Genomic DNA, 72,089 nt, shown 5'->3' with positions numbered 1-72,089 from the left:
GGGAGGCTGGGTTTTGGAATGGTTGCTCTCATGCAGCCCTGTTGGCACACAAATGTAGAAACCCAAGGGCCCGTGGGAGTCGTGGCCAAGTCTCTCCTTCAAAGAATCAGAGAAATGAACTCTCTGGTTCAAACATCAGGAGTGAAACATTTACCTGGAATATTTTTCCTTCTCGTGGAATTGCAACTGGTCAGCAACATTGACTGACTCAGAACTGGGAGGAGAAAAAAAAAAGTCACTCTCCTTAAATAAGATGGGAAATAATTTCAGATCCTTTTGAGTTTGCATTGATCAGAAGGTTAAGTCAGCCCACACTGCTGCTTATGTTTCTTTTTTTCCCATCTTTTTTTTGGGGTGGGTAGAGGGTTAATAAAGAAGATTCAAAATCCTTAATGTGATGACTCGACATATTAAATATCCAAATCCATTTGTGTGAATAATATTAAAAACCACCATAAAAATACCTATATGGAAATTTTTTGGGGGGGTCATTTTTTTTCAAAGAAGATAAATGGAACTGCACACATTCAATCTCTGGCCTTACTTCATGCTTAAAATTTCACTATGAAACTGTGTCTGTGAGCTCTCTGTCCAAAATCATTTATTTCATTGATTGAAGTTGGCTCCAGTGACTCCAACCCTATGAATATTCTCGTATGCTACTGCTGAATATGGTGGTTAATTTTCTGTGTCAGCTTGGCTTGACTATGCTACCCAGATATTTGGTCACAGTCTAGATGTCACAGTTTAGATGTCATTGTGAATATATTTTTGGATGGCATTAATATTTGCCTCAGTAGACTTTGAATAAAGCACACTACCCTCCTTAGTGTGGATGGGCCTCATCCAACCAGTTGAAGACCTTAAGAAAAAGACTATTTTTCCTCAAGGAAGAGGAATTCTGTCTATAGACTGCCTTTGGACTTGAACTTCAATGCAACTCAACCCAGGTTCTTCAGCTTGCTGGCCTGCCTGGTAGCTTTTGGACTTGCCAGCCTCCATAAATTCATGACTCAATTCACTAAAATCTCTCCTTCTCTCTTTCTCTCTCTCTGCATATGTACTATTGGTTCGGTTTCTCCGGAGGACCCTGACTAATCTATTGGAGGGGTGAATAGACATTCCTATATGTTTGTGTGTGCAGTGAAGGAAGGCAATAGGGCCCGAAGTTTTATTCTTGTCTCTGGATAGTCTGGGAACAGTAATTTTCATACCGTAATGATGAACTCCAAATGAAAGCAGGGTAAAAAAAGTGATTTCCTGGGTCTCACAACCAAAGATTCTGCCTTAACAGGTCTGAGGTCAGGCCTTAGGAAGCTCGCCTTTTCTACCACGTACCCTGCAATTGTTCTCATACACTTTTCTGATACAGTTTAATTAGAAACGATGGCCATGGGAGGGTCACTTCTCAAGACTGATGCTGTGGTCTGACTGTTTGTATCCTTCCAAAATTCGTATATTAAAATCCTAAATTCCAAGGTGTTGCATTCGAAGATGGGGCTTTGGAGAGGTGATTAAGTTATGAAGGTAGACCCTAATGAATGGAATTATTGTCTTATGAAATAGACCCCACTATTGGAGTTCCCACTGTGGCTCAGTGGGTTAAGGACTAGATATTTTCTCTGTGAAGATGTGGGTTATATCCCTGGCCTCCCTCAGTGGGTTAAGGATCCAGGTTTGCCATAAGCTGTGTCATGGGTTGCAGATGTGACTCAAATCTGGTGTTGCCATGGCTGTGGTGTAGGCCTCAGCTGCAGTTCCGATTTAACCCCTAGCCCAGGGACTTCCATATACCTCAGGTGGGGCCATAAGAGATTAATAAAATAAAATAAAATAAAATAAAATAAAATAAAATAAAATAAAATAAAATAAAATAAAATAGGTCCCACCAAGCTCCAGCTCCTCCCACCTGTCAGGATATAATGAGAAGTTAACTATCTATAACCCAGAAGAGAGTCTTTACCAGAATCTGACCATTCTGGCACCTCGATCTTGGACTCTGTTGTTTATAAGACACCCAGTCTATAGTATTATGTTACAATAGCCAAAATTGACTAAGACAACAGAATGGGGCATGATATATTATTGGAGCAAGGCTTTTTAACAATAAAGGATTCTCTGAAGTTTGAATGTAGTGACAGGGGGATAGCATGGATCATTTTATTTTCTTCTTTTAGACTCAGATTCATACTTTTTAGGGCAAAAAAAAAGTTACTTGAGGATAATATAAATTACATTTTAAACTTCTTGTCCCACATATAAACAAATTGAAAATAATTTCATTAAAACAAATTGCTTACATCATCATCCGGGACAATTTCTCCCAAGATTCAGTAATTCTTTCTAAATCATCCATGACAAATGATCACACCACCTCAGCCTGAGCAATTTTAATAGGGAGAGGCAGAGAACTCATAAGAAATGTGTTCACGTTATCTATTTCTTCTGGAATCTTTCACTCACTAACTCACCAAATTCCTATCAAGCACAGAGTCTATCTCAGGCACTGGGAAGACATGGGGACATAAGAATAAACAGTTCTCATTCATATGGACTTCATCACTAACTAAAAATATAAAGCGCTGAACATAAACATATACAAATCAAAATAGAATTTTTTTTTTTTTTTTGCTTTTTTTTAGAGCCACACTCACGGCATATGAAAGTTCCCAGGCTAGGGTCGAATCAGATCTCAGTTGCTGGCCTCTGCCACAGCTGCAGCAACAAGGGATCCAAGCTGTGTCTGAGACCTACACCACAGCTGATGGCAACCCTGGATCCTAACCCACTGAGCAAGGCCAGGGATCGAAACTTCATCCTCATGGATGCAAGTCAGATTTGTTTCCTCTGCACCACAACAGGAACGCCTGGAAAATAGAATTCTTATAATCAGGGCTTCAAATGTACCAGTTCGTTTTAGGTCATGAACATATTTAATGTAGTAGTAAAATGCCTCCTAACATGTGCTTTGAAATAAGAAAGACTTGAATTACGAGCTGTGACCTTGGATGAGCGACTTCTTTAAACTAGAATATGGAAATAATCATAATCCTACCCTCCGTGGAGAGGATGAGTGCTAACCAAAAAAATGCCTGCAAAGCACCCAGTGGCTGAAATAAACTGAGTGCTTCATAGCTATTAAAAACTTGGGATTTCCTGCCGTGGCTCCATGGGTTAAGAACCCAACTAATATCCACCAGGATGCAGATTCAATCCCTGGCCCTGCTCAGTAGGTTAAAGGATCCGGCATTGCCATGAGCTGTGGTGTAGGTTGCCCATGTGGTTTGAAGCTGGCATTGCTGTGCTGTAGTGTGGGCTAAGCTTCGACTCCAGCCCTAGCCTGGGAACTTCCATATGCCGCAGATGCAGCCCTAAAAAGAAGAAAAGAAAAAAAACTATTAAAAATGTGTAAGAGGAGTTCCTAGTATGGCTCAGCAGGTTAAGAACCTAACATAGTGTCTATGAGGATGCAGGTTTGACACCTGGCCTCGCTCAGTGACTTAAGGATCTGGCTTTGCTTCAAGCTGTGTTGTAGGTTGCAGATGAGGCTCAGATCCTGTGTTGCCATGGCTGTGGCATAGGCCTCAGCCGCAGCTCTGATTCGACCTAGCCTGGGAACTTCTATATGCCACAGGTACAGCCATAAAAAGAAAAAAAAGTAAGAACATTATAATTTTCAAATGTTATAATTAAGAAGGAAATTAACATTGAGAGTTTACTATATTCCAAGCATCATGTGCAAGGCATTTTTCATGCATAACACAATCAAAATAAAGGTATACCAAGACTCTGAAATAATCAGACTTTTTTCTTTCTAGACTGAAAATGAAGTAAAATGCATTAGGCTTCCTGACAGATTTTCATGAACATATTGAAAGTTTTTTAAACTTACCCACAATTACATTAACATACAGAATAAAACAGTGATGCCCTTACATCCATTTTTATAGCATTGATTTCCTAGATGTCAGTGTAGCAATGAGCAAAGAACTGTCCTCAGGCAGTGATGAAGCATTTCACGTTGTCTTCCCAGAAACAGAATAACTTTCCCTAAACTGTCAGCCCCTCCAGGTACTATTTGTAGCCAAAATATCACAATTTTGTATGAGCAGTACAAGTAGAAGATGGAGCTGTGGAGCTGACTGATGCTAACTGGGCTAAAAAATTCCAATCTACACGTTCAACATTAGAGAAGCCATCTGCTTGTTAATTTAAATTCCCAGCCAGAGACTGTACTCTCTACCTAATAAATATTAATTAGAGCCGGCCAGATTTGAAGCAAGAATCATCTTCATGTTTGCATTTTGGTTATTTGATTCATAGTCCAAATAAAATCCCTTGATTCTGGGCATTATTATATCACTCTTAATTTTACCTTCATTCATATAATCATCTAATCTTTCAAATATCTATGTAATAAATGATACCAATCACTCAGTATATCTAAAATAGTGTATTGATTGATGCTGAAAAATGGAGACTCTCCTTGGATGGCAATACTCACAATGTTACCTGATATTCATTTTCATGCATAAAGAGATTCTATTTTAATGAAAAGCAGAAGGAGACCAGATTAAGTAGCTCAAAGTCAGATCTCTAAGGTCCTTTGGTATCTACCTTTCTTTTGTGCACGAGATCTTCTCACATCTGTTTGAGTGACTCAGAAGAAAACTTCAGGAAATGTTTCATATCCTTACTCATCAGTTCATTCGACAAATCATGACTGAGTCTTTCCTGTGAGTCAGGCACTCTGCCTGGCACTGGATATGCAGTAGTAAATGAAGGAGACATGATCACTCAACTTTAGAAGTTAATAGCCTGAAAGGACAGGCAGAAAATAAGCAAGGAATAAATATAAGTATTTGATAGGTATTCTGGGGGAATAAGACTCTGATAGAAAAGGGTTCACCTACATTAGCTAAAGAGTCCAGGGAAGGCTCCTCTCAGAAGATGTCATTTAACAAAAACTTTGAAAATAGAAGAAGCCGGCACAGTGAGGGGTATTGGGAGGGGCAGGGTGTATACATGGTGGGGTGGCCGGCAGGAGCAGGTGGTGGATGCAAGATATGACAAGAGTGAAGAGCATGTGTGAACATGGAATGGAAAATTAATGGTCTCTGAAATTTATTGCTCTATTGATCTTTTTTTAACATGGCACATTGGTTTGCAGTTGTGTGACTCAATGACAAAGAACTTCTGATAAGTGAGGATATTTGCATTAATTATAAAGGAATGAGGTCTTTCCCTATGGAAGACATTGGAGCTTCAATACTCATATCAGTGTCACTGGTCCACCCAGACATGGCCTTTGCCAGGTGACCACCTGATGTTAGCATGGCTGAATGACACATCTTTAGGATGCAGCTGTGGATTAGTGTTTGCTTTACAATTCTTTATTGAAGCGTTATTCCTGGCATCACTTCAGAAGGGAGCACTGCTCTTTCTGCTCCAAGCCCACTCACAATGTTCTCATAAGGTCAAAGCCAGTGTAAGTGGAACTCTATCCTGAATCGACAAAACACAGGGTTCGGCTCTGTTTGTATTTCAGACCCATTGCCCATGACTTCCACCCAAAGCCTTCCATGCTCTTTATCAGCCAGCAACCTGTTCTCAGGGTCGATAACCTCCTTGAGTGCACATCTTCGCTGGAGGCGTGGCTCTCCCTTCCCATGGCTCTGCATCTATTCACTAATCACTGCAGGCTTGTCTTCAATCCCTGCTCTTTCTTCCAGAAAATAGGTTCCTTCATTCTAACTGAAAAACTTGGCAGTTACTTCCTGGCTCCCCACAACCCTGTCTCTTATTCTGATGACTGGATTTTGGTTTACAGTTTAAGTCCAATGGCTACCATCATGGACTTAATGCAGAAAGTTCTGCATTACAGTTTGATGGCTTTGTGCCTACATATACTATTGCATAAGCAAATCCTCCTTTGCCTAAAATACCATCCCCTGAATATCTGAATTCCAGCCAACCCTCCTGTAGTTTTCTGGAACATTCCAGCTCACAGTGTTATCTCCCAACCTTGACTGCCCATAGCCCTTTCACCACTGACACTCATTTGACAGTGAATCATTTTTTTCTAATATGACCTCTAATTAGACCACAAACTCTAAGAATATAAAACAATAATCTCCCACTCTGTCTTACATAAGATCTTCCTGTACATAGGGTAGGTGCTCAATGGGGGACTTATTCTCACTTTATTGCTGTAAAATATGCACTTTCTATAACAAAACTTTTCAGTGGATTTATTGCACTGAGTTAGCTCCACGTGAAGATCATAGGGTTTTTATTCAGACAGCCTTGAGCCTGAAAAATAACACCTCTGCTCATTAGTCCGGTCATCTTGACAATGACATCTGTTTCTATGCCCATGAGCGTGTAAAATCTTCTCTAAATTGGGGAGCATATACAGTTCTGAGAGTCCATGTGGGAGGCATGAAACTTCTTTCTACTGGAGAGCTGAAGAAGAGCAAATGCTTTCTTCCTCCTGAGTCCTGTCCAGTGGTCAGGGCAAGGATTATCAAACACTCTCATCTATAACTCTGGATCTTCAGGGAGTACAAAAAGATGAAGAGTTAATGGTTAATTGATTGCATTATGTTCAAGGGAAGCTGGGATAATTGTTCAGAGTTTAGGGGCATGAGTGTTGAGCAGTGTTGAGCAAAGGGATAACACCTACCCTGTGGGTTAAACTTTGTTTTGGGTCCTGCATCTAGACTTCCTTGATTTCTGTCCACTTTTTAGTATAACTTCTCCAGCTATCTTGACAACTTCTTTGCTGCTTAAGTTATCCAGACTTGGCTTCCTGGGCTGGCACTGACAAACATGTCTGATATATCCATTTAGAAACATGAGATGATAATATCTACTTCCATTCTATCTAAACAAAATATTATTTATAAAATATCTAGCAGGCACCTCTAACATAGCAACAAATCAATTTTGCTATTATTTTCTAGTTTTTATGTCCTTATTCAAAATGAATGCTTTTGAAGCATCAAATTGTTATTTTAGGAGTCAGCAGATAAATTTTCTTATTGCCTGATTATTTCCTTGAAATGCTTTAACCATCCCTGATCACATTTGGCTCAAGTCAACTTGTTTTATGAGACCTGCTTGCCTGCACTTGCTGCTGGCCCATCTACACACACACACCCTTAGCCCAGAGGGGCCAGGGAGCTTCACTTCCATGGCATTGTTGTCACTGTCCTGGCCATGAATATTCATCACAGCCTAGAAGTGATGAGACTGTTAAAACCTGGACCATGAGTAACTATTGTAGGGGAATCCAGACCAAAGAATTCCCAATTCCTCCTCTGATATTTATCCCTCTTTCCTCCAAATGTTTGCTCACACTACATTCTCTCTGCCATTCAGGGGTCATGGGACATCTCCTACTTTAAATATTAGTTATTTTCAGTTTGTTTCTTATTGTTTTAAAAAATTGAACTATAATCTCTTTAAGGTCGACTCTTTGGCTCTATCGTATTACAGTGTATACAGTGCTTATTATCAATGACTGCTATGCATGGTTGGCTGAATATATTAATGATTACCTATGAATTAATGTGATTAGAAATTATTGAAGATTATATTGAAATGTTGCTGGAATGCTCAGTGTATTTTCTAGCTTCTCATCCTTAACGTTGTGTTGTCTAGAAACTTGCATATGTTTCTCTGTGACCAATAAACTAGAAAACTTAAATAAAATTTTCAAATTCTTAGAAAAATATAACATGCAAATAGAATCAAGAGAAAAAGATGTCAGGAGTTCCCGTGATGGGTCAGTGGTAACAAACCCAACAAGTATCCATGAAAATGTGGGTTCATCCCTGGCATCACTTCGTGGATTAAGGGTCCGGCGTTGCCATGAGCTGTGGTGTAGACCGGCAGCTGCAGCTCCAATTAGACTCCTAGCCTGGGAACTTCCATATGCTGCAGGTACAGCCCTAAAAAGCAAAAAGAAAAAGAAAAAAAAAAAAGGATGACTGAATATTTCTATAACTATTCAAATATTGATCAATAATCAAAAACCTGTCCATGATGGAAACACAGGATTCAGATGAGTTTTACCAATGAATTTTGATGTCATTATTTGTGGATAATAACATTGTCTATTGCAGGTAATAACATTTTAGAAAAGATACACTATAAAGATGATAAATAAAAAATAAGTAGTGACTGAATATTAGGGCAATAGGCAGAAATAAAGTACATTTCTATATACCAGCAACAAATATTTCAAAAACATAATCCATGATCCATAATCCATAATCCAATACAATAAGAAAAACAATTAAAGTGCCTAAGAAACCTAACAAAAGATACTTATTTACAGCAAATTAACTGAAAAAGCTGAAGATGACCTAAACAAATGAGAGGTAGACCATGTCTTATAAATGTGGTTTGATATGAAAAAATAAAATGTAACTAGAATTTCTCTCCCAATTATTTCATAAATTTTATGCAATTCTAATAAAATCCAATGGAGATTTTTGAGGAAAAGCTGATTGTAAAAGTTATATAAAGGAGCAGTTAGGACATTGCTTAGCCTAAATTTCCTATATAAACTGATTGGCTAATGATTTATTAGTGGATATAATCCCAGATAAACCAGTATGAGAGAAAAATAGAAGTGTATCCAGGGAGAAAGTGAAATAAAAATAATAAAAGTCAAATAAAAATAATAATAATAACTAAGTAAATTAAAATTTGATAATGGGAGTAAATCCACAGAGGTTGAATTAATTCAGTGGGTTGACTAAAAACACTGTATTCTAAAATAAGCCTTAGGGTTGGGAAGAAAGAAAACTTTTCCTGCAGGTCTTTTTCCTCCTCCTGTCAGTGGTCAAAGATATTTTTCATGTGTCATTAACTCCCTGCAGACTGTTGGAGTTACTGGCTCTTCAGGGCAGACACTGGGGACTCCAGATCCCACAATAAGAGTGGCCACAACCACAGTGTGATCCACAGTTTGGAGTGAAACAGCAAATGGATGTAAGCCAGCATTCCTCCCAGGCTGCCTAATGTAGCTGCCACCACCCAGTGTTTGCACATGGATACAAAGAAATATCAATGTATCAAGAACTGACAAGGGTGGGGACACTTACACAATGTCAGGAGGATTCAGATTTGCTGTAACTACTCTGGAAAATAATTTTTTACTCTCTTGCAAAGTTGAACATTTGTATATCCATTTGTATATTCCTCAACCCCAGGAGCAGGTGTAGAAACACTTGGTCTTGAGCATCTAAAGCCATGTCAAAGATTGTGCATAAGAGGATTTGTCATGAAAGCAAAATAATGGAAACAACTCCTGGGGAGTGCATAAACAGAGTTCAGTATATTAATGCAACAGAATAATACACAGCAGAGAAAATGAAAGAAGTACAGGTACATACAACTTCATAGGTAACAATTAGAATTATAAAGAAGAAAGGAAGCAGTTTTTAGAAGATTGCATATAGTATGATACCAGTTTTTGTAAGTCTCAAAACAAGCCTATCATGGGGTGTTTATGGTAGCACTATGAATATGAAACAAGTGGATGACAGATTCTGGATAAGGCTTCACTTAGGAAATGAAAAGAGATGGAATGTGGAAGTAGCACTCAGGTAGGCACACATGAAAGTAACTGGTAACATTCTAGTTCCACAAATGTGTTGTTTGTATGACATTCGTTTTGTCACTATAATACCGACCAATATATACATGTGTGTATTTATGTATGGATGCGTGTACACACATATATACAAAGTATGCATCACAAATTATTCAATAATTTTTTAAAAAAGCATTGATGAGAGTTCCCAGGTGGATCAGCGGGTTCTTGGAGTTCCCCTTGTGGCTCAGTGGCAACGAATCCAACTAGTATCCATGAGGATGTAGGTTCAATCCTTGGCCTCACTCAGCAGGTTAAGGATCTGGCATTGCTGTGAGCTATGGTGTAGGTCACAGATCCAGCTCAGATCTGCCTTTGCTGTGGCTGTGATAAAGGCAGCAGCTGTAGCTCCGATTCAACCCCTAGCTCAGGAATTTCCATACGCCACAGGCGTGGCCCTAAAGAAACAAAAAACAAACAACAAAAATCCATTGTTGTCATTCATTCTTGTGGCTCTGGTCACTGCAATGTTGCAGGTTCAGTCTTTGGCCAGGGAACTTTTCCATGCTGTGGGCAATACCAAAAAAAAAAAAAAAAAAAAAAGCATTGCTTTCCTGAAAGGCACTGAAGGGGACATCTGGTGAGGCATGCAATGGCCTCTTGGTTGTGTCTTTCTATTCCTTGTCCCTCCCAGTGTAGACTGCTAGGGTAGTTCAATGAATCTGGGAATTACACTTTGAAAAGCACTGGTATGATAAGAACTCTCACATGATTTGAATTGGTAACTTGGAAAGTCTGTATAATAATGTAATTTTATGCTTTCTGTTTTCCCCATCCCAGAAGAGAGTGAAAACACTTCCCAGGTAGCATGAGTGAGAAACATTAAGTATTCGTGATTCTTGCCCGACCCTTGCCACATCACCTCCACTAAATCGGCAACCGCTCTCGTTTAGAGCTATTCAGTATCCGTTCAATCTGTCCATTTTTCTCCACCCTCAGTGCTACTACTCTAGACAAGATAACCATCATATCATCATATTTTGTCTCCTGGATTATTGCAATATAACTGCTCCCCATCATCTTCTATCCCAAATACTTTCTTCAAAGAATGTATCAGGTGTCATTTTCCAAAAACACAAATCTAATCTTTTATTTCTTACTGCAAATGCTCCTCATCAGTCTCAAGATAAAATGGAACTTCATTAAAGCATAATCCACATCCTTGTTCATTTATCCGGCCCTTGTGCATGCTCAGGTCTCATCTGTCAATATTACTATTTTATTACTGCTCAGATACTATAAATTTCTGATTATCGCCATCTTTCTTTCACTTGCCAGTGTTGCACTTCTAGAATGCCCTTTTACAAATTCTTGACTGGCCTCTCTCTCTTCCTTAGAACAACCTAATGTCTGTTCACCTGATAACAGTGGCCTGTTTAGAGTGATATACATCTTCTACATGCTCCCATGCAATGTGTACTTATTCTTATCACATACTTATGACTGGATTTGGATCTTAGATGCCCCAAGCACTAAAAAGTATACAGTTCCATGCTAACCCAGGATGTGTAATTTAAAAAGTGAAAATGATGTTGAATCATAAAGTGTATGGAAATCTAAAAGAGTGTTGATTTTTCCAAGTGTGATTATGAGTTGCTTGTGTTGAAACATCAACTACACAATTTAAAAAATTCATGCCCCTATAGTGCTGGGACTCTAATGAAAACTGTGTTTTTTAATTGAGTAATTCACTGCTGCATGTACTTACTGTGATGTTATGAAATTGCTTGTCTTCCTATTTCTCTTTACCTTGAGGGTATGGACTGCAATGTTAACAACTAGACCCTTGGTGTCTACCCCAGAATAGCTGTGCTGTACATGTCTCTTAATGGAAAGGAAGAATAAATCAGTAAATGCTTGACCATAGACTGTCATTTTTTTTGCCTTGCTGCTAATTACAAAGAGTGGCCTCTCACACTTTTCTATTTGGCTTTACCTTTCTGACTGTATAGTCTATTGACCTGAGCCACCACACTAAATGAGTAGACAATTAGCCATGTTTAAGTAGTCTTGGGATAGAAGTCTCCTAATGGCATTTATTTCAGCCATGAATTCAAAAGTGTGTTGGAGTTCTCCAAAATTAACACAAAGCCATCAGAAGATGGAAAACATCAGATGACAAAAATATCTCACCTTTTCACTTTATTTTCCAAATAGATGACCTAAAGCCATTGTTTTTCCATTTACTATGAGAAATTAGTTACCTACTGATTCATAATAAATTGCTCCAAATATAGCAGCTTACAAAGCTTAAAACAAGTATTTTTTTTTTTTTTAATATCACATGTGAGTCAGGAATCAGGGCAGTTAGGTGGTTTTGACTCAGGATCTCTCATGTGGCAGCAATCAAGTTTTCAGCCAAAGTTTCCATCATCTGAGACTTAACTGGGTCTGGAGGATCAGTTTCTGAGATCACGTGGCTGTTAACAGAAGGCTTGATTCCTTGACATGTATACCTCTCCATAGGATTTCTGCCTATGACATGGGTTCTGCTGATGGGTAATGTGAGAGAGAAGGAGAAGGGACTTTGGGAGAAAGGGGAGAACGAGAGAGAGAGAGAGAGAGAGATCCAAAACAGAAGCTACAGCCTTTTATAATCTTATTTTGGAAGTGACATACCATTAGCCGTGTTCTATTGGTCACACAGACAAGACTTCGGTGCAACATGAAAGGCAAACATATAAAGGTGTGAAGACCCAGAGTGTGAGGTTGTTGGGAACCACTGATGGTGGAGGATTGCAAAGGAATAATTTTTATCAAGTATATAGCATGATCTGACTTATGTATTAAAAGGTTATTCTGGTTACTTTCTGAAAAATAAAACTGAGAAGAGCAAGAGTGGAAACAAGTAGATCAGGTAAAAGGTTGTTGAAATTGAGGAAAGAGAGGGTGTTCCCTTCATAGCTCAGCAGTTAATGAATACAACTAGGACCCATGAGGATGAAGATTTGATCCCTGGCCTTGCTCAGTGGGTTAAGGATCTGCTGTTGTGGTGAGCTGTGGTGGAGGTCACAGACACAGCTTGGATCCAGCGTTGCTGTGGCTCTGGTGTAGGCTGGCAGCTGTAGCTCTGATTAGTCCCCTAGCCTGGGAACTTCCATATGCTGTGGGTGTGGCCTCAAAATACAAACAAACAAAAGAAATCAAGTAAATAGATAATAAACTGTAAACATGCAAACTGAACAAGAGCTGTAGAAATGATGGTAGTGATATGTGATCAAGCTATATGCATATTTTGAAGGTACAATCTAGAAGATTTAGATTAGATGTGAAATATGAGAATTAGAGGAATTAAGGACAATGCCAGAATTTGGCTTAAAAAACTAAAGAGATGGTGGTGACATTAAAAAAGGGAAGATTAGTAGAGGGGCCAGATTGTAGCAGGAGGAAACTAGAATTCTTGCTGAAATACAGAAAGTTCACGATTGCCTATTATACATCCAAGTAGGAGGTCCGCTAGGCTATTGAATTTAGAAGTTTGGTTTTTAGGACAGAGGTTGAGGCTACAGATATAAAAATGGGAGTCATAAAATTATAAAAACAGTTATCAGAGTAAAAATGGCATTGAGAAACATGAGGTGGATGAAATAATCTAGAAAGTGAGAGTAGGGAAAAATAAGACAAAGGTCAAAGAACTGAAATACCTGTATTTGGAGATGAGGAAGAAGCGAAGGATGCCAGGATAGAGAAGATACTTGGGGGCAGCGAGGTCCTGGCAGCCAAGGGGAGATGTATTCCCTGAAAGCAGGATGGTCAGGTAGGGCAATTTCAACTGAGGGGTTGGTTGTGTAAGATGAGAATGAGAATTGACCATTGCATCTGGTGAGGTAGAAGTCATTGCTGACTTGGTAGAGCAGATACAGAGCAATGGTGAGGGTGAAATCCAAAATCATATGAATTTCAGAGATATTGGTAAGAAAGCAGGAGAAAAAGTAACTGTAGAAACTCTGTTGAAAGGTTTGTGAAAATAATAAGGAGACAAAGCATTTTGGCAGTAGCTGGAGGAGGCTGTGCAGGCGAGGAGGAAGAATATTTAAAAGTTGGAGACTATTGTAGCGTATTTAAATCCTGATCAAACCAGTTTAGAAGGGAACAGATGATGACAGAGAACAGTGTACTGCAGGGAAAAAAATCCAGCCATAAAAATAAAATGAGAGCCATGAGCAATGCTGTTTTTCCATAACCAAACCCAACTGTTGTTGTTTGACTCCACATATTATATGCAGGTTTCTCTCCCTATGCCTTTCCTGAAAACATTCTAGCCACCTGGAACGAACTTCCTCAATTTTTCTGCCTGAAAAGCATCCAGTCTTCAAGATCCAACTCAAAATTTCTGTCTTCCCAAAAAAATAGGCCTTAAAGTAGGCCGAATAAAATAATGGATCCTCATATATGTTTATAGCTTAAACTCCAGAACCTGGAAATGTTATCATCTCTGGGAAAAGGACTTTGCAGAAGTGATGAGGTTAAGAGTTTGAGGATAAGGGGATTATCCAGGTGGGTCTAACATGACTAAAACTGTCCTGATAAGAATGATGCAGGGAGTTCCCTGGTGGCTCAGCATATTAAGGATCTGGTATTGGTACTGCTATTGCATGTGTTTGATCCCTGGCCTGGAACTTCTGCATGACACAGGTGTGGCCAAAAAAAGGGGGTCGGGTGGGGATGCAGGAGGAATCACAGAGAAGAAAGAGTTGTAATGTTGGAAACAGACATTGGAATGATGCAATTGGAGGAAGGAATTAAGGGTCACCTGCTAAAGAATATAGCCTGTCACTAGAAGTTAAGAAAGGCAAGGAAAGAGATTCTTCCTTCAGAGCCTCCAGAAGGATTCACCCATCAATATCTTGACTGTAGGCCGATGAAATTGATTTCAGGTTTCTGAGTACCAGCATTCATAGTGAATAAATTTGCGTTGTTTTTCAGTCAACCTTGTTGCTGCAAATGGTGTTATTCCTTCCTTTTGCTGAGGCCAATGGGGACCTACTGTACAGCACAGGGAACTCTACCTAGAATTCTGTAATAATCTGTGTGAGAAAAGAACCTGACAAAGAATGGATGTGTGTACATGTATAACTGAATCACTTTGTCGTACAGCAGAACAAGACAAGGATGTCTTCTCTCGCCATTACTCTTCAACATAATTCTGGAAGTCCTAGCCACAGCAATCAGAGAAGTAAAAGAAATAAAAGGAATCCAAATTGGAAAGGAAGAAGTAAAACTATCCCTATTTGCAGATGACATGATACTACACCTAGAGAATTCTAAAGACTCTACCAGAAAACTGTTAGAGCTCACCCACGAATTTGGCAAAGTCGCAGGATAGAAAATCAATACACAGAAATTGATGGCATTTCTATATACTAACAATGAAAGAGCAGAAAAGGAAATTAGGGAAGCAATCCCGTTTACCATCACATCCAAAAGAATAAAATACCTGTGAGTAAACCTACCTAAAGAAACAAAAGACCTGTACTCTGAAAACTACAAGCCACTGATGAAAGAAATCAAAGATGACACAAATAGATGGAAAGATATACCATGTTCGTGGATTGGAAGAGTTAATATTATCAAAATGACTATACTACCTAAGGCAATCTACAGATTCAATGCAATCCCTATCAAATTACCAAGGATGTTTTTCACAGAACGTGAACAAAATATTTTAAAGTTTGTTTAGAAGCACAAAAGACCCAGAATAGCCAAAGACATCCTGGAAAAGAAAAATGGAGCTGGAGGAATCAGGCTCCCGGGCTTCAGACTATACTACAAAGCAACAGTTGTCAAAACTGCATGGTACTAGCACAAAGACAGAAATAAAGATCAGTGGGACAGGATAGAAAGCCCAGAACTAAACCCATGCACCTACAGCCAACTAATCTATGACAAAGGAGGCAAGAATATACAATGGAGAAAGGACAGCTTGTTCAATAAGTGGTGCTGGGAAAACTGGACAGCCACATGGAAAAGAATGAAATTGGAATACTCCCTAACACCATACACAAAAATAAACTCCAAATGGATTAAAGACTTAGATACAAGACCAGACACTATTAAACTCCTAGAGGAAAACATAGGCCAAACACTCTCTGACATAAACGACAGCAACATCTTCTCAGATCCACCTATCAGAGTATTGACAACAAAAACAAAAATAAACAAATGGGACTACTCAAACTTCAAAGTTTCTGCACAGCAAAGGAATCCCTAAACAACACAAAATGACAACCCACAAAATGGGAGAAAATCTTTGCAAGTGAATCGACTGACAAGGGATTAATCTCCAAAATTTATAAACAACTTCTGCAGCTCCATACCAAAAAAACAAACAAGCCTTCCAAAAAATTGGAAGAAGATCTAAACAGACAGTTCTCCAAAGAAGACATACAGATGGCCAAGAAACGCATGAAAAGATGCTCAACATCACTCATTATTAGAGAGATGCAAATCAAAACCACTCTGAGGTACCACCTTACACCAGCCAGAATGGCCATCATCCAAAAGTCTACAAACCATAAGTGCTGGAGAGGGTGTGGAGAAAAAGGAACACTAGTACACCGTTGGTGGGATTGTAAATTGGTGCAACCACTGTGGAAAGCAGTATGGAGATTCCTCAGAAAACTAGACATAGAAACACCATTTGATCCAGCAATCCCACTCCTGGGCATCTACTCAGAGAAAACCACGACTCGCAGAAACACATGTACTCCGATGTTCATTGCAGCACTATTTACAATAGCCAAGACATGGAAACGACCTAAATGTCCATCGACAGAGGAGGAGATCCAGAAGATGTGGTACATATACACAATGGAATATTACTCAGCCATTAAAAAGAACAAAATACCAGCATTTTTTGCAACATGGATGGACCTAGAAACTATCATGCTAAGTGAAGTCAGCGGTACAATGAGATACCAACATCCAGTGCTTTCACTGACATGTGGAATCTGAGAAAAGGACAGACTGAACTTCTTTGCAGGACAGATGCTGACTCACAGACATTGAAAAACTTATGGTCTCTGGAGGAGACAGTTTGGGGGGTGGGGGATGTACCTGGGCTGTGGGATGGATATCCTGTGAAATCAGATTGTTATGATCATTATACAACTACAGATGTGATAAATTCATTTGAGTAATAAAAAATTTAAAAAAATTATCAAAACATTGCAAATCAATGACACTTCAGAAAGTTAAGAAAATAATTTTGTGTTGTTTTAAAAAAACAAGTTTATGATACTCTTTTATGGCAGCACTAAGAAAATAATGAAATCCTCCTTCAAAGTTTTCCTTCATCTGTCTTTCGCATCTTCCCCCTGCCTCATATGGAAATTGATATCAGTAAAGACTCATATTAACAGTTTTACTGATATACAATTTATATGTCATAAAATTGCATATTTATGTGTACAATCCAATGACTTTTAGTAAATTTACCTAGTTATACAATGGTCACTGTAAACTAGTTTTAGAACACTCTCATCACCCCCATGTGATCCTTCATGGTTGCCTGCTGAAGGATCCCCATTTCCAACCTCAGCCCCAGGCAACCAGCCATCTACTTCCTGCTCTCGTGGTTTTGCCTTTTCAGGACATTTCACGTACATGAAATCACCCAGTGAGTGATCGTTTGTGCCTGGCTTCTTTCATGTACCCTGAGGTTTGAGGTTCACCCATGCTGTAGCACATATCAGTACCTTGTTCCTTTTTAATCCCTGAATATCATCCCATTGGCTGGATAGTTCACATTTCATTTGTTCAATTAAAGGTTAATGTACATTTGGGTTGTCTCACAAAATACCTCGATATCCATTTCTTCCTTGAGTATTCTATACATGCTTATTATTTTTTTTTAAATTATAGTTGATTTACAAGGTTGTGCCATTTCTCTGGTACAATAAAGTGACTATCATATATATATATATACAGACATTCTTTTTTTAATACTATCTTCCATCACGGTTTATCCCAAGATACTGGATAGAGTTCCCTGTGCTGTACAGTAGGACCTCATTGCCCATCCATTCTCAGTGTAATAGTTTGCATCTACTAATCCCAAACTCCCAGTCCATGCCACTCCCTCCTCCCTCCCCCTTGGCAACCACAAGTCTATTCTCCCTGTCTGTGAGTCTGTTTCTGTCGTGTAGACAGGTTTATGAGTGCCATAGTTTAGAATCCACATGTATACTCATTTCTTTATAGCCTATGACATATTATAGTTGTGAATAGGGAAAGATGTGTACCTGAATCATATTTCTATGGCCACAGCCTATACCTGTATCTAGCAATCTGTAGGTGTTCAATGAATATCAGTTACAATTATGTATTGTTTACCTGACTCAACATGCTAATTCTGCTAAAGCATAACTGATTATGGTCCACCTGACCTCTATTTGGGTAGCATTCCCATTTCCAGCACTGCCTCTTTATAGCCACTTTCTTTCCTACTTTCTTTCTTTTTCTTTTCTTTTTTTTTTAATGCTAAGTTTGCTACTGGCAGGTTGTTTCTGTCACAGCCTGCCCCCAAACCACCTTTTACATTTCCTTAGAGCAAAGGGCAATGTGCTTTGTAGATGTAAGGTCTAGAGAGGATTTTGGAGAAAGAGCAGGTATTTGAATAAAAAAGTTACTATGTCCATCATATTCTTCTGCCAGACAACATTGTAGACAAAAGACTAACAACAGTGAAAATATAAAACTAAATGGAACTTCCTCAGTCTCAAGAACTCTAAGCATTTAAGAAAAGAGAAATCAAAACCTTTTAAGGTAAAGTTAAATTCTTCTGGATTTTTCCAATATTCAGCTTTGAATCCCAATCATCAGCGAAGAATATTGGCGTATGATTCCTAGGAGCCTTCGATGAATGCCTCTTTTTAAGGATTTAGTTTCTCTTTCATAGCATTTTGGTAATCACTCATGCTGCTATGAAAATCGGATAATGGCTCACAATACATCCTGAAAGAAAAAGAATGCAAGGCGAAATAAAGCGAGAAAACCCACAACATGCCAGCATTATCAATTCAGGCTCAATCAGGCTTCGCAGGTGGGAATCAGTCTTAATTCAAAGGGCCCTCTCCTCAGAGATTGAGACAAGTGATACTTTTCTTTGTGGCCTTTCAGAGCTTTTCATTCCACACAATCATGGCATACACCAAGTTTGAAAGGAGAGCTTTCGGAAATATGTAACAGGACATTGAAATGAAAAAAGGGAAAGAGGCAGAAAGACATTTTATTGAAAAGCATATTGTAGAGCTTAGCTTAAAATTGGACACTTGCCTTTGATGGGTCTGCTTTTAAAATACGAAATTGATTTTCAGTTAACCAACTGAAAGAAAAATGCGCAGCTACACTCTAGCTCTTAATTCTGCAGGCAGTCCTTCCTTCCTAACTGACTTTCCTTGTAAAGGCATTTGAATACTTTGCAAATAGAAAGTGCATAGGGTTGAGGCATGCTGTGTCCTGAGCAGTTCAGGCTAAATTTATGTTGCCATACCTTCTGTTTTCCCCAGGACTGGAAAAAGAACACTTCCGGAAAGGCAGGATGCAGTTCAGAGGAAACCTGTGTGTGCAGGCAGCTCTTTGAAATGTGACGTGTAAGAAGTGAATTACATTCTACTATATAAAATATGACATGTGTGAATTAATTACTGATACTAACTTGATTTACATTAAATCACCAGTGATGTGTCATTTTAAATTGTCTATGGAAAAATTATTTTGGTTTATGGACCATTTCAAATGGGGAACTTTAAATAGGCAAGATAAGATAGTGTGGTGAAGTGCAAATACCCAAGGGATGTTATAGGGTGTTTTCCTTATTCTGCCACTGTCAGCTGTATCATCACATCCATGCCTCTCTTCTCAAATTTCTCAGTGCCTAGAATAGCGCCTAACACATATTAGGTCCTCAAAACATATTACTTTAGTGATTGAATGAACAGTACACATTACCTGATATTTGATTTCACAAGACTTTTATTTCCAAACCTGCAAAAATAACATAAAACAATGTCAGTTATGTATTGGAAAAACTCATCTAACCCCAATACTCATAAGGTAGGAATGGGAGGTCAACTTATTCAATAAGCATCTAATGAGATTCAAATACATGGTCATCTTGTCTCTGCTTAAACATTAAAGTTATGTGAGACTCATCAGCTCATGAGGACGCCTACACCATATTTGTTTCTGTTTCACTCCTAAAAACACCTCACCTTATTTTGAGCTCAGATATAGCTTCCTAGTTCTTGCTTTTTGGGTAATATGTGTAACAAGATGTTAGATGCAACTCTTCCTATTGTATCAGAATTTTAACAAACATTCCAACAGCTAAGAACAAAATAGTTAATGCAAGGTGCCCTCTTATCCGAACATAAGATTACCTAGGTCATCTATCTATTGAGGACTCACATGGAGTTGGCTCCAAACTAGTTCCTTCTATCTTGGCCCCTCATTCACAACCTGGCAATATGAACAAATATTAAGAATGCATGGGCAGGGAGTTCCCTTTGTGTCTCAGGGAGTTGGGAAACCAACATAGTGTGTCTGAGGATGCAGGTTTGATCTCTGGCCTCACTCATTGGGTCAAGCATCTGTCTTAGCTGTAAGCTGTGGCATAGTTTGCAGATGTGGCTCAGATCCAACATTGCTCTGACTGTGGCTGTGGCTGTGGCTGGCAACTGCAGATCCAATTTGACCCCTAGCCTGGGAACTTCCATATGCAGCAGCAGGTGCAGCTATAAAAGGAAAAAAAAAAAAGAATTCATTGGCAGAGATTGAAGAGGTTGCGGAGTAGGGTGATTTTGCTGCAGATTTTCAGAAAACTATGGTTGCTATTTTCTTTTTACCACTTCATGTCAAGTAAGAGGGGGCTTCAGAGGAATTAAGTGTTTGATATGCTTTCTCTGGAGTTTGAAAGACAGAAATTGCTATCTAACTTTTGCATGACAGTAGGAAGGAAGGTGTGGTTAAAGCACCCTGTTTGGAAACAAAGCAGAGAGAAGGGCTTGCACTGAGAATGGCACTAACACTCTGAGTACTGCATTTGTTTCCAGCAAGACAGACATGGCCATCACACAAAAGAATCCCCTTGTCCCTTGAGGGGAACTCTTCCCTAGAATAATGGCTAGGGATTAGGATGATTGAAAGAGAAAGGTCAACTTCCAGAAACCAAGAACTGGAGCAATCAAAACAGCCCAGATAGAAACGCCAATACCCTCAACGCAGGATGCAAAATTGCAACACACTATGCCCACAAAACTCTAATATCTGATTCCAATTCTTATTAGTCAGGCTTACCTCTCTGTCACTTCATCTTCCTTGCCTTCAGTACTCAGGACCCAAAGCATCATCTATGGAATACAACAGAAGGAAAGGCAGGGAATAAAAATAAAATGGACCATATTGCCCTCTGCTTCTATAGGCCTTCAAGTCAAAATCAGGCCTGCTGTGGGGAAAGGAAGACATTTTAATTTGGATGATATTAGAGGTTTTATAACACCTGAAACTAGATTTTATTACCAGGGGAAAGCAGACTCTTCATTAAATGCCTGACACTGCCTGGGAAAGCTTGCATTCAGAGTTAGGAAGAACACATTCAAAAAGTAAATGACAAGAGGTAGTTGTGGGAAAGAACAGAGTTGTTTCTTGCTAGCATGCTAGTGAATCCTATTCACTCAAAAATATGTTTATACATGGAATATGAAATGCCTCTTCTAGTAGCCAGTGTATACAAATACTTATGTGTACACAAGACTCATTATATCTACATTTTTATTTCCGTTTGTGGGCAGGTAACTTGTTGAGGCATAAGTTGAAGTCATCGTGCATCAGGAAAAAAATGTGGAAGACTGTGCAATGGGCAAAGGGGATTACTGGATCCCCCTTTGGTTGAATGCTGGGCATTGTCTAGTAGACAGTGCTGGACTTATCTCATTCTACAGCTGTCCTTGCCTTTGAGTATGTGACTATGTACTTTGTACCACTCTGTAGGATAGAAGTTAAGTAGTAGGCTAACAGTAACACAGATATTTGTTGACTGTAGTTCTGCATATAATTCCCACCCACAGAAATGCAAAAGGATCTTTTCTGGTAGACAGCAGAAAACCCTGTAAGTCAAATCCTCATCTGAATGGGTGGTGACATCTTTCTATGCCCTCAATAATTAGTGAGTTCTCTAAAATCTTTGACACAACTTCGTTTTATATTTGTGTGAAAGGCATAACCACATTCTCTTTTTAAAAATTCCCTTTAACAGAAGGCTGGGGAAGTTGGCAGAAGGTATGTTACTCAGAGGTTTAGATGTTCTGGAGGTTGCCCAAAGTTTTGAAGTTTACCTTGCTGGGAGATGAGTGGGCAAATAAGATTGTTGATTCAGAGAGTAGTTCAATCATCTGCTCAGATGAGTACTCAAGGGCATATACACTGGACAGAAGGATACTGTATCTAGGGAGTAGGCAAGACTAGAGGCACAAGAGCAGGAAGCACAGAGCAAGCTTTTGTGAAATTCTGGTGAAGTTTCTGAGGGAGAGCCCATCTGTCTGTGGCTGGTACTTATGTTCTTACCTTGGTGTGAAGCTCAGGAAAGCTGGCTACATGAAAGGCAAGGGATTGGATGGATAGACTCAAATGAAAACTTGTATCTGGTAGAGGTTATATCTCATTCATCCTTGTAGCCTCAGCTTTTCTTTCTTAGACTTTTACATATGATAAACACTTGAGATATATATTTCCTTTTTTTAAGTTTTTTATTTTTATTTTTTATGGCTGCACCCATAACATATGGAAGTTCCCAGGTTTGGGGTCAAATCAGAGCTGCTGCTGCCAGCCTATGCCATAACCACAGCAATGCAAGATCTGAGCTGCATTTGCAGCTGACCCTGCAGCTTGTGGTAATGCCAGATTCTTAACCCACTGAACGATGCCAGGAATAGAACCTGCATCCTAATGGGTCAGGTTCGTAAGCCACTGAGCCACAACAGGAACTCCTAGAGTTTCATCCTCCTGGACACTATGTCAGGTTCTTAACCCACTGAGCCATAACAGGAATCTCCCCCCCCCTTTTTCATGACTGCCCCTTGGGGTATGGAAGTTCCTGGACCAGGCAATGCCAGATCCTTTAACCCCCTGTGCCAGGCCTTGGATGGAACCCGCGCATCCACAGTGACCTGAGCTGCTGCAGTTGGACTCTTAACCCACTGTGCCACAGCAGGGACTCCATATTTCCATTTGATATGATAAACCACAATACCGAATAACACAGCCCGGTAAAGTTCTATTTCCTAATCTCTTTCCCTAAAACTGCAAGTTCCTCAAACATTTGCTTCTCAAGTTGTTGCAGACAACACTTGTTTTCTGCTTTGCCATTGCATTACATGTATCACCACTGTTTCAGACTGAGTTTCTTCTCAGTTTCATCTCTATGTCCACTATGCCAATGTTACATATTTTAGTGTTTGTCATGATAGCGTTTATTTCTCTTGATGCTAATCTTCTGTATTTATCAGAAAAGAATAGGTCTAGTTGTAGTAAAAAATAACTTCAAAAGATCTGTGGTTTAATATAAAATTGTCTATACCTCATTCATACCAGTTTCAGTATGAGCCCAGGTAACTCAGAGTAACTGATTTCTAGAAAGGAATTGAGCAACTTATGATTCTTTAATCTTGTGGCTCTGCTACCTCAACACGAAGCTTTCTCAATGTCACTGCATCAAGCAATGAGAAGACTGGAAAATTTCTGTACTGGCATTGAAAATGTATGTATTAAGCATAATTTAATTCAGGCAATTTTCTTTATCAGCCCACTGCCTCAACTAGGCACGTGCTCCACTCAACTGGAAGTTACTAGGACCTATGTATTCAGACTAGAATTTCTTGGAATAGTGCTCAGACCTCCGCGAAGGAGGTGTGGTATTTCAGGAGTTGAAGAGAGGGTCCTACAAAGCATGAGATAAGGTTTCCTGGAAGGTGCTCTATCTGGCTTTCTCTGTTATGATGGGAGGCAGAGTGAGGTTGTTTGTGGCAGCAGCAGAAGGAGACCGTGATTAGATCTAATGACCACTAATGAATAATCATTGATGGAAAGCATAAACACAAAATATATACATCATACAAGCATGCATGCACATACAAGCATATGCATGACTTAACAAGGAAGTCCCCTTTTTCTCCCTTCGGTTATCTTTCATTTTTCCCTCTTATGACTGGCAGAATCTAAAATAAGCCAGTTAGCAAGCATGTCTGGTATACATAGCTGATAGAATTCTAGTCTAAGTTTTACAAAGGAGAGTCAAGGATGGTGAATTTGAATATCTAAGAAGCGGATAGGTGAGTAAACCAGCAGAATCTACCTTTTCGTCTGGTCAGCAGACTTACATGTCACACTATACATATTTGACTCTTCATACAACAACATTAAAATGATGTCCTCTGCCTAGAAAGATGCAAGTCTCTTTGGACAGAAGGAGATGCCCCCATCCTCTCTCTGAAGAAGGTAGGAAAAAAATTAAAAAGTGAGATCATGAGTTCCCATTGTGGCTCAGTGGTAATGAATCCCACTTGCATCCATAAGGTTGCGGATTCAATCCCTGGCCTTGACCAGTGTGTTAAAGATCCAGTGTTGCCTTGAGCTGTGCTTTAGGTTGCAGATACGGTTCAGATCCCATGTTGCTGTGGCTTAGACTGGCAGCTGCAGCTTGACTAGACCCCTAGCCCAGGAACCTTCATATGCTACAAGCACAGCTCCAAAAAGCCAAAAAGCCAAAAAAAAAAAAAAAAAGTGAGTTTGATTTCTCTTTTAGTTTACCAACAAAACTATTTGAATATTCTTTTACCTAAACATTCAGTTATAAAGATGAATATCACCAATCAACTGTTCTTATATGAAATAAGCAAACTAAGCTATAAAGAGAGAAGTTAGGGTATTATCTACATTAATCAATATGAGGCCTCCTCCACAATTTATGGGACAATTACAGTGAGTATATGGGTATAGTTTCTATAATCTTAATATTTGTTTCATTTTTGTCACTCCTCAGGAGGCTATAGTTTGTGTGTTTCTTTCTATTTTTACTGCCTTTTCTACCCTTTCTTTGTCCTTTGGGAGTACCTCATCTTGTCTTGGTTCTTTATCTGGTGGAATGGCCAAACCATCAGTCCTAGAGTGTCTGCCTCTTATGTGGATTTGTTTTTATTGGGTTGCTACAGTTTTCCACTCACTGTTACTATTGAGACATGGGGATACTAAAAGGCACCCTGGAGAATCATCTGGGCTCTAGAAGCATATTTCTCTGACCACAGAGTGTAGTCAAAGCCCATCCCCTTAGTAAACAGGGTCAAACCCCCCAGCCAACACCGTAACCCCTATTGGTGCTGTGGCATGAGAAAGTCAGATTATCAGGTAGCACTCTCATCTTTCAATTCAGCCCTTAAGAACTAAGGGAGTTCAACCAATAGCATCCAAAATTTCTGGAAAAGAAAATAAAGATTTGCAATGGGAGTATCGTGATATGTGGGGGGCTTTGTTTTGTTTTGTTTTTCTTTTTCTGTACCATCAAGCAATTCTCCAGTTCCTAGTGGAATTGACCAGGTATCCTATAATTTAACTCAATTCTGCTATTTCCCTGGAGATGGTATCAGATCCCACAGTATAAGAGTTCAGTCTTATAAGAATGTCCTCCACCCCCAACTTCAGACATCAATTGCAAGTCCAGATTGTCACCTGTGCTTTCTGATGGACTGGCTCTCAGTGGAGGTTCCCATGACCTCCTCTTAGGCTTGGTTCATTTGATAGAGTGTCTCACAGAACTCAGGGAAACATTTCATTTTCTAGACTACCATCTTATTATGAAAGGATATCATTCAAGAACAGCACAATGGAAGAGATGCACAGGGCAGTCTATGGGAAGGGGTATGGAACTTCCATGCTCTCTCTTGGTGAACCACTTTCACTGCGTCTTCATGAGTTCACCAACCCAGAAGCTTGCCAAACCCCATCCCTTGGGCTTTTTATGGAGGTTTCTTTACTTAGGCCTGGTTGGTTAAACCATTGGCCATTGACAACTAATTCAACTCCAGACCGTCTCTCATCCCTAGAGGTCAAGTGGGTGGGGACTGAAAGTTCCAACCCTTTAATCATATGAGTTCCCCTGGAAACCAATCCACATCCTTAAATATTAACAGAAGTCACCTCGTTTACATAAGCTCAGGTGTGGTTGTAAGGGATTTGTAATGAATATCAAGACATCTTTATTGTTCTGGTCACTTGGGAAATACCAAGGATGTTAGGAGCTCTGTGCCAGGAAGAGAGACTAAGGCCAAACATGTATTTATTATTATAATAATATAATCACAATATCATGACTATTAAGTAAAAGAGTGAGAGAATTCACTCCTATTTTCATCCCTTGTTTCACCTACTTGTGTAGTCTGGCTAGGAGAAAAATACCACCATTATATTGATAGCTTATTCAAACATGTAACCCATTCTTTAAAATAGTATACCAACATTTCAGGGTCTTTTATCCCAACTAGCATTGTATCTGAGTCTTTATTAAGCTACTTCCTCTTTGTACCAGTTCAGCTACTCCTGTGTGATGAGATACATGGTAATGTCAGTAAATCCTCTGAGTGTGAGCTGATTGTCATGCCTCTTTTTGGTCTGAGCTCCTTTGTCAGAAGCAATGTTGTTGGAGGTAGCATGATGATGAGTGAAATATTCTGCATGTCTACAAGCCAGTAGAAAAATTGTGGGCAAGGAAAGCAGATGCATATCCGGAATACACGTTTATTTTATTTAGAAAGAGAAGTTGTTGCCACCTCCATGATGAAGGAACACAGCAGTCAGTCTGCCACCAGAGACTGGCTTGTCCTGCAGGGGAATGGTCCCACCAGGGAGGCTTCAGTGTTATGGTCAGGATAGGAATTCACTAGAGCCAGTTGCCAAGTTAACCTTGTTGATGTTGTGCCATTGTTTCTGACCATATTACAACCCATTGTTCATTTATTGATATATTGTTGGCATTTTTTTTCTATGCCTTAATTTTAAGAAAATAGATGTATTGAAAATTTTATTTTTAATGGACATTTGTTTTCTATGACATGTTTTATTGGTAAGTAAAGAGTGGCATCGGTTTAATAAGCTGTAGGCCTGAGTCCCAGTCAAATGAGTTTCATTTTTGAGTTAAGTATAAAATAATTAATTTCATTTACAACCTTGGGCTTCTAGAGAGACAATGGTACTGGTAGTCTTAATTACGGGCTGCTGTGTGCTTATACATCTTACAATTTTATTCACTTATATTGAATTGGGTTTGTGGTTTTTATTCTGCTTTTCCCCTTTCATTAGAAACACCATGACTGAGGTTTAACTAAAGTAGCTTCAGGCTATACTAGGCAAAGTCGAATTGACTTTGCACAGCTTGGCATCTTCAAGTTTTTGGATAATTAGCTATGAACAGCTAGTTCCTGGGGCTTGTGGTCCATCAGGCTATTTTTAAAGGTACTCGTGTGTCAAAAGAAAACGCCATGGGGTATATCCCATGCATTGCCTTCCACCATTTTGTGTTTCCCTAGGCTTTTAATATAAACTCCAAATCCATCTTCTACGAAAATATTTCCTAAAGAAACTTCTACTACCAGTGGTATTTTGTGTTCTTACATGTACCTAACTTAGGTCTTTGTGTACATCTTCCGGATAAGTTCTGTTTTGTTTTACGTCACTGTCGTGATGCTTATTTGCCTCTTCTACCACTTCTCCTAATGATGGATTCTTTCTTTATTTTGGTTCTTTACTATTATATGTGCTTTTATGAGTAGGGTTTTTGCTAAGTAAAAGTGGTGGTCTTGGGGCAAAGATCATCAGCTTCAAAATCAGTCACGTTTACAATATAAATCTCACATACATTGTATCAGATGACTAAATATTTGTCGGAAGAAATAAATGTTTAATGATGGACTATCTTATATTAGCATTTTTTTTTTTTTTGGTCTTTTTGCCATTTCTTGGGCTGCTCCTGCGACACATGGAGGTTCCCAGCTTAGGGGTCCAATCAGAGCTGTAGCCGCTGGCCTACGCCAGAGCCACAGCAATGCGGGATCTGACCCCCGTCTGCAACCTACACCACAGCTCATAGCAACGCCAGATCCTTAACCCACTGAGTAAGGCCAGGGATCGAACCTGCAACCTCATGATTCCTAGTCGGATTCGCTAACCACTGAGCCACGATGGGAACTCCATACATTAGCATTTTGTAGTAAGAGGGTATAATTTTGAAAAGGGGACCTTCAGCAATTTATCACAGCAGATTTGTAGCTATCTTTTTATATAACTAATAGGCTTTGCTGTTTTCACTCATGTTTGAGGTTTATATTTCTCCTTTTAGTCATTGTCTTCCTCAATGCCTTGCATACCTTTTGGTCATAGTAGTCACTCATCCAAAGTTTCTCAAATATACAGTAACATACATTTTTCTTAAGTTCCATTTCATTAAAAAATTTACATTGAGAGACTTCACATTCTTCTTAACAGATTTTCCAAATCCTAAAGCAAAAAAGGCAAGCAAGCAAGCAATCTCCTTTGAATGAATTCTTCCTACATAAGAATGGTAGGGAGTTCCTGACATGGTACAGTGGTTAACGAATCCGACTAGGAACCATGAGGTTGCAGGTTCGGTCCCTGCCCTTGCTCAGTGGGTTAAGGATCCGGTGTTGCTGTGAGCTGTGGTGTACGTTGCAGATGCGGCTGGGATCCCGCGTTGCTGTGGCTCTAGTGTAGGCCAGCATCTACAGCTCCGACTGGACCCCTAGCCTGGGAACCTCCATATGCTGCGGGGAGTGGCCCTTTATAGAAAAGGCAAAAAAAAAAAAAAAAAAAGAATGGTAGGAAGGGAGTTCCCATTGTGGCTCAGCAGAAATGAATCTGAGTTAGTATCCATGAGTTCACAGGTTTGATCCCTGGCCTTCTCAGTGGGTTAAGGATCTGGAGTTGCTGTGAGCTGTGGTGTTGGTCACAGAAGTGCCTTGGATCCCATGTTGCTGTGGCTGAGGCGTAGGCCAGCAGTTACAGCTCCAATTCAACACCTAGCCTGGGAACCTCCATATGCCCCAGGTGCCCCTAGAAAAAAGAGAAGGAAAAAAAAAAAAAAAAAAAGAATGGTTGGAACAAGATGTAATTAGGACAATCCCAGGACAAGATTATATCTGGAAATGAAGAATGCAGGCTATCCAGTGCTAATTTAACAACACAAAAAAAAATTCAAGTAGAAGTGTCTGCCCAGATTTCAAACTCATTCCTTTGGGTTTTGCCAACAAAATGTTGATAGGTTTTTGGTGGGATGCTCTAACCTAGGCAGACTTCCAGGATCCTTGCTCACCTGACATAAATATGGATTATAAATGCCTGGCTAAGACAGTCTAGTAAAAATCTAGAAGTCTTAGAGCCATCTATATTGCTGCGTGTCATTATTTTGCTCTTTTTTTGGCTGAGTAGTATTGCACTGCATATATGCACCACATCTTTATCCATTCCTCTACTGATGGACATTTAGGTTAGTTCCACAACTTGGGTCGTGCAGTGCTGCAATGAACATAGGAGTGCATAGGTGTATATTTTCGAATTCCGATTTTCTCCAGTTATGTGCCCAGGAATGGAGTTGCTGGATCATATGGTAGTTCTATTTTTCATTTTTAAAGGAAACTTCATATAGTTCTCCATAGCAGTTGTACTAGTTTACAGTACTACCAACAGTGTAGGTAGGAAGCCCCAGCATTTATTATTTGCAGATTTTTTGATGATGGTCATTCTGACTGGTGTGAGGTGATACCTCATTGTAGTTTTGATTTGTATTTATCTAATAAATAGCAATGTAGAACATCATTTAATGTGCTTTTTGACCATCTGTATATTTTCTTTGGAGAAATGTCTAATTAGATATTCTGACCATTTCTTGATTGGGTTTTTTATGTATATATATATAAAGCTACATGAGCTCTTTGTACATTTTGGGGATTAATTTCTTATCAACTGCATAATTTGCAAACATTTTCTCCCATTTTCTGGGTTATCTTTTCTTATTTTAATGATTCCCTTTGCTTTGCAAAACTTTTAAGTAGTTTTTTTTTTATTTTGTTGTTTTTATTTTCAGTACTCTACAAATTATCATACTAAGTGAAGTAAGTCAGACAAACATCATATTAGATCACTAATAAAAAAGATACAAAATCTAATCTAATAAAAAAGATACAAAAGAGCTTATTCACAAAACAGAAACAGACTTAAAGATTTTGAAACCAAACTTATAGTTACCAAATGGGAAACGTTGGGGGGAGGGATAAGTTAGGAGGGTGGGGTCAACATATGCATAAAACTATGTATAAAATAGATAAGTAACAAGGGCTTACTCTATAGCCCAGGGTAATCTAATCAATAATGTGTAATAACCTATATGGGAAAAGAATCTGAAAAGGAATTGATGTATGTATATGTATAATGTATAATATGTATGTGGCTCACCTTGCTGTACACTTGAAGCTAACCCAATGTTGTTAAATCAACTATACTCCAATAAAATAAAACGATTTTTTAAAAAGGAGAAGGCTTAGAAAACCAACTGTCTCAGCTTTCCATCTTAAGGCATATGACTGCCATCCCAGCTACACTTGTGATCTCATTTCCTCTCCTACTGCCAACAGTTATTTCAAGTGGACTCAGAAATTAGATAAAAGGTTTTCTGACAACAGAGAATATAAGTCTATACCGTGTATTTCCATATTGATTTTATTTAATTGAGCACTTTATCACACACTGCTATATTTCTTTTGCTGTCTTATTTCGTCAATAAAACTACAAGCTGATTTAATACATGGAACTTGGTTTATATACATTTTGATTGCAGCTTCTCTCTCCACCTCCAATATCTGAGTTATTATGAACTGGTTTCAATTGTTAAAGTGAAAGCAAAATGGCATTTCAGTTCATTTTCTCCAATTTAATTGCTCTTGAAAGGGAAATGTTATATTTTATTCATTTTTCTATCTCTAGGGCCTATCATGGGCCTCATGCACGTTAGGTACTCAACACATACTCTCTGAATGAAAGAGAAAGAAAATGGATGGATAGGTGTACATATGAATGAACAAATGTATCTAAGATTAATATGATATGCCAAACCTGAATCATGGTCCTTTCCGCTGTCTTCCTGGAATACAGGCAATTGATGATGATGGACAGTGTTTCTGTAAATACGTGGTTATAATCTTGACCCTGGTCTTTTTAGATTAGAGATGAGTAGGAAGACATTAGACCTTTGCCTTTAACAAAGGAAAGATAGACTGGGTGTAAGATGAATAGTGAAAGACATGTTCATGCATAAATTTAAATTCTGGAGCAAGCAAGTAGCTGCCTCTCTTCTCTGCATAGAGACATGGACTTGAGCAGCTCAGAGTGAATTATAGGAAGTAGGGAGTGGACTTTAGAATCAGAAGTGGAACCATAACATTGAGCTCGCGGCTTTGCTGCTGCCGTTTGGAATTTTAGTTCTGAATCACAGAGATCCTTTCAGCATATGTGCGTCTGTGTTACAGTGGATGGCTACCAGTCAAAGTCTTAGTCACACTGATAGTGACAGGGTTCACTAATTTTTAATGCCTTATTATAAGATAATATATTCATTTTTTCAAATGCTTAAGAAATTCTGATATAGTGTTACCCCCAGGCCATGTGTCCATGTTAATAAAGCAAAAATATTAATAGCGGTTTGGCTGCTTGTTCACATTAGGCGGCAGGCTCAGACACCTTAGAATTTGAAATATCTACAACTTCTGTCTGACTTTGGTAACCCTAGATATAGTATTCAACCTATGCTTACAGAAATTTTTATGTCAGTGAGCAGTACTATAAAATGCCTATGACAATGATTTTAGTACAAACTACCTATTTTCAGTCTCTCTCATTTGTTTTCCTTCTATTTATATAGAGCTGTAATCTCCAACAAGCAGCAGCAGCCTCCCACATTATTTATTGTTTCAATATAGGGGACAATTACATATAATTAGCTGGATGACACTACTCGTTTGCTGGTGGAATTTGCTATGAATGCATTTGCTTCTTTGGGGAGTTGCTTTCTATTTCCTGCACCACTGCCCTGATGCCGTTTAGAGAGACCTATCTTTTTTTTCCCTGCTTATTTATTGCTTCATTGGTCCGAGGCAGGAAGAAAGCATATGAAAATCAGTATGCAACAGTCTGAATAACTGTCACAGGAGGCGGAAAAAAGAGTTGCATACCAATTAGAAAACACCCAAATAGGCACAAGGTAAGCTTTCAACAACATGTTCATTTGTGGGTGAAGAAACATAGGTGAATTTGTCAGTTCCTTGTGATACTTTATGAAAACTATCATCTGACACCATAGAAGATGTAATTCATGCAGTGTCTTATTTCTCCACCATGATGGGTTCTGCATGATTTGATTTTCCAGATGGCTGAAGGTCACTACCTTGCTATGAAACCTTAAAATAATTACTGTTTTCTAAAAAGATCATTTTTCTCATCTGTGTTAGTCTTTCTCTTGCTTTTTGTAAACAGAGTTTACAGAACATAATTGAACCTACTATGAAATTCTCCAAAATATGACCTTAAGCTAGGCTATGCCCATAGGATAGATTCTTTTGACTCACTGGAGCTTGAGGAACTGGGATAAATGACCCAGTATTTCTGAGTCCTGTCCATGTGGCAGGCTCTGTGTGCAAGGAAAGCTGTTTAAAAAGCTGGACAGAGCATTCCTTAGAGATCTGCTGCATTAGTCAGTAGCCTGCTTTGGGATACAGCTGTCCACCTTGCCATTCTACTCCTGCATGCACACAATCTTACTACTCCAGAGTTGTTAAAAGTGCTTATATCAGTTACCTACCCCATTTCCATCCATCCCAGATTTCTGCATCTTTGGCTTCCTTTATCCAAAGCCCCTTTAGATGGTAGTTATATTTACCCTCAGCCTCCTGGACTGACTTCCTGACTTGGACACAATAATCTTACCTTATTCTCTCCATGAATTTTTTCTCTAATGTATTTTAAGGGGATTATCCCAGCTGCTTATAATTAGGATGTGATGGCTTACCATCCATTTAATTTTATTGAGCATCGGCAACCAGATAGTTTATAAAAAAGATCACAAGAACTTCTTCCAAACGAAATTGAGTGTATTATGTTCTCTTTTCCTCCATTAAGGTATTTGATGCTAGGATGTGACCCCGCCACATCCTAGCTTCATAATTTGCTATTTGTGTAACCTCAAAAATGCATTTAATGTCCTTGTGACTTCTTTCCCTTATTTGTAAAATGTGAATAATACTAGTACCTAATTTGTTACAGAAATTAATTGAGGGGATGAAGATAAAGCCCATAGAAAATGTTTGCTTATATATAAGAAATGACAGTTTTTTATTTTCTCTAATATTATAATTTTTTAAGAAATATATAAATTGTAACAATAATAAGCACTGATTCAATGTGATGTCATAAAACATGATAAAATGTGCAAAGCACTATGGGAGGAAAAACACACACACACACACACACACACATACACACACACACACACACACACATGAAAGGCCTGGATCTTATCTTTAAGAAACTAAAAAGCAAAAATATTTCTATATTTTGCTAATGCTTTTCTCTTTTTGATAGACCCCATAAGCACTTGGTTTTTATTACTTTGATTTCAGCTTCTCACTAGGACAATATTATTTTCACCATTAATTTATTGCTTTTTCCTTCCCATTTCTCTTCCAGTTCAAGGCCACTTAGCACCATCACAAAATCACTTTGCACAGACATTGTTTAGTATCATTTTATGATTTCGGACTGCACACATTTTCTTGCTCTGAAGTCTTGCCTTTGTGTCTGTCTCTGGGAAGTAGAGAGGAATATGGACGGCAGAAGACATGCCTTCACTTCTAACAATAACACAACTCAATTTCCTGTGCCTTTAATGGTAAATCCACAATTTACCCACTAGCTCTTAATGGCAGTCTTTTCCTTGACGCTAGGGCAGAGCAAAATATTCAATAATACATTTCCTGTGCCCATGGATATCAGTCCAAAAGCAGAAAGAATTTAAACACTTTGTTCAATCATTTATTAAAATGAAAGTAGCGTCCTGGGGCTACTGGATCATGGGGAGCCATTGCCATGTTCGATTTATTTTTAGCTGTTGTCAATTGTACATGAAAAAGACCCTAGTGTGCAGTCCCGTCCTGCTGACATTTCCACTAGGTAATTTACCTTTGGCTCCACTCTCTCTCGAAAACCCTCCAGTTATTTTGTGAGATAAACAATAGGTGCCTTTGCTTCAGTGAACTTTTGCTTGAGCTTAATGACCTGCTCTGATTAGACGCAATCTCCTCACTCCTGTAAGAAAGAAAATGTTATGACTAGCACCCCTTTGCTTAGCAATTGCTTTTCAAAGCTCAGTGTATTTTAGCATTGGAGCAGTTCTATGCGATGGCTTCTCTGGTTTTTCCCTTTCAGTGGGTCACAGACACTCACCTCTGGAAGGTTGCAGTGGAAAACAGTATGGCATTGGGATAAGCTCGAGGGTTACAGAGTAGGACAGCCTACATTTCAATCATAGCTCCACCATCTGCTAAATTTATGGTTATGAACTAGTGACTCACCCAACATAAAACTGTTTCTCTACCTGAAAATGAGGACGATACTTATATCTACATTATATGATTTGGACGAAATGAGATAATCTAAGTAGAAGCGTTGACATAGTACTAATGCCTAGTAAAGACTTTTCAAGGTTATTATTGTATAAGTAAATACTAATACTTATAATTGTAAGTAAATTATTTTCAAGAATATTAATAATGTTAGCAATTTTAATAATTATCATAATTAATCAACAATATAATACTCTAGTTTTGAGACTCTTTCAGAAATAAAGAATTTATTTTCTTCTAAAAAACTTTTACTGTTAAAAATTAAAGGGGATAGAGCTGGAATTTTGGCTAATGTGCATGTGTTTTTATGCAGTGCTAATTTCATTTTTTCACCTAAGTATAATACACATCTGGAAGATCAAACAAGTTATGAGTATACAGTACAGTGTATTATCACCAAGTGAACATATCTGCATAACCACCACCCTACCCCCCACGCCCACCCAATCAAGGACTGGAATATCGTCAGCTCTCTAAGGTGCTCTTCATGTTTCTATCCAATTGCTGACCTCTCCATCTTCCCTGAAGTTCCCTGATTTCTAGCACTATAAATTATATTTGCCTGTGTTTGAACTGCATATAAACTAGAATCACACATGAGGCACGTTGTAGTGTTTCTGTCTGCTTTGACTCACACTGTAATGGTGAATTCATGTATGGTATTGTGTGAGGCAGTAGCTTAGTTTTATTGTTGTATAGTATTCCTTTGTGCATTTATGTACTTTAACACTGATGGACTTTTGGGTTCTTTTTATGTTTTAGCTATTTCTTATAATGTTCTTTGAACATTCTTGTACCTGTCTTTTGGTAAACATGTGCTCATCTTTCACCCAATTATATGACCAGGAGTAAAGTGGAGTAATGTACGATCAACCTCAATGGATTCTGCCAAACTTTTCCAAAATGGTAGTACCCATTTGGTTTCATTAGCAATGTATAAAATTTCCTTTACACCAACACTTAGTGTTATTAGTCCTTTTTATTTGAACAATCGTTGTGGTTTACTTTATGGTAGTTTTACTCTGCATTTACTTGATAACTAAGCTAAACATTTTTTAGTGTTTATTGACCAATCGAGTTTCTTATTTTTTAAATTGCTTGTTTGAATGTCTTTCTCATTTTTAAAATTATGTTATTATTTTTTCTGGGTCTGTAAAAGTTTCTTGTATATTCTTGATACAAGCTCTATTTTGGTTTATGTATTGCATACTGTCGTTTACAATTCAAAGGCATGCCTTTTTATTGTCTTAATGGTGCTTTTTGACATATGGAAGTTAACATAAACCAACACATCCGTATTTTCATTTACTTAGTATTTTTGTGACATATTTTTTAAAATATTCCCCACCTCAAGTTTATGAATATATTCTCTTATCTTCTTAAGATTTTATTTGGGTTATTTTTTCACATTTATAGCTATGATTCACTGGAATTGACTTTTGTGTCTTTTGAGAGGGAGCAGTAAATATATTTTTATTTTTTTCTGTATGGAGATCCAATTAACCAATACCGCACATGGCTTATTTCAAAACAGCTCTTTCCCTACTGCTCTACGGAGCTATTTTGCATATATCAACTGCTTGTTTATGGAGGGGATTTCTTTTCTTCTTCTTCTTCTTTTTTTTTTAATTTTGATGTTTATTCAAAGCTATGTTTCTTCCCAAGGTCATCCATCACAGATGGAAATAAACCTCAACTCAAGTCATCAGATTTCTAGTTAGTCTGTCTTTACATTAATACCACACTGTTTTAATTAGTCACATTTACAAGTTTTGCTATCTAATATAATGAGTCATAAAACATTGTTTTTATTATCTTGGCTCTTTTTGCCCCTTTACATTTCCATAGAAAGCTATTCCTGTTCATATATTATGGAAACTTTCAAGTATAGGCAAAAGTAGAAAAATGGCATAATGAACTCCCATGTAACACTTACTCAGCTTCAGCAGCTATGAACTTATGGTCATTTTTGTTCTATTTACACTCCATCTGTTCTCCACTACCATCAGATTATTTGGAAGTGAATTCCATCTGTAAATATTTCCATATGTATCTCTAAGAGAAAAATGAACAATTTTTTTGCATAGATCTACAAGAGTATATTACACTTAAAATTTTCTTTACCATCACCAACTATGTAGTCAATGTTCAAATTTACCAGATTTTATCATGCTTAAACAATTGTACAGTATGTTTGAATTATGGTCTAATAATGCTGATCGATTACAATTGGTTGATATACCTCTAAGTCAATTTTAAACCGCAGATTGCCCCACCATCTGAATTTTCCTTGCAATTTATTTATTAAAGAAATTGTGTTATCCTCCCTCTGACATCTTCCACTATTAGAAACATATTTTATTTGAAAATAATTTTAGACTTATGAGGAAGTTGCAATAGTAATGTAGGAAATTCCTAGATACTCTTCACCCCAGTTCCCCAATTGTAAACATTTACACAAGCTTTCTTTCATTCTCTCTTGCTTTTTTCTCTTTCCTCTGTCTTACTCTTCTGAAACTTTTGAGAGTAAAATCCAGACATGATTCCTCTTTACTTCAGAATAGTTCCACACAACATGGAATAATAACCACATTTGGAAAATGATCATTGATCCAAAATGATCATTTAATTGACAGTCTCACTTTGGTTTCACCAAGTGTCTCACTGTTTTGTTTGTACCAAGATCCAGTCAATGAGGATACAATATACTTATTTGTCCTGTCTCTTTAGTTTCTTTTAATCTGAAATGTTCTCAGATGATCTTTGTCTTTCATGATTTTCGGACCTTTGAAAAGAAATGAACAGTATCAAGTACTTTGGGAGATGGAGTTCCTGTCGAGGCTCAGTGGAAATGATTCTGACTAATATCCATGAGGATGCAGGCTCGATCCCTGGCCTCACTCAGTGTGTTGCTGTGAGCTGTGAGCTGTGGTGTAGGTTGCAGTCTCTTCTTGGATCCCACTGCTGTGGCATAGGCTGGTGGCTACAGCTCCAATTGGACCCCTAGTCTGGGAACTTCCATATGTTGCGGGTGCAGCCCTCAAAAAACAAAAACAAAACAAAACAAACAAAAAGAATTATGAGAGTTTACTGTACTTGCAAGCTAAAAAGCTTAAGTTGCCACAAATTCATGGATTTGGACAGATGATAGGAGTTTCCTGGGTCATAAAAGAGAAGACTTCATTACTCATAGGATAGCAAGCAGTATAATCTTTATGTTTGTGTAGTTTCTCATGTTTGCAGCCTTATGGGTCAATGAAAAGGATGTGAAAAGCTGAGGAACTTCAAGCTTAGGGAAACCCAGATCTTTTAAAACAGATGACAAGCAAATCTACTCTTGGTACCAAAGGGAAATTTAGTATTTATTATTTTGGACAGTAAGTAAATTTTCCACCTTAATCTTTGCAAGACACTGTCTCTTACAAGGTTCTTTTCTATGCAAACGACTTTGAAAATAGAGTCTACAACAAAAGGCCTTTTGTGCTTTATTTGAAAAATGTGTTGAACTGCAAGGGACACATGGAAATGTGTTTCCCAGGGATATCCACACCTTTTTTTGTTTGTTTGTTTTCAGCAAAACCTCCCATGAGTATATTACTCTGCCAGCCACTCTATTATCTAGCCAACAGAGGTTGGCAACAAATCCATTCAATTTGTCTCATACAGTGTTTAATTAAGGCTACCATCAACAGGGTTCCAGGCATCAGGATGAGGCCAATCTTCAGTATTGACCTCAACCAGGCCACCCAGAGTCACAGACTGACCCAGCCAGCTGAAGCAATTCCAAAACCATCAGTCTACCTTACAATGTAAAGTGAAATTTTCTTTACATTTCTGTAGTGACTGTTCCACATGGTTCAAGGCATTAATTGAGGTACAATAGGATATATTAGAAACTACACAGACTACACCTTGAGCTTCAAAGAGGAAGTATAGATTCATTTTGTCATCTATAACAACCTTGGCCAGTGAGTTGAAGCTGACCTGAATGCCTTTCAGCGTTGAAGTGGTTTCATTGATGATTTCATCCCTTTGCGGCAACATGGATGGAACTAGAGATTACCCTACTAGGTGAAGGAAATCAGACAAAGACAAATATGATGTGAGATCACTTATATGTGGAATCTAATAAAATGATACAAAAGAACTTATAAAACAAACAAATACACAGATTTCAAGATCAAATTTATGGTTACCATGGGGAAACTGTGGGGGGAGGGATGAATTAGGAGGATACGAATTAATATACATGCTACAGTATATAAAATAAATAACAAGGACCCATCAAACAGCACAGAGGAATTTCCTCAACATTCTATATAACCTATACGGGAAAAATAACGGGTATATGCATAACTAATTCACTTTGCTGTACACCTGAAATTAATACAATATTGTAAATCAACTATACTCCAATGCAATTTTAAAAAAGCACAGGTTTTGTACCATATTTTTCCTAATTGGATGACTCTTCATTGTTGAAAAAATTCCCCAAATGGTGCTCATAAATAAAAATTCTATTTGAACTTATAATAAAATGTTTAAAAAACCAATTTGTCAACAGCTATTCTACTGGTCTTTGTACATGAACACAATTTTACTTCTATCCAATTTGAAAAGGACACGTGTATAAATGCATTCATATTGATATTATTTTACTTGTATGTAATTAACCTGCAAAGGATGAGCTTCTTTTTTGATTTTTCTATCCCTTCCTCTCACATTGGAGGCTTGATGAATAGGACAGCTCTCACAATAATGTTGAGTAAATTAAAAATATGAAAATACCAACTATATCTACTTATTCCTGGCCTTCTAATTGTGTAAGATGAGAGCTTATTTTTGGCATTGCCCAGGGGTAGCTTGGGAAACGCCAAAGATAAGTCTAGTATAAAAGATATTTAATTACTCTAATTTGGAGTCCTGAATTTGAAAAAGGCAATTCTCAAAAGTAGTTGTCAAAGCAGAAATAAAACATGAATATAAGTCATAGGTGTATAAACACCAAAAGAGAGGTAACATTTAAGATAAACACTTAGTTACTTTGCACTAAAGTAACTAAGTACCAAAGAATTTTAAGATCTTTAGCTTTTGCAGAAATGATTTGTTAAAATATTATTCTGGAGCATGCAAAAAAAAGGTCATAAAAATTTAACAAGCTCTCATGATATAAAGAAAGTTTACTATCCAAGCAAAATATACAGAAGACACAGATTTTTTTTTTTAAAAAAAAAAACTACTTTAAAGTAAACTGAATTCTAATTTTACCCATTTTTTACAACTCATGTAACATTTTTACTCTGTATTAGCAAGTCAATGCTTCTTCTTACTAATAACAAAATAAATGCTGAACCAACTTTGTAAAACTTTTATTCATTGTCATGCTTCTTTCAAATTCATTATTTGCAAGTATTTTAAATCAAGGTGAATAAATATCAGTACCTTAAAATCTTCTACAACTTAACTGTGCTGTTTACTATCTTTCTTTTTTTACCTACTGCCACCAATGAGCCGTTTTACTTTGACACAATTATACTCTTTTTCCTCAATAACATATCTGTTTTATCTGTGTTCATGTATTTTTTTGCAACCATTTAAGAAGTGCATAATTCTATCTAGACCTAACAGCTACAACTTTTAACCAAAGTAATTAATGCCTATTTCCCTACAGCACAGGAAAAGCTGGGAGACAGGTAAATGACTACTCTGTCGTCTTTAAGCACTGATCAGAGCAACAGAACTCCAGGGAAGATACTTGCTACTCATAAGCACACATAAGATATTCCATCCCATTCCATTACGCACATTCGCTTTACATTTCTTAAAGTGGGTAATATGAACATGTATACAAATAAGACCCAATGTTGTCTAGCCATGTTTTCCAGCCTTACCTGGTAGTCACTTGATGATGTATAAAAACAGATTGAGCAAGTCATTATGATCTATAGCCTTATACGAATCATCAACTCGTAAGCCATCACTTATGGCTTGATTATTTGAAAGTATAATTGTTACACTAATAATTTATAAATATATTAGAAACATTGCAGGCTAATTTGAACAGTAAAATAACTTACAGTGCATTTAATTAGTGAAAATCAATTTTAATTAGACAGTATACCCAAAAAATGTATTCATGTTTTAATTGTTTTAAGACATATATGCTTAAAAACCAACATTTGTGCAAAGATTTGCCTCAACTAGAAATATTACCTCATTCCCCCAATTTTATATGCCAATTTTAAAAGTCTTCTATTTTTGCTTAAAATATTAAAATTATTTTTCCATGCACATCCCTGTTCTGCAAACTTGATGTATCAAATGTATTCAATTGCTTCTTAACTTTGTTCAAAGGAAGTCAACAGTTATTGCAAAAAAAAAAAAATGACTGAACCAACTAATAAAATCAATGGTTCATTTTTAAAACTAATGGAAACATATGAACTACTATATAAACTATTTACTAATTTAGTCAAGAAATTAAATTACTCACATTAAAAGACAAAAACAAAAAACCCACACACACTGTGATAGGTAGTTTCACAGATAAATTCTATCAAACTTTAAAGAAGAGAAAACTCCAAAGACTCTTACTGTTTAACAAAACAGTTTTGTTCAGAGTTCCCGTCATGGCTCAGTGGGTTAAGAATCTGATATAGTGTTCCTGAGGATGTAGGTTCTATCCCTGGCCTTGCTCAGTGAGTTAAGGATCCAGAATTGCCCCAAGTTGTGGCATAGGTCGCAGGTGCAGCTCAGATCTGGCATTGCTGTGACTCTGGTGTAAGCTGGCAGCTGCAGCTCTAGCGTGGGAACTTCCATATGCTGCAGGTGCGGTCCTAATAAGACAGGAAAAAGAAAAAGTTTTATTGAAGTAAAAGGTACATACAATAAACTGCATGTATTCTTTAATATATATGACACATAGGTATGAAAAACACCACCAAAATCAGGATAACCATCACCTCTCAAAGTGTCCTTGTACTCCTTGGTAATCTAGCTTTCCTACCCATCCTTCCAACCTTAGTCAACTACTGATCTTCTGTCTGCCACTAAGGATTAGTTAGCATTTTCTAAAACTATATAAATGGAATAGCATAAAGCAATTTTTTTTTGGTTTCTTTCAGTTAATTATTTCAGATGTATCTATCTTGTTGCATGTCTCAGTAGTTCATTCCTTTGTGTTGCTGAGTAATATTTCATTGAATGGATATAACATAATTTATCCATCTGTTGATGGACCTTTGGATTGTTTGGCTAGTACAGATAAAGCTTCTGTGCAAATAAGGCACATTTTGCTTTCATTTTTGCTTTTATTTCTCTTGGCTTAATACTTAAGTTTGAATGGGTGTGAAACACATATTTTTAGCTTTGTTAGTCACTCTCAATTCTTATCTAGAATTATAATACCATTTTATATTCCCAGCATCAGTTTCTCCCCATCCTTATCCACACCTCATCAACACTAGGCGTGGTCAGACATATCAATTTAATCATTCTAATGAGTCTATTAGAACAGTAACTCATTGTGGTTTTTTTCAGAAACTATGTAATATTTTATGACCTATTTCCATGACGTCCTTCTTTATTTAAGGTGTACAGTACGATGACAATATATATATATAAATTGTGAGATGATTACTATGTAGAATCAAGACAATTAACACATATATCACCTCTCATTGTTACATTGTTTTGTGTATGTAGTTAAATACACTTAGGAGGTACTCTTTTAGCAAATTTCAAGTGTGCAATACAGTTTTATTAATTTATCACCACCATGAGGTAACTAGTGGTTATCATTTGTATTTCTTATGGTGTTGAGAATCTTTTCATGTGCTTATTTGCCACATTATGTCTTCTTTGAAGATATATACGTTCAGTTATTTTGCTCCTTTTTAGGTTGAGTTTGTTGTTTCATTGAGTTTTGAGATATATATATATATATATTGTAGAATAAGACTTTTTTTTTTTTTTTTTTTTTTAGGGTTGTACCTGCAGCCTATGGAAATTCCTAGGCCAGGCTGGAATCACAGCTACAGCCACCAGCCTATACCACAGCCACAGTCACGCTAGATCTGAGCCACATCTGTGACCTATACCACACCTCACAGCAACACCAGATCTTTAACCCACTGAGTAAGGCCAGGAATTGAACCCAAGTCCTCATGGATGCTAGTCAGATTCATTATTGCTGAGCCACCGTGGGAACTACAGAACAAGTTTTATCAGACACATGAACTGTAAATACTTTCTTCCTATCTGTGGCTTGTCTTTTCATTTTCTTAACAGTCTTTCCAAGACAGAAATTCTTAATTTTCTGGGAGTAAAATTTATCTTTCCTTTTCTTTTTATGGATTATGGTTTTGGTGTTGTATTTAATAAATCTTTCCTAAAAATAAGTTAAAAATTATTTTTCCTTGTTTCTTTTTAGTAATTTTATATGATTAGTATTTTTATTTAGTTCTAATAAATTTAGAGTTAAGTTTTGTAATGGTGGAATTTATGGATCAAATTTCTTTTTTTCCCTTTATTTCACATAAAGATATCTAACTGTTCAAGTACAATTTTTTAAAAAACATCTTTATTTCTCCACTGAATTATCTTTGTAAACTTTGCTGAAAACCAACTGACTATACATGTGCAAATCTATTTCTAGATTCAATTCTGTTACATTGTTCTATTTCACTATCTTTTATATTCTATTTTATGGATACAAGTTATATCATTTATTATAGAGCAAAACCATCATGGATAATATTTTATTTTATTTTATTTTATTTTATTTTATTTTGTTTTTTCTTATCAGCTGCACCCTTGGCATCTGGGAGTTCCTGGGCCGGGAATTAAGTCTGAGCTGGAGCTGTGTGACCTGTGCCACAGCTGCAGCAATGCCAGATCATTAAGCCGATGTGTGGGCCCAGCGATTGAAATAGCACCTCCACAGAGACAAGCTGGATCATTAAACCCCTGTGCTACAGTGGGAACTCCAATATCTTAAAGAAAGTTAATAAAATTATTAAATTTTGAAGGTTGTAAACTTATAGATATTGGATCCTAGCATTTCACACAAGCTGAAAGTTAATTTAATATACCACCTTCCTGCCTGACCATTTCATAGATGAGAAAAATGAAATTCAAAGAACCTAAATAGGAATTCTGGTTGTGGCTCAGTGGTAATGAACCTGAGTAGTATCCATGAGGATGAGGGTTCCATCCCTGGCCTTGCTCAGTGGGTTAAGGATCTGGTGTTGCCATGAGCTGTGGTGAAGGCTTGCAGCTGTAGCTGTGATTTGACCTATAGCTTGGGAACTTCCATATGCTGTGCCAAAAAAAAAAAAAAAAAAAAAAAACCTAAATAATATGTCCATGTCCCCTCAGAACATTATAATAATCCATGATATTTATGTTTATATGGTTCCATAGTGGAACATACCAGCTGTATGATTTGGAGCATTTTTTTTTTTTTAACTGTGGGAGGTTAAATTCCCTTATTTTTAACTTAGAATAATAGTTTTGTTTTTGTTTTTCCTTCTTTTCTTTTTTCTCAGGACTGATTTAAAGTCCCTGGTACAATTTAGGAGTCCAATATATTGTGGTTATTAACATAAAATGGAAAAAGTAGAGTTTGCAACCCATATTTTCTGCCTCAATGTTCAGGACTCTTTCTGTAGATTACTAAAACAGTCAAAAGGCTAGTAAAACGGTGCCAGCAAACTGAAGCTTCTTAATCTCAGGAACTTCAGACTTAAATAGGAAGTAGAGTGTAATATCTAGCAACCTAACCCCAGTAAAATCAGAGTAACACGGCCATCCAACAGGCCCTTCTGGGATCAGCGTTCATCTCAAGGAAAATGATTGTTCCTGAAATATATTGCTCCCTAGGGGGCCATTGCAAGCCCTTTTTCTTCTCCTTTCCATCAAGTCATAGGCTAATCCTTTCCTCAATTTTTGCTCCCTTTTCTGTTTTGCAAGAAAATTCTCACATAGGCATCATTGACATAGTTCAAGGAATTTGTGGGGTACAGCAGTTCAGTTTCTTTCAAATTTTAATGTATGTAGAATCACCAGGGCATCTTTTTAAAATGCAGATTCTGATTGGGTAGGTCTGAGATGGGGCCCGAGATTCTGCATTGCTAACATGCTCCAAAGTGGCACTGATGGTGCTGTTCCACAGACCAGTTTTCTGGTCCAAACTGGAACAGCAAAGTTTTGTTAATTCCCAAACCTGGGTGATTTCCAGAGTCATCTAGGAACTTTCGGGAAATACATAAATTTGGCATAACATGCTCAGATCTTCTAACTCAGATGAGCCAGTAGTAGAGTTTGAGAGTTAGTACTTTTAAAGCTCTCCTATTTGAAATCCAGAGGGATCCAAGATGATGCCAAAAATAACTAACAATTTGTCCTGTCTACTGACCAATCAGAAAAGGTGTCACTATAGCACTAGAACCAGGTCTTGAGTGCCTGTGTTCTCCGAGGAATGATTTTAGTTGCTGAATATGAGGAAGTGGGGGTGTCCCTGGGTAGATCTTGGGGAGACAGGATGGTCATTTTAGCATTGGCATTAACACTCAGAGCATGGAGCGAGGTAAGGTGTAACTCACTAATTATTTTAATATTTCATTAACTGGTTTGACCAACTTTGTTCTCTCTAGCATATTGTCTACTGAGGGGGGGAAACATTTCAAAATTTGGCTGAGGAAATAATTGTGTCAACAGTAAAGTGCATACTTGGGATAAACAGCAGATTTAAGCCTCACCTCCCATGGGAGTTAGAATCTTAGGAGGTGGAGTCTGTGAATCTGCACTTGAGCCAACATTGCAGATCCTGGGCACAGAGATGTTTGAGGGCTGTTGACTTAGTCTTATACAGAATTGTTTCTAGCCCTCCAGCTCTACCAAATTTCTCTCAAAATCCCTATGGCCAGTGCTGGCCAAATCCCATGGGTCCTTCTCTCTGTCCCACCATCCTGCTCATAGAACACTCTCTTTCTTGACCACAGTGAACAGAGTGGCTTTGTTGTTCAGATTCCATAAAATTGAAATGGGAATGAACTCTGGGAAAATAAGCATTCACCCTACCTCCCACTCCAACTAATTCTTTATGAAGCAAATATACCATGAATAGTAGTACTTTGTGATTGCTGGAAAGGGATGTTTGATTAATATTATTAATATTATGTTATAAATTATTATATAAGTATTAATATTAACATTCATATAGTTTGTCATGAAACCAATTATTTTACCTCTGTCTCCTTTGCTGTGTCTTCCTCTGGATCTTACCACTTAAGCACAGGCATTCCTAATTATTTTAACTTCCTTTCGGAGCTCAGGAAGTAGAAGATAAATCATTATTTTTCCAGAAGTTTCTTTCCATGGTCCACTTGTCATCATTTCTTTCCTTTTTTCAAGGTTCTAAGCACAAGTTGGACACTAGGGATAAAATCTCCTACTTCCTTTGAGGAAAAATGTCCCAACACTTTTTCATCATCACTGGGCTTATCTAACCTGATCTTGACTTTTAAACTTTGGTTCCATGCATGATTTATCCCCATTCTGAAACCCCTCATTTCTCTCATTAGTTGTCTAAGTCCTGCAAAAATAGTCTATATTCTAGACAGTCCATATCTTTACACACATTTCTTTTTTTTTTTTAATTTTTTTTATTTTCCCACTGTACAGCAAGGGGGTCAGGTTATCCTTGCATGTATACATTACAGTTACATTTTTTCCCCCACCCTTTGTTCTGTTGCAACATGAGTATCTAGACAAAGTTCTCAATGCTATTCAGCAGGATCTCCTTGTAAATCTATTCTAAGTTGTGTCCGATAACCCCAAGCTCCCGATCCCTCCCACTCCCTCCCCCTCCCATCAGGCAGCCACAAGTCTCTTCTCCAAGTCCATGATTTTCTTTTCTGAGGAGATGTTCATTTGTGCTGGATATTAGATTCCAGTTATAAGTGATATCATATGGTATTTGTCTTTGCTTTCTGACTCATTTCACTCAGTATGAGATTCTCTAGTTCCATCCATGTTGCTGCAAATGGCATTATGTCATTCTTCTTATGGCTGAGTAGTATTCCATTGTGTATATATACCACATCTTCCGAATCCAATCCTCTGTCGATGGACATTTGGGTTGTTTCCATGTCTTGGCTATTGTGAATAGTGCTGCAATGAACATGCAGGTGCATGTGTCTCTTTTAAGTAGAGCTTTGTCCGGATAGATGCCCAAGAGTGGGATTGCAGGGTCATATGGAAGTTCTATGTATAGATTTCTAAGGTATCTCCAAACTGTTCTCCATAGTGGCTGTACCAGTTTACATTCCCACCAACAGTGCAGGAGGGTTCCCTTTTCTCCACAGCCCCTCCAGCACTTGTTATTTGTGGATTTATTAATGATGGCCATTCTGACTGGTGTGAGGTGGAATCTCATGGTAGTTTTGATTTGCATTTCTCTTATAACCATCGATGTTGAGCATTTTTTCATGTGTTTGTTGGCCATCTGTTACACACATTTCTTATTTTAATTTTTTACATGAAATTCTCCGAAATATTATTTTGAAATTATATTTGGGCATCTCACCAATCTTGTGTTTTGCAGTTTTGCTTTTGTACCCTTGAATCACTTTCTAATTCTACTGTCTTTCTGGTATCTTGCTTGCCTTAAGCACATTCTACAAAGGAATCAATGGCTTTATGATGAAAGTCGAAATGGTTTCAGATCTCCCCAGAATATTCTAAGCATACACATTTCATCTCACTGCAAGATCTGATCTTTTCTCAAATGCTCAGTTACTTATTTCAAGGTCTTTATGATTTCTTGATGTATGCTTGTGTTATTTTCCATCCCTGCCTATGCTTCCCATTTGCATTGCCGAAAACCCATATTCACAGCCCACAACAAAGAGACACATTATTCCCTAACTGAGAGAAGTGGCAGCTTTCATCAGGCTGAGAATTAATTACTCTTGAGTATGACTGGTACCTAGCAATGGATTTGGAAGTAAATGAATGTTGTCAATTGCTATAATTAAATGATATTTTCATGAGTTGTTCTGAGGCGTGTGATGATAACAACTGAATATTAAGTCTTTACAAAATCTACATCAAGTCTGGTGCAGGCAGCAGCATTTCTTAACAAATTTCTGTCTGCAGGTCTGTGGATAAACTCAACTTTTCAGAAAATCACTCCTAAGCGCTTTTTTGACCTGCAGCAAGAAAGTTAAAAAAAAAAAAAAAAAACAAACTGCTGTATCCTAGTCCATAAAGAACAAGAAAAGTCTGATAACTAAACACACAAAGATGCCACAGACAGCAAAATGATAACACTTTGGTCTGATCAGTGAATAAATCTATGATAATAGTTTTCCTATACTTCTAACTAGACATGCAAATTCTAATTTTTTTTCAGGTAAACTGATAAGTTCTAAAATGGACCTCTCCCCCAGTGGGTGGGAGTGGGGAGAGGATAGGGAGCAGAGAAGAGTAACTTGCTTGCTTTTCTATTCACATTCAGAATGTTTTAAATCATGTTTTGTAGGGTTTACAACAAAGTATCTTTGCACTTTTTCTTATCTAAAACCTACTTTGCTCTGCTTTTAAAGGGCAGCATAAGAAATCTTGAAACATTTTAATTCCCAGACTGCCTTGCCTTTTCCTTTTATGTTGAAGAATGAAGAGATCTCAGCTAGAAAGTACCGGGAGACTTTTGGAAGATCCCTCAAGCAGAACAGTGTTTAATATATTGCTCCTTTTACACACTAGGTATGCTTTAGTGCACAAGAAAATATTACCTTTGAGAGGTCACTGGTGCTGACTGTTCACTCACACAACTCTTCAACTGGGCAGCAGCTTTTCATGATGTTTGGAACTTACAACCTGCTTTGACACTGTTAAAGGGCATAATTTGAATATTTAATGCCAAACCCATGGAACAGAGCCGAGAATAAGGAGGGAATAAGGAGCATATTGGGAGAGAATAGTGGACAAATAGGCAATTGTCTCCTTGGAGACCCAAGCCACTGCACTCCTCGCCATCAGCCCCTGTGTTCTGTCAAACATCTATCTCACATCTCTCACTCGTCCTCTCTTGTTTGTTTCCACAGCTACCATCTGTGTTAAAATCTGCCATATATTTCACTTAAACTGCTTCCCAATTTAACCTAAGGAAGCCCAGTCTGATCAGGGCACTCCCACCTCTGGAAGCTTTACCTGGGTTCCATTTACTTCCAATCTGAGTCTAAACCTTGACTGATTTAAACGCCAAGAAATTCTCCCTGCCATGTTCCTCTTACACTCTCTATTCTTCAAAAAGACTAAATGACTCCAGGTGACTGGTCGACCCATGACATGGGCTGACTTTGGGCTTGGCCTATTCTGCAGTGATTAATAGTGCCCCTTTAAGTCTAAGTGAACCTACTTTGGAAAATAAATTATATGGTTGTTGTATGTATCATCTATAGATGATACTGCATTCTCTATGAACTGTCTTTCAAAAACAGTCTCTTCCTTCTCATCTAAACATCCTCAGCAATTTTTGTTTTGTCTTGTACTCCTCTGTGTTCCTCCCCAAATTCCTGTGTTGAAGCCCCAACCTCCAATGTGACTTTAGAAGCAATTAAGGTTAATTACTTTAAAGATCACATGTGTAGAATCCTGATCCTATAGGATTAGTATCATTATAGGGGACATCAGAGAGCTCTCATTCTCTCTCTCCCCATCATGTTGAGGACACAGTGAAAAGGCCACTTGCAAGCCAGGTCAGAACCTGACCATGATGGCAGCTTTTGCTGTGCCCCATGGCTTATGTTTTGCTTGTTGCTACATTATTATGGATATCCCGTAAGGACTTGCCCCAGGGACCACCAGAGAGCAAGCCAAGCCACCTTAGACATCATTGAACTTTTTCAGCGCATCTTGGGGATGTTAATACCTGTTTAAAAAGAACTTAAAAAAATAAAAAATAAAAGAAAGCCATTCCCGTCATGGTGCAGTGGAAACGAATCTGACCAGGAACCATGAGGTTGTGGGTTCAATCCCGGGCCTTACTCAGTAGGTTAGGGGCCTGGTGTTGCCGTGAGCTCTGGTGTAGGTCACACATGCAGCTTGGATCCTGAGTTGCTGTGGCTGTGGTATAGGCTTGCAGCTACAGCTCTGATTGGACCCCTAGCCTGGGAACCTCCATATGCCTGGAGTATGGCCCTAAAAAGCAAAAAATAAACAAATAAATAAATAAAAATAATAAAGTAATAAAAAATAATTAAAAAAAAAAAAGAATTTAAGGGCACTCAGATGTTCCAGAAACCAAGCGTTTAATTCCCTAGACTCCCCATCAAGTCCTGTCCTCAGTGATTTCCTCAGTCCATGATTTCTGATTCTACAACAGGAAGGTCTAAATACTAGCTTTATGTTTATTTATATTTATAAATAAATACAAATTTATAAATATAAATATAAATTTATAAATAAATATAAATTTATTGAACTGGCTGTATTGTAGAATAACTGGCCTGAAAATAGAAGATATAACTTCCATAATGTTTTAATGTAGACTTTCCGTGAATTACTAATTATCAGTAGATTAATACACCATGAATTTACTATTAAAAGTACACATTATATGTGTTACAAGTTCTTTGATGATTTGGAAGGCAATTGGGTGGTATTGTATGGAGTCTCCAGGTCATTGCTTTGAGCATATTTCTTCCTGTGCTATAGACATGAAGTTATATTTTCCCTTTAATATAGAGTTTTTCCTAATTCAGCCTATTGAACTTTATAGACATTAATCAGAATTATGCTAAAAAGACATTGCTTTCAAATGTCTTTCTATCACTAATGTCTTTCTATCGCTAATGTTATCTAATTGATGAGGAGAAGAAAGCTAGTTTCATTAAAATAAGAACATTTTCCCCCAAGTAATTCTATCTAAATCTGGCATAATATGTACTATATATCTTTAGGATTACTGCAAAAGACTATAGTAACCTTTTCTTTAAAATATTCTTTGCATTTTCATGTGGTTTCACACTGCCAGTTTTTTGGACCCGATTCAAAATGCCAAAACTTTCTTTGTGTTTCCATCTTAGACTTAAGATAAATTGTGTCTTAAGGAAAATTTTTTATAGATCCTAATTTTTTTATAGATCCTAATTTTTTTTCTCTAAGATTCTGAAAAAAATGACTGTCATTTTAAGTGAAATATAAAGACCATTAATTTATTGACACAAATTCTCTTTTCTGAATAAGTCAGAATGTCCTGGCTATGGTTAGAGTGAGGTTAAATTAAACTGTTTAAATTGTGACATACTATGTTTACTCCAGAAATAATTATTCTAATGCCAAATTGTATGAGTAAAAAAGAAAACATTTTAGGAATTTTTTAGTACACTGTGTTATTTTTGGATAAAACTTTGTAATTGCCCAAGAATTTTAAAAATACACATATGAATATGAACAATGGAAAAGTTAGTGATATTTCAAATAATTCTGCTGGGAGAAACAAAGTTAAGAATCGATTAGCCATTCATTAATGGACATTAACCTGGCTCTAGCCATTGGAAATAGCCAAGAAGAAAAAAGCAAACTTCTTAGATTTAAGGGCATTATCACAAAGTCTCTGAATTGACAAGATCGGACAATTATAACATTGCTGGAAGAGTCCTTTTTCCATGTATGGAGACCGAAATATGTTATTAGACTGCAAAGATCCTCTACAATCTCATTTTTTTTAACATGGAAAATCTGTTTACTTCATCCAAGGTTTTTAACAAAATGCTAGCATTTTCTTGGACCAATAATAGTATGGTATCAAGATAGGTTAAAAAAAAGTCTTGAAGGCAATGTGTAAATCATTGATTACATCATATTTCCAATTTATCACAAGTAATTTTTCTCCATAGTAAAATTTACATTTTTGGAATATTTCATCAAGACATTTAGACCAATCCATTCCTCAGCCTCAGTAGCAAGAGAAGAGCCAATCTAATGTGAGCAATTTAATTTAATCTGGTCAAACCATATTTAACATTGAAATAATAGCCCCTGAGATTCTTTTTTCTCAATTCTGTGGACAGCTCTTTATTTTCCTAGACAGCAGTGAGTCTGAAATAATGTCCTTGGGCAGTCTTTTTTTTTCTTTTTTTTAAATAAATTCCATTCTCATAGGCTAATTAAGGAAATGCACTTGCAGCAAAACAGGGAAATAGATAATGAATTAGTTGCTGAGAAACTTCAGTAAAATGATGGAGTGAATTAAACTGTCATAGACATTCTCTTCAAAGTTTCCCATGATATTCTCATAATATCATGTTAAAAAGAAAAAAAAAAGCCTCAGTATCCACAATTAATAAAGATAGTTTAGTGTAGGCTGGAAACCATTAGACTGTTTTATAAGTTTATAGAGCATGGTCTAGGATTAAGAGACAAGACAGAAAAGAAATATGAGTGATAACGGAAAGGACACCATTTGGTCAGGACTTGATTAAAAAATAAAAGCACCCAAAATGATACCTCTTGCATTTGACATTGGGAGGACTCCATACTCAGACTTTAAGTCGTTTTTCAAATGTATTTTTCAGCATCTCTACTTTTTATGGGAGAAACTTATGTATTCAAGAGTTGGGGTGACTTATTCTGAGGCATAATGTTACTGATGTTTTTACTAACCCAGGGCTTTTGTCAAAAAATCCAGCTGATCTTTCTCCTTTCATCAAGAGTGAATAAAACATATTTTTCCATATTCTGCATGTTCAGTTTGCAGTGGAAAGCTCAAAAATGATGCCAAAACTGGCTTAGTTCTAAGGTTGCTAAAGGAGGCAGAAACTCTTTCTGAAGACACTCGGCATTGGCTAAGGCCTTTGGATTCTTGAAAGGAGAATGAAAGAGAAGTAAAGGATCCCTATAAACTTTGATTTGACCAGCCAAGTTCAAGTTGAGAGGAGATTGAGGCCAAATGAGGTTTAGCAGGGAAAAAATGTGTTCTGATATCCCAAAGAGTTTCTACTTAGATGTAAAGGGCTTGCTTGATCGTACTCAACCTTGCCACTTACTAGCTATATGGGATTTGGACAAAGTACTCAATCTCTTTGAGGCTCAAATTTAATAATGGTAAAGCTGCAAATATCTTAAGATTATGACCAAGAGCAAAGTAAATATCTTTATAAGGGACCTAATAAGGTGCCTGGCACAGAGTAGGCACTCAAATGATGTTTCTCCTAACATCTGTATATACATTTTCAAATATTTAATAAGGTATTCATTTAAACCCTTTCATAAATTTATGCGCATGTTCAATATCAGCAGTCTTTAGACTTATTTTATAATTACCAAAGGCAGTATCCTTAAGCTGTATACTCCATGGGGGCTTTGGAGGAAGGTTAATGCCTGTAACTTTCTTTGCCTGAGATAACTATATTTCCTCTTGATTTTAACCTCTTATTTCTTTTAGGATGAAAATAGACACTCCAGTGTTTTCTTTTGTTTCAGAAAGAAAAGTCAAGCAATATATGCTACTCCTCCATCATTTCCTCATGGAAGAAGTATTAAATTGGAGGTTTGGAGGATTACATATCATCCTGTCTTCAGGGATTGCATCTGATAATTGGCTTGAACCACTCTATGACAATATCTGCAGAAATACTTACTTTGCTGTGTGGTCGTTGGTGTATGGCCTTTACTACAGCCATGACTACAACTTGGGTGGTTCTTAATGTCCTTCTGCAACACTCTGAATCAATGAGATGACATAGGTGACACTTTATGTCCCTTCGACAACATGTATGAGAACTTGACTTGGGCTACCCCATATCACCTCCCTGAGATCTCCATATATGCCATGTATTATATATGTCGTAGTGGGCCAGAGAACTCTAAGAGGCTCACCAATTCTCAAGGCAGTCAGGCTCACCAATTCTCAAGGCAATGGCACGCTCTTCCATTCCTAATACCCAAATCTCTCTCTCGCTTTTCTTCCTTTTTAGGGCCACTCCTGTGACATATGGAAGTAAGTTTCCAGGCTAGGAGTCAAATTAGAGCTGCAGCTGCCAACCTACACCATGGCCACAGAAACATGAGATATGAGCTGCATCTGTGACCTACGCTGTAGCTTGCAGTAACACCAGATTCTTAACCCACTGAGCAAGGCCAGAGATAGAACCTGCATATTCATGGATACTAGTCAAGCTCTTAACCCACTGAACCACAATGGGAACTCCAAATACTCAAATCTCTCTGAGGTTCTCTCTGAGGTCCTATCCCTCCTCCTAGGGAAATGGACTGGCTGCAACTTACCCAATATCTAATACACTTGACTCCCCCTTAAGTCTTCTTCTCTTTCTTTAGTTTAAAGGGTATTTTTCTAGCCTGGACTAGAATTAGATCATGTCTTCTTTAAACTGTACTTATACTTTAATGTGACCCAAACAAACACAAGAATTTGATGCTAGTAAGAGTTCTACTTGATAAGATTTCCTTGGAGCAAAACAAGGCCTTCCGTCACTTGGACAAAAATGGAGCAGGGTAAAAAACAGGGTGAAAAAGGAACGGGGGACAGGATGTGTGATATGTATAGACTAATACTTCAAAATATTAGCCTTTTCTGTTTTTCTCATTAGAAAATAAGGTCCTACTGAGTAGCACAGGAAACTTTATCCAGTCTCTTGGGATAGACAATGATGGAAGATAAGATGAGAAAAAGAAAGTATATGTATGACTGGGCCACTATGCTGTACAGCAGAAATTAACTCAGCCCTGTAAATCAACTATATCCTATAATTTTTTTTAATGGGAAAAAAAGAAATATATTTTGAATTAAAGCGGTTTTATTTCCTCTGTCAGCACCTGGAAAGAGATAAGCCATTTGCCATATTCAAGCAAAGTCAGATATCATTTTTCTATTTTTCCCTCATGGACAAATAAGTAAACTGGGGGCTAGATACCTAACAGAAACACTCCATTCCTCAAACATGCCTTTGACAAACCGAAAGTTATAAATGAGATAAACATCATGTTGCCATCCATGTAAGACCATACAGTCCAAATAGCATGAATTTAGATGTACATGTTACTTGCATAGAGTGATTTATTTGCCAAAGAAATAGAGCGGTGGTACCAGTTTACATTCTCACCAATAGTGCACAAGGGTTCCGCTTTTTTCCACCACATTGCCAACAGTTGTTATCTCTTGTCTTCCTGATAATAGACCTTTTAACAGGTGTGAGGTGATTGCTCATAATGGTTTTGATTTTCATTTCCTTGATGATTATTTGTTGTGAGTATCCTTTTATGTAACTTTTGTTCATCTGTATATTTTCTTTGGAAAATGTCTATTTAGATCTGCTTATTTTTCAATCAGACTGTTTATTCTTTTGCTGTCAAGTTGTATGAACAAAATATTTAATAAACTTTCAGTGGATAGTATCTTTCAATGTTTACAATGGCCAGAGGGTTCTTAGAGGTATTCTAAGAGTGTGGACATAAATTGAATCCAAAGTCCTTTATATTTCTGCGTCTTTGAAGTTCCCTTAAAACAAAGTTTTCTTTATATTGTTCATGTTATAGAAATTCATTTTTATAGCTGTAGCCAGAGTATCATAAAGTGAACTTATGAACTTTGATGAGTGTGTTTTAACATTAGTGACATTAGCAATTTTCCAGAAAGCTTTTCATCTACTTTGGATGTGTGTTTATAAGATAAGCAATAAAGTGTTTTATTTGTAAATAAAGAACTCTTTTGAAAGCCAGATTGAAAACACATTTAAATGTACAAAATCTTTACTTCCTCCCTTCTTGCAACATGCATTGAAATCTGCTTAAATAATGAGTAGTGTGTTAAATGTACATCATTTTTGAAGAACAGCCAATGGAAATTAGCATTTTAAATTCATGGGTATAGATAGCAGACAGCAGTATGATTGGTGCTTTTTGCCTTGTTATAGTGCAATTCTAATTATTTAGCTAATATGCATAAAATGGACAACTTGTATTTAAGCAATTGAATTTAAACTCCTGACTATATAATCCAGCATGATTACACCCCCCCAATCTCTTGAATTACAAAGAAAGAGAATATCTATGATTTATGACAACTGCAACTGGAAGGGAGTTAAAACCACTTTTGATTTAAATAAAATCAATAAAAAAAGCTTTCAAAATCTGCTTGCGCTCATCTCATGAAAATCCTCTAAAGTCATGCTTAGAGTGTTTGTCCTTTACCCAGAATGTAAATAAGTTATCATTTATTACAAAAACAATTTAACTTATGTTATGTAAAATATCTACCAGCCCAGTCAAGGTGGGTATGTTTCAAATCAAATCAAATTCAAAACCTCCCAAGCCACTGACAGTAGAGTCCATTCGGGAGGGGGAACTGACCTAGGAGATTGCAATTACTCTTGAAAATAAGGAACGGAAACTCAAAGTGGTGTAGTTGTTCCATACTTTAGAAAACATTGAGCAGGATCCCCATTATTCACTATCTGGAGATAAATACAGAATATCATTTTTTTTTTTTGGTCTTTTTAGGGCCTCCGCAACATATGGAGGTTCCCAGGCTAGGAGTTGAATCAGGGCTGTAGCCACCCGCCTATGCCTAAGCCACAGCAATGCCAGATCCAAGCTGTGTCTGCGACCTATACCGCAGTTCATGGCAATGCCTGATCCTTAACCCACTGAATGAGGCCAGGGATTGAACCTGTGTCCTTACGGACACTAATCATACCCATTTTCGCTGAGCCACAATGGGAACTCCAGAACATTAAATTTTTAATAAGGGACTATTAAACTCATTTTACATATGTGAGAGTGTGGAAATAACAGTAAAATCTTCCAAAGATCTACCCTTCTAGTAAAAAAGTGAGAATATTGATTGTCAAAATTGTCCAAATCAACTTTTTCAGAACTCTGGAGATTAACCAAAGGCCTCGTAGCTGCATCTCAATAAGAACCATGAGCTTTGTGGGATTTTAACATATTCCTATCCTTTTCTCTCCTACTCCAAGTAGCCTTGAAAGCAAAAGGCTTATAATCATGTAAATTAGCACCCAACAGCCACTGGAGAGGCAGAATGGCACTGCTGGCTGACCTTGAGGTTTGCATGTGCTGAACAAAAAGAAGAGGCAAAGTTGTAAACTTCCTGCCTGAGTTGGAAGGCATGCTGAAATTGGCACACAGAGGCCCTCAGCAGGCTGGGAAATGTGTAGATTCAAAGTATTCAAGGAAGGAGTTCCCATTATGGCTCAGTGGGAAGGAACCTGACTAGGATCCATGAGGATTCAGGTTTGATCCCTGGCCTCGCTCAATGCGTTAAGGATTCTGTGCTGCTGTGGCTGTGGCACAGGCTGGCAGATGCAGCTCCAATTCAACCCTTAACCTGGGCACTTCCATGTGCTGCAGGTGCAGTCCTAAAAAGCACACACATACAAAAAAGGATTTAAGGAAATCTTTGACTAAGTTGACCAGTTGCTAACAGAGCAGAGACTTCAGTGACCACATATGACAAAGAACACTGACTTTACAGAATTAGTTCAGGAAAGTCACTAGTCAAATACCACCACCAAAAACAAACACCAACACAAAAACTCCTGGGAGTGTAATCAGAGTTTCAATTTTTTATCAAAAATGAGACTTTTAAAAAAACAGAAGAAAATATAGCTTATACACAGGAAAAAAAAAAAAAATCGTCTATAGAAACTGTCCCTGAGGAAGTCCACACTGGAGTTGGCTAGACAGATTTTAAACCAACTATTTAAAGTATGTTCTAAGAACTAAAGAAAGTCATGTCTAGGGGTGAAAAGAAAGTATGAAAATGATGACTCACAAAATATGGAATAGTGATACAGAGATAGAAATTATAGAAAAAAGAACTAAATTGAAATTCTGGAGTTGAAAGTTACAATAATGAAAATAAAACTTTCCAAATATGATTATATATATATATATTCCAAATATAATTATATATATATAAATATATATATTCTAAATATGATTTTATATATATATATATATATATATATATATATTTAAGAAGCTTAAGAAACTCCAAGTAGGATAAACTAAAAAAAGTGCATATCTAATATACATATGCAAAAGAATAAAATTGAACTCTTATTTTATACCATATATAGAAATTTAATTCCAAATGCACAAAAGACCTAAATGTAAAACCTAAAATTCAGACTTCTACAAGAAAATATAGGGCCAATATTTATGACATTGAACATGACAGTGGATCATTGGCTATGACACCAAAAGCACAAGCACAAATGTATAGACAAATGGGACCACCTGAAATTTAAATACTAGGACAGAGTAAACAGAAGGAAAAGGCAACATATATATTGGCAGAAAATATTTGCAAATCATATATGTGATGGAAAATTTTCAGAATACATAAAGAACACCTACAATGCAACAAATAAAAAGATAAAATAATTCAATTAAAGAAAGGGCAAACTGAATAGATGTTTAAAGTTGATATTTCAAATATTCGTAAGTATTATAAAATTGCTCAAAGACTGCAAAAGTGACTGCAATTTTGCTTTCAGGTAAAGACAGCCAGTAATAAGATTGCTGAGTAATTCATAAACATATCAATACATGGTGTTAACTCATTTTACTTCCTAGACTTAGTGACTGAAGATATTCTCCAGTTTCTGTTTTCAGTAAATCAGAATGCTCAAATGCTTTTGTTCAGGTCTGCATATCTAAAACATCAATGTGTTCTCTGATGGTTACCCACAATGGTAACTTGTATGCAAAATAAAATTTACTGCATAAAATCCCAGATTAAAAAAAATGATACAAAGTATGTTCTCATATCATAGTGGAATGAAATTAGGAATCAGTAAGAGAAGAAAATTTGAGAAAGTCACAAATAGTTGGAAATTAAACAGTGTATTTCTAATTAAGTAATGATCAGAAAATGAAGTCAAAAATAAAATGAGAAAATATTTAAAGAGGTATAGAAATGAAGAAAAAATATATCAAAACTTACAGAATGCAGCAAATGCACTTAGAGAGAAATTTATAGTTTTAAGTACCTATATTAAAAAAAAAATCTCCAGTCAATAACTTAACCTTTGGAGTTCCAGCTGTGGCCCAGTATAGTGGGTTTAAGGACCTGCATTGTCACGTCTATGCCACAGATCACAGCTGTGGCTTGGATTCGGTCCCTAGCCTGGGAGCTTCCATATGCCAAAGGTATGACCATAAAAATATCATATGATATCACTTATATCTGGAATCTAATACATGACACAAACGAACCTTTCCACAGAAAAGAAAATCATGGACTTGGAGAATAGACTTGTGGTTGCTGAGGGGGAGGGGGAGGGAGTGGGGGTGGATGAGGTGCTTGGGGCTAATAAATGCAGACTATTGCCTTTGGAATGGATTAGCAATGAGATCCTGCTGTGTAGCACTGGAATCTGTCTGGTCACTCGTGATGGAACATGATAATGTGATAAAAAAAAGACTGTATATATGTAGGTGTAACTGGGTCACCATGCTGCACAGGAGAAAATTGACAGAACACTGTAAACCAGCTATAATGAAAAAAAAAAAATCACACACAAAAAATAATAACCTTCACCTTAAGGAACTAGAAAACAATGAGCAAACTAAATTCAAAACAAACAAAATGAAGGAAATAATAAAAATTAGAGTAGCAATTAATGAAACAGAGAATAGAAAAAAAATTAGAGAAAAATCAATAAAATCAAAATTGGTCCTTTGAGAAAAATTGACAAAATTTCGCTGGAATTACCCAGTCACCACAGATAAAGAAGTAGTGGCTTAAGAAGCTAAATAAATGAAAACAACATTGGTATCACCAACTGGGTAAGAAGAAATCAAACCTATTCTAGGCTTGAATATTTGAAAAAGATTACAGTGTGTTAGCTTCCCTATCTAGGAAATTTGGAAAGGAAGAAAACAAAAAAAGAATTGACTCATTCTCCTCCTTGAAATAACTACTCATAAACACAGTTATCACAAACTATAATTTGTGACCTGTCTTTGGAAAAAATTCAGATTGTTTTACTTGAGTCGATGGCTTTCCCTTTTTTTATCTTGTCAGTCAGCCCCTTCATACCTCTCTCCTTCTGAACTGATTTGGATTTCAGCCCCATCTGTGTAGTGGGCATTATATTTTTGGCCTAATTAATATCTGCCTCCATGTGTTTTGAAAGCAGCCCCCTGGTTTCCTTTGGGAGTTGGAGTCTCTCCCAGTGCCCGTCCTCTTCCAACCATTGCTGATGGGAGAGCATCAGCCTCCATAATTTGAAGGGCAGTGAGCGCGGGAAGTGTGGCGGTCAGACTCCAGCAATCATCAGTCTATATGTGGGAGGCATAGTGTAGACGAGTGGCTCCCATTCATTGGTGTGCCAGTCCCCAAAGGGAATGCTTGCTCTATGATTTCAATAGGTCCTGTTTTGTAGAAGGTCTAGTTCTTCTGCAATAAAAATTTTTTTATCATTGAACATCATCTTATCGTTTTAGAAAATTTCTTCCTTGGGAATTTATCCATACATTGTTTCTGTTGTTTGAATTATATTATTCCCCTTTAATTTAGAATTTTAGACACTTCTCATATCATCTAGGATTATCTCTCAATACAGTGAGAGACTGGGAAATGGTTCTACTGTTCTGGAAATAAATCCACAATTGATATTGTTATTTCAGAATTGCCTCCTCAGTATACACAATTAAAACAGAGGCCAGAAGAGAAACTAGACAGCCTTTAAAAATTTTTTATTCCTTGTGGTATGTTTTTATTCTTTCATCATTTTGAAAGATAAAAACCAATTATCTATGTGGAATAGAGGGGTATACTATATATATACTTACACACACAATATAGATACATGTGTGTTAAATATACTGTGTATAAATAATAAATATTATTATATTAATAATAAAAGGTATTAAATTATATTTAGCATAAATATTTATTATTTATACACAATATATTTAACATATTTATATTGTATATATAATGTACACTCGCTAGTTGTTCAATGAAAATATAAATGTTAAACATTAATTTAGAAATCATGTTTCCTTTAATGGATTCATTAATTTAAAAGCAATGAATTAGTTTTGTGAACAGTCATCTTTTGGTCTCATTCCTGAAATCCTGAGTAATTCCCTGGAAAGTTTTAACAATCTGATTTATTTGTTAAACTATACCAGTGTTAATTTTGTTAATTCAGAATGTTCATTATCCAGTGAAAAGCTTTGATATTATTGCAAATGGTAGTTCTACAGGAGGATTTCCTATTTAGTAATGGAGAAATCTAGATAATTTATCCTATTTTATTATGAAAAATTAAAATTTGCTTTGAGGAATTCCCATTGTGGCTCAGTGGGTTAAGGACCTGACATTATCTCCGTGAGGATGAGAGTTCAATCCCTGGCCGTGCTTTCTGTGTTAAGGATCTGGTGTTGTGGCAGGCTGTGGTATAGGTTGCAGACCTACCTCAGATCTGGTGTGTTGTGGCTGTGGTGTGTTGTGGCTGTGGTGTAGGCTGCAGCTATGGCTCTGATTCGACCCCGGGCCAGGAATTTCCATATGCTGCTAATGCAGCCATAAAGTGAAAAAGGAAAAAAAAAAAAGGCATTAAAAGTTCTTTCAGGGAAAGACATTGACGCAGAGGGAACCTTGAAATAAAAACAAAATATAATGGGGTAATAAAAAAAGGTTGTGGGAATATGACTGTAATCCAAGCTAGGCAGAGATGGTTATTGAAGTGGGCCAGAAAGTCAAGCTACTGTTTTCATTATGGAAACTAAACAATTTGAAGTGTGGTATATTATGTAAAGACCTTAACTAAGTAAGAATAAGCTCAATATGAAAGAAGTATTTCTCCCTGCCTGTGAATTCTTTAAAGGTACCTTCATATTAATATCATATGTGAGCTAATGGATCACACAACTGATAACGTCTCTAGTCTTTCCATCAGTTAGGAGTATTTCAGGTGCAAGTTGCGAAAGAAGCTTAGAAACAAACCAGATATTCACTGCCTCCTTTGATTGCAAGACAAAAGGCAGACTGGCCTTGACTTAGGAAAGCAAGATGATGAGATGCTGATTTCTCCTAAGACCACTGCATCTAGGAGTGTAAGATCCCTCTACTTAAGGGATGGTTTTGGCTCCACTGAAAGGACATGGATGAGACTGGAGAGAGCCTCCCAGTGAGAGATGAGGAAATTAGAATGAAGGTAACACATTTCTGTCTCTTCCTCTATATTTTCGAAAAAGTTTTCTATATTCCCAAATATTTCATGTTGTTACATATATGCATTCATTTTTGTTGTCATTTTTGCAAGTGATGTTGAATCTCCTATCTAGAGCAATATGGCACAGCACAGAAAATGCATATATATGAAGACAGAGGCAAAGAGGTGCCAGATGAGGGCTTGGGACCATAGTCCTTTGAAAAACTTTTTTTTTTTGTCTTTTTAGACCATGCCTACAACAAATGGCAGTTCCCAGGTCAGGGGTTGATTTGGAGCTGCAGATGCCGGGCCTACACTGTACCCGCAGCAATGCAGGATCTGAGCAACATCTGCAACCTACCCACAGTTCATGAAAACGCTGGATCCTTAACACACTGAGTGAGGCCAGGGATAGAACCCGTGTCTTCATGTATACTAGTCGAGTTCCTTAGCACTGAGCCTCAACCACAACACCCAATCCTTTGAAAATTTGTTCCAATCTTTAGGGACTTCTGTTGGCCATAGAATGATCTGGTTCTTGGGAGTTCCCGTCGTGGTTAACGAATCTGACTAGGAACCATGAAGTTGCGGGTTCGATCCCTGGCCTTGCTCAGTGGGTTGAGGATCTGGCGTTGCCGTGAGCTGTGGTGTAGGTTGCAGATGCGGCTTGGATCTGGTGTTGCTGTGGCTCTGGCATAGGCCGGTGGCTACAGCTCCGATTCGACCCCTAGCCTGGGAATGTCCATATGCTGCAGGAGTGGCCCAAGAAAACGTCAAAAGAACAAAAAAAAAAAAAAAAAAGAATGATCTGGTTCTTGGCAGATAGGATTCCCCAGTTGAATTGTGTTACTTGCATTTGAGTCATAGAATTATTGAGCATGAAGAATGGGACCTTGTAAACCAGAGATGCATTTTTTGAACAAGCAAGACTAGTTTGCGGACCTAAGTACATAAATTTCTTTTCCTCAGTTGATATTTGAAGTCATAAAAAATTAAATCTGGGTAAAACATAGGAAGAAATTATAAATCATACTCACCATTACTTGAATCTCACTATAGCACAGTAACTATACAGTAAAAGTAGGTTTGGTCAAATTGAATCTTAGGTACAATTACTTATGGAGGTGATACAAGATCATTATTAAAAGCTGGTTTTGTCAACAGGATGCAGGCATTCTAGAAGCACTGACCCTGATATATATGTAAATGCACACGTTAAAATCTTAAATGTAGCCATCAGCTCTGACTGAGGTCAAGGCTACCTTAAAAAGAAAGCTGATTACATTGAATAAAATGTTGTTTTTAAGGCTTCTACAATTACACAACATATACCACGATTTCTTTTTAGTTTATTATCTTCATTATTTTCCATGAAAGATTCCTTAGACTTTTTTCTATTGTAAGATGTTCCGATTTATGTCTGTATGTATTGGTCATTTTTGGCTGCCCCACAGCATGTGGAGCTCCTGGCCCAGGGATCAGATGGAAGCCACCACTGCAACCGAAGCCGCAACTGTGGCAACGCCGGATCCCTAACCCACTGTGCCGGGTAGGGATCTAACCTGCAAACCAGCAGCTCCCAAGAAGCCACTGATCCCAGTGCACCGCAGTGGGGGCTCCCCCATTTATTTTTTAAAACCAGTGCATGATTTGTGATATGCTGAAGAGACACAAATACCAGCTATTTAGCCTCCTGACATTTTCACTTTAAATTGTGAGCTCAACAGCGTACAGGGTCCGCATTTGTATCTCTAACACTGAACCAATGCCTTGAATATCACAACAGTTGCAACACATGACTTTGAACTGAACAGAAATAGAAGTAGGCAGCCAGTAGTGCATTCCCAGTACTTCATCCTTAATAACTAAATAACCCATTTCTTCTACATTTTTTCACCTGATGCTTTTTATATGTCTATAAAAAATCAATATATGATTTGTGATACTTTTAATGGGTACTGAACTAATGAAAGTGTTTTGCTTTATCAGACAAATTAGGGGCTGGCACAGATTTAATACATGTTTATTGAATGAATTCATTTCAAAGTCACCTTGAATCTGGAACAATCACTGTTTTGTCAGAGACCTGGATAAAAACAAATCAAGCATAAAATAGATATAAAAGATTTAGTATCTTATCTTTGGTCAAAGTTTACAGCATGCCAAAGCAAACACAAGCCAAGTCACCTTGCAAAGGCATATATTGAGTGACTGGATGAAACTAAATTATAATTTGATTTAATTTAATGTATATTTTCTTCACTAAGATGTGAGCGATTCACTCATTAGGTATGAAAATAAAACCTATGGCAAGCAAATTTATTCTTCACAAACCCTCAAGTCTATCAACCCAATGAATTTCATGGGACAATAAATTATTAAATATGTTACCTTTTCATACTGAGGTTACTTAATATACAGAGCTCCCATGATAAAGAAATAATTTTATTTCACAAGATACTGATTTGTCTCTTTTCTTCTAAATCATATTGTGATTTCATTCAGACTAGCTATCCCCAAATCTGATGGATCATAGAAAGAACTGGGAGAATTTTTTTTTTTTTTTTAAATACAATGTCTGTGATTTTTTTCCCCAGAGATTCTTCTCTAGTAGATCTGGGTGAGCTGCAGGGGTTTCCCAGGATGATCCAGACTGGGGAACATGAATATGGGTTCTGTTATGACCCAAGAATACTTGCTCAAGTTTGGAGTCAAAGACTGGATTTGTACTTGAATTAGCTACAAACTACTGCCATCATTTTCCTTTAGAAAAGATTAGCTTCTGAGTTGTTTTCATTTAAAGTACATTAAACCTCTGATCAGGTAAATATCCTGTTCTTTCATCTCGGTTTCTAATAATGTGTTTTATAGTCATACATAAAAGGCTAACTTTGCAGTAGAGCCTGTATCCTAGTAAGTTCCTTTACTTGTTGTATCCAGGATATTCAAAATGCATTTTATTGAAGAAAAAAACCATGAACTTCATTTAGAATTATTTACAATGTTCATTTCAGCATAAAATAAAGCTTACATATTATTTATTTCTGCACAAACAACAAGTTTTGTGTTTCTATACAGAAAGGCATGAATTATTAGCAAGCTGGGAACTAGAATATTGTTAAGATATCACAGATGATCCAAATAATCTTGTTTCAAATGCCAAACACCATTATAAGCAGATGTACTGGAGCTATTTTCTAGTGTTTTGCTCATTTGTATAATGGCAAAGGGGGCCTCCCTTGATGATCATTGTAATCCAGTTTCATCTCAGTGAATTTCCATTCAGCCACATCAAATTCCCAACCCCAGAAAAGTACTCAACAATTATTCAAGATAGGATATCAGTGCCGAGAACATTTATAAATACACCATATAGGCAAGAATCCCTTCATTTGCCTTTCATATTAATGTCAATTTGTGATTAAAATAAAATAAATATTCTCAGTCGCCCAATCCATCAAAATCTGCATCACTACTTAACCCCCAGCATCAGTAGATTACTTGATTCCTTTTCTGCCTTACTTTTCACACCTGAATCCTAAATCTCAGATCTCATTTGGAACAAAGGAAATCCAACTCTGAATACAGTCAATTACTTCAAGTCTTGATGGTGGAAAAGGACAAGGTTAACTACATTCCAGGCTCAATTCTTTAAAAGAAATAACAAGGCACTTGGACAAGATTATCCTTAAGGTCTTTCCAGTTGTAAAGATTTTTAATTCCATGATTTTTTCAGACCGATAGACGTCTTCAGATTGATTGAAGATTTGCGATAGGAATATTTAAATAAAAATAATATTTTTATAATTCTGATAACAAAATATAAATTGCTATTTCATCCTTGGTATAAGGATGTTCTTCATCATGCTTTTTTTCCTTTTATATCTTACTCTCTTCTTTCGGTTTTTCCTTTTATTTTATTCAGATATTTTACTTCCATAAGGAAATATGTCCTATTCATAATGTTTGTGATGGGTTATAAGTAGCTATCCATTTCAAGAACATGTTTCTGTTATACTTAAAATGCTTCCTGTATGTATTTCATTATTTTAATATTTCAAATACTAATAAAATTTTAGCTGAAATAAATAAATGAAAGTTTCATTTCACTTTCATTTGTACACAGAATTTTACACTGCAGGGACTCAAGATAATTTGTCTGTACCAGCATGAAGTAGACTCCTTTATGAACCTTATTATTTTCCTTCCACTTTTGCCCTTTTTTAAATTTTTTCTCCCAAGGTGGCTATAATCTCAAGATAAGAAGAGGCAAAGGAGCTGCCATAGTCCCAATTATTTCTAATAGAGGGTCTTGCAATTAAGCACTACATACATGATTTTAAGTAAGTGAATGAGAAACATTTAAATGATGGAAATTAGAATCTTAATTTTTCAGAAGAAGGAGAGGGAAAATGCAGGCTCTAGAAGGAAATGTAATTTCCAAGAAATATCTTTCATCTTAGAAATGTCTAGTTGGAGTTCCCGTCATGGCGCAGCAGAAGCGAATCTGACTAGGAACCATGAGGTTGCGTGTTTGATCCCTGGCCTCGCTGAGAGGGTTAAGGATCTGGCTTTGCCATGAGCTGTGGTGTAGGTCACAGATGCAGCTTGGATCTGGCATTGCTGTGGCTCTGGCATAGGCTGGCAGCTATAGCTCTGATTCGACCCCCTAGCCTGAGAACCTCCATATGCCGCAGTGCAGCCCTCAAAAGACAAAAAAAAAAAAAAAAAAAAAAAAAAAAAAAAAAAAAAAGAAAGAAAAGAAAAGAAAAAAGAAATGTCTAGTTAAGAAAGAGGCGCTCTTCATTTTACAGAAGTGATTTGAAAGAGTTTATACCACATAGTACTGTTCGGTACTATCACTGTATTTTATAACAAAAGGGAGATAAAAATGGAATGATGTTTCTGTTTCACCTGAGTCATTAAATGTTGGAAATTATGTTTAGAGAGGTTTCAGGAATAAAATATTATAACGTGATTCAAATGAACTGCTTCTCAGACAGTTCTCTCAAAACTTTTCGTGTCTCTTTGCATTTTTATGAAGAATTAAAATTATAATTCCGAGAACATAGACTTACATGTCATCAGAAACGTTATTCAGGACAAACTAAACCATGCAAAACAGGGTATTAGGGCAAAGACAATATTTTCAATCCCTCTAAAAAAGGAACCATACTATTTTAAATGATCTACTGAGGGGAGCTACCTAACTCACCACAGACCTAAATATTTTACATTTTTATCCCAATGGTAGGATTTGCGATCTAGACCCCCTACATCCTTGAAATGAAGCAAAAGCTGTGTCCCTTCAAAATGATAGCATATCCTCTCCATTGATTCTTGAAATATGAATATAGTTTTCCAGAAAGAGAGCCACAATACGAGTGATATTAGAGTAATTAGGTCCCTTAATTTGACATTCAGACGAAACCTCATGAGTAGCCAGTTCTGAGAAGAAGGTAATTTACCTGCAATTTCTTGCCCAGTAAGAATGGGTTATTCCAAATCCGGGAGAAACCGGTTGGTGTTTTCCCACTCACCTCAGGTTGGCAGCTATTTAAACTTGGAAGCGGATTTTACCTTATAAAGCTCCAGACCACTGGCTTCACCTACGTGATCCAATAATGTGGTAGGTTTCACACTGCCCTGCTTGATTTTGGTCTTATAAAAAGGTCTCTGGGTGACAGCAATCTGCCAAAGCTCTGGCTGAATGGTCCTGTTCTGGAAACCTGCGCAGAGGTATCAGCCAACATGAAATGGCACCTTTACCAACTCTTTGAGCCAAGCACTGAAATCATATTTTAGGTCTTAAAGTGACTGCCATTTTGTTATTAGATTCCATAAAAAAAAAAAAGAGGTCTCTTTTCTCTTCAGATAGAACCGATATACTTTATAAACAAGAAGGAAATTACCCCTCCTTTTCCCATATAATCACTATTACAATGCAGACAATACTGGTTTAAAGCCATGAAGTCCACTCTGAACTTTTTTTTTAAGTGCTTATCCTATGTTCCAACTCAGGAATTCAACTTCTCAGCACCTTAGTAGGTGGAAAGAAACCTCATGAAATGTTCCTGCATCTCTCATATTACCTAAATATGGAGTGGCTGACAGATGCTGAAAGGGCTCACCTGAAGCTGATGACATGAACATGGCTGGAGACCTCTCAATAATGTGATTTCCCTCAAAGAGACAGCCAGAAACCAATAAGAGAGCATCGCACGAGCTAAGGATAGAGAAGAATGGTCTGGCCACTGGTGGGAAGTTACACCTTCTAAGAGGCACGATCAGGATTGCTCAGGTTTCATAAGAGGAAAGAATTGGGCTGAATGTGAGAAAAGCAAATCAAGGGTTTTCATTTAGTTGAATCTTTTAATTGTAGTTTTGGGGACTACTTGGTCAGCTCTATTCACTTTTTAGACTAGATAGTTAGCCATTGGGATGGGTCCTGCTCATTTAGGATGCTTAGCAGTATCCCTGGCCTCTTCCCACTAGAGTCAGTAGCACCCCCCTGTCAACTGTGACCACCAAAAATATCTCCAGGCTTTATCAAAGAGGGTGTGTGTGGAGTTGGCTCCACTGGAGAAGAACTGCTCTGTGGGGCAGGGTGGGAGGGGGAAGGAAGTGCTGTTGATTTCACTTGCTGTATTTTCTGCTTCAAAATTATGTCCAACAAGTTAAAAGATAATAAAAAAGCAAAGAGAAATAAGAGATCATCTGCACCAATTCAACAAAAAGAACCTACTTGGATATTCCTCTTTCGGCATTCTTAACGTTTAAAGAAGTCATAATACCGTATATGCATATGCATTAAAATAGTGCAACATGGGTGGAAATCCGTCTTAGAAGACTCACATACCAGTCATTGGGTAAAGGGGTAAAAGCATCTTTAGGACCCATCATCACTCAGAGAGCAAAACTCCCTAAAATTGGGGGAGTGGTGTTCTTTCATAAGCTGTGAGAAATCATTAACCACACAAAGTCAGTCTCTCTCTTTTTTAATAACCATTCATCATGTGAATCATTAGCTTCCTCATGAAATTGTTAGGAATGCAAAATTATTTTTCAAAAAATCATTAGTTACAGGGCATTGCACTATAAAAGCATGGGTCTATTACTCTCTCCCTTTCTGCATAAAAACGTGTCAGATATGCAAGATCATTTATGTTGATAAATAACTTTATAACTAGACCTATTGTCTCATGGTCAGGCTGATATTAGCTCTCTCATTTCGACAGTGCTTTTTACAGCGAGGCCATTTCTTAGATATGAAAAATCCTCCAATGAAAGAGAGCAAACATCATTTTTCATCCAGCTGAAAACAACATTTTGAAAAGCAGTTTTGTTCCATGTAATCCGTGGCTCAGAGACTAACTAGAGGCAGCTGCTTTCACTGTTTACCAGCCTTCTGTCACTGCCTGGGTTCTATTCTGTGAAGATTTTGGTTTCCTTTCCTCCCTTCTCTTTTTTTTTTTTTTTTTTTTTTTAATGCTTAAAACAAGTGTCACATTCACCAAGCAAGAATTTCTAGAGTATTGCCTAATGATTTCCCTCAAGAGATTTTGTTAAGGAAGATAAATGTCACATCTATTGTTGGCCTATGAAATGAGCTATAAAATGCCATCTCTCTCCCTTCCCCTATTTCTCCAAATTCCTAAGGTTTTGGAATGATTGGAAGTAAATGTTGAAAAGTTGGATCCGATGTTGCATTCTCTTTTTGGGCGACCTTTGGATGTAGGAAAGAAGAGTTTGTTAACTTGTTGACACCAATCACTATGCCCCATAGCAGGGTTGTTACTTCACTTATTCCTCTGAACTTTATTGATAATATACACTAATAAGAGGGATTTTTAAAATTTGTATTAAAGTATAGTTGGTTTACAATGTGTCAATTTTTGCTATACAATAATGTGACCCCGGCATCCATATACAGACATTCTTTTTCTTATATTAACTTCTATCATGGTCCATCCTAAGAGACTGGATATGGTTGATTTTTTTAGTAGCAAATAAACTAAACCTAACGCAAACTGGTTTAGGATAAAGGAAATTTATTTACTGCCTCATAATGAAGAGAAAGCTGGGAGCAAAGGGCATGTTAAGAGGGAACAGAGGGCACAGAAGGCCAAAATGTTTTCTTCAGGAATCAACCAATATATTTGGTTCACTTCTAAAAAAAAATGTCTGGATAAGTTTCTAACCAGTTTATTCTTTTTATTTAGGTCAACTTTATTCTTAGACTCTTTGTGCTAGTAGAATAACTGGACACTTTAATGCTTAAATCACCCCATGTCTGAAACAGGTGGAAAATAAAGACATGACAGTGGGTCAGCAATTCCATCAAGAGTCTGTCTCACTGACATGTTCATCTCTGAATCAAACACTGTACCTGGGTCGAAGGTTCTGCGATTGTCCAAGCTGGAGTCAGCGGCACACCCCTGGATTGCTGAGTGGGTTCACTCCCATGTGCAGCATCGAAACTGAATGAGAGAAGGGTTGAACCTTTAGTGGAAGAGTGAATGGATGCTGGTGGGCATAAATACTATACATCCACTCTCTGCATTTATGCCAGCATGCTTATTGAGTAAACAAAGCCAGTAAACTAGACACTATGAAGCCAACAGAGGTATCCTTGCCCTTAAATGAGAGAAACAATCAGGTATATAACTAAAAAATATAAGATTATCAGACACCATGTTATAGGCACTGAAGGAATTCTTCACTAGGATGCTTAGGGAAGATTTTTAAAGGAGTAGCTTTGGGAATAAATTCTGTGTGGGACACAGACCTGCAGAAATGGAGAGAGTAGCATGGAGGATACTCTGGAAGAGTGAGTAAATCAGTTTGGCTCCATCAGGAACAATACACTATGGTTTTCGCCTTAATCTTGTTTTTGTAAATAAAGTTTTATTGAAACACGGCCTCACTCACTGATGTACATCATGTCTATGCCTGCTTTTTTCAAATCTTCATGATTGTGATGGAACTTCTGCTCTGCCAACCCTAAAATATTTACATCTAGCTCTTTACAGAAGAAATCTTTGCCAACCACTGAAATATAAGTATGGACATGACATTTGATTAGCTAGGAAAAGTTGTGTTTGCATAATTTTGAAGAAGAGTATTTAATGCTTAAAACAACAGGGAACTATTGAAAGATGTTGAGAAGTGGATGGTGTGATTAGAACTGACCTAATACTAATATAGCAGAAGAATGCAGAACACAGTGGAGGAAGTAAATACTTTACCACCAACTTCACAGACATAATTATCAGGGAGCTATGAGCCCAGCAGATTCTTAACCCCATTTCAGAGAGGTCTTTTCAGGGACAAGGACTCTGCATGTTTAACCTATTCCCAAGGCATTCTCATGCCGCTGGCTCTTTTTTTTTTTTTTTTTTTTTTTCTTTTTAGGGCTGCACCCACGGCATATAGAGGTTCTCAGGCTAGGGGTCTAATCGGAGCTGTAGCCACCAGCCTACACCACAGCCACAGCAACACGGGATCCGAGCCACATCTGCGACCTACACCACAGCTCATGGCAATGCTGGATCCTTAACCCACTGAGCAAAGCCAGGGACCGAACCTGAAACCTCATGGTTCCTAGTCAGATTCGTTAACCACTGAGCCATGATGGAACTCCCCACTGGCTCTTAAAGTCTAGACTTTAAGAAAGGTTGAAGCAAATTTCCAGGAAAGGGTAACTAGTCTTAGGATTACCGCAGCAGTTCCTCACTAGAGTGATGGGAAGACTTGGCTTTAACATTTGCAGAGACACGGCTAGAGTACAAATGGAGACACATGGTCTCCTGTCCATGCACTTCTTTCCCAATTCTGGCTCCATCCCCACCATTAAGGGTCTCCTGAGCATAGGGACATCCAAAGCCATGTTCCACTTACATTCTTCCAACAGGCATGACAAGTAGCATAGTCTGTCCTTGGGAAAACAACCCAAGAGAGGAGGCTTTGGGGCCATTTGGGCAGGGGAACCTAAGGTCTTGGGTACCTTCATGGTAATCTCAAATAGAATGTGTGGTCTTCAGGTGGGCAAGTTCCTTGGTTTTTGTAACTTTCCATCTTTTGATGAAGCAAAGAATAGAACCCCCTATGATGCAGTGGCCCAAGACCGGGGCTCTCATTAACAGGTCTAATTGTGGGGCTGAGAACTGGAGAAGAGAAGATGTGGTTTTAAGATGTATCTATGTAAACGAACTATAATGGAAAATATAAAAATCATTAAAAAAAAAGATGTGTCTATGGTAAAATTAACAGGATTGGCAGCTGTTTTGGTACAGAAGATGACGGAAGAAAAGTGAGTCAAGGGAACAAAGTTTTCAAGAGTTTGAAATGGGGTAAGTGTGACATCACCTAAAAATAAAAATAGAAAGTTAAACGAAGGAGCATGCAGAGAGAAAACATAGGTTTGCCTTAAGGATCTCTCTCTTTTTTTTTTTTTTTTTGTCTTTTTGCCAT

The sequence above is a fragment of the Sus scrofa genome, chromosome 7 (genome assembly GCF_054392235.1).
Source record: "Sus scrofa isolate SSC_HxYL_T2T_F1_AM1 chromosome 7, Sscrofa_HxYL_maternal_Yorkshire_Landrace_v2.0, whole genome shotgun sequence".
Classification (NCBI taxonomy): domain Eukaryota; kingdom Metazoa; phylum Chordata; class Mammalia; order Artiodactyla; family Suidae; genus Sus; species Sus scrofa.
Note: the sequence above shows the minus strand (reverse complement) of the source record.